The 72,089-nt window shown below is 38.6% G+C and overlaps 4 protein-coding genes and 1 long non-coding RNA gene across 14 annotated transcripts; 4 read left to right on the top strand and 1 right to left on the bottom strand.

The window, feature by feature from the left end:
* The first annotated feature begins 2,246 nt into the window (after positions 1-2,246).
* Positions 2,247-15,872, top strand: LOC143888183 (F-box family protein). Of its 3 annotated transcripts, none has more exons than XR_013254499.1 (4): positions 2,248-3,110; positions 3,532-3,977; positions 12,458-12,631; positions 15,593-15,872. XR_013254499.1 is itself a non-coding variant. In XM_077392527.1 (3 exons), exons 1-2 carry the CDS (start codon positions 2,411-2,413, stop codon positions 3,963-3,965), a joined length of 1,134 nt encoding a protein of 377 aa, XP_077248642.1. In that variant the 5' UTR covers positions 2,247-2,410; the 3' UTR covers positions 3,966-3,977; positions 15,593-15,872. The 3 variants fall into 3 exon arrangements, 1 of the variants encoding a protein (XP_077248642.1); XR_013254498.1 differs by having other exon boundaries at positions 2,251-3,110; positions 12,455-12,631; XM_077392527.1 differs by lacking the exon at positions 12,458-12,631 and having other exon boundaries at positions 2,247-3,110.
* Positions 15,873-25,228: 9,356 nt separating this feature from the next.
* Positions 25,229-26,695, top strand: LOC143888795 (protein NODULATION SIGNALING PATHWAY 2-like). Its single transcript, XM_077393197.1, has one exon. The coding sequence runs from the start codon at positions 25,229-25,231 to the stop codon at positions 26,693-26,695; it is 1,467 nt and encodes a 488-aa protein (XP_077249312.1).
* Positions 26,696-28,847: 2,152 nt separating this feature from the next.
* On the bottom strand, positions 28,848-37,907 carry LOC143887328 (ras-related protein RABB1b-like). Its single transcript, XM_077391432.1, has 6 exons — positions 37,555-37,907; positions 37,318-37,457; positions 29,853-29,935; positions 29,554-29,758; positions 29,382-29,450; positions 28,848-29,135 (listed from the first exon to the last, which is right to left on the bottom strand). Exons 1-6 carry the CDS (start codon positions 37,598-37,600, stop codon positions 29,043-29,045), a joined length of 636 nt encoding a protein of 211 aa, XP_077247547.1. The 5' UTR covers positions 37,601-37,907; the 3' UTR covers positions 28,848-29,042.
* A 2,398-nt stretch (positions 37,908-40,305) lies between these two features.
* On the top strand, positions 40,306-44,089 carry LOC143887327 (uncharacterized). The gene is made up of 2 exons (XR_013254133.1): positions 40,306-40,768; positions 43,066-44,089. It is a non-coding gene; the product is annotated as an uncharacterized LOC143887327 (long non-coding RNA).
* A 2,010-nt stretch (positions 44,090-46,099) lies between these two features.
* On the top strand, positions 46,100-67,572 carry LOC143888182 (uncharacterized). 8 transcript variants are annotated; one of them, XR_013254496.1, is made up of 4 exons: positions 46,100-47,799; positions 47,971-48,037; positions 48,203-63,196; positions 67,257-67,572. XR_013254496.1 is itself a non-coding variant. In XM_077392525.1 (2 exons), exon 1 carries the CDS (start codon positions 46,219-46,221, stop codon positions 47,788-47,790), a length of 1,572 nt encoding a protein of 523 aa, XP_077248640.1. In that variant the 5' UTR covers positions 46,100-46,218; the 3' UTR covers positions 47,791-47,799; positions 67,257-67,572. The 8 variants fall into 8 exon arrangements, 2 of the variants coding, with proteins under 2 accessions (XP_077248640.1, XP_077248641.1); XR_013254495.1 differs by having other exon boundaries at positions 48,177-63,196; XR_013254493.1 differs by having other exon boundaries at positions 48,172-63,196.
* The last annotated feature ends 4,517 nt before the right edge of the window (positions 67,573-72,089 follow it).

Genomic DNA, 72,089 nt, shown 5'->3' with positions numbered 1-72,089 from the left:
TGATAATAGCATCGTTGCCTTCATATTTTTGAAACTTTGAGAATTTGGATTCGTCGCCAGTAAGATGATGCCCACAACAAGAATCGACAATCCAATCATCCTCAAAATTGATGGATGCCAAAGCACCCACTGTAGTAGTTTCCGCCATGAAACATATACCCCAATCTTCTTCATTTTTTCGGTCATCAACATTTTCGACTACATTACCATCCTTCAATTTCACACGGCAATTCTTTTGTATATGCCCAAGTTTACCACATCGGTAAACTTGATACCCTTTCGGTTTCCATTACCCATAACGGATGATCCTCCTACATCTCCACCTTTACTTGGAATATTTTTCTTCTCTTTATATTTGTTGGAAGGCTTCTTGTTGCTTGAAAATAATGCTTCTCCTCCACTCCCGGATATTGACCAACCCGCCATTTGTCTAGCTAAAGACTCTTGTGAAGCAAGAAGATTTTCAAATTCTACCAAAGAAGGTTGTCGATCCCACCCTTAAATCGACGTAACATAAGGAATATACTCTCTTTTTAACCCACGAATAATATGCCGCTTCATTCGTGCCTCCGAAATAGGCTCTTTCGAATCCAATAAAGAAATCTCAGAACAAAGATTCTTGAGCTTCAAAAAGAATTGAGAAATAGAGAGACCACCTTGTGTAGGAATTGCCAACTCATTTTCAACATTTGTAGACGAGTCATATTCTTCTTGTTGAGCAATCCATCAAAAGTAGTCCAAATCTCACTTGCCGATTTACACCCAATGATGTGCTCAAACAAGTCATGTGAAATAGACCGCTTCAAAAGAAATTCGGCCTTAGCATTCTTCATCCTCCACGCCTTCAATACATCGACATTTTCTTGTGTATCATCCGGAGCCACATCTACATCTCCACAAACAACATCCCATAAATCTTTTCCCACAAGATAAGACTCCATGCATGTTCTCCATATCTTATAATTCGATTGATTTAGCAACTCAATGCCGAGTCCGCTAACCTTTCCACTCATATCCATCTTCAAAGCACCGATTGAACTTCTTCACCAAAGGAATCTTGACAAGCACCAACTATCACCCTTGTGGCTTTGATACAAAATAGAGAAAGACGGATTTCTCACCACCGGAAAATCCTCGCCTCAAATAGTGAAACCAAAGTTAGTTTACACTAGCCCAAAATCAACAACCAAAGTAGAAGAAGAACAATGCCCAAAAAGATATGCTTCAATATATGATAGAAAGAACAACACTACAAGATAAAGAACAATAAAAAAGAAGAAAGCTTCAAGAGGACAGCTTGCACACAAGAGAGCTTCAATGAAACTTCAATGGAAGTCTAGGTAGTGGAGAATCTCTACCAAAGTGAAGTTAATTAGAATAGGCTTAGTCAAGGAAAGTAAAGAGAAGATAGCTTAGGTAAGTGGTAATGGGTATGGGAAAGTGATGTCTTAAATGTTTAGGGAAGTAGTGAGTTTGGAGTTCCAAGTAAAGGTTTGAATTTGAAATAGGTAAGTAGTGGGAAAAGATGGAGGAAACATGTGTGGCTCACACATGTGCAAGCTGGGCAAAAAGACCAACATGCCTATGGACACAAAAGTACATATTTGCCTTCACTACAACACTCAAAATAAAAATAAAATAAAGCTACCAAAAAAATACACTTTAAAATTTAACATGCGGGACCCAAAGATTGATAGTTACGAGTGATACCATGTTCTTGCATACTTATAAACATTGTGAAAATATAAATGCAAGAATCTACATTTAAAGGTGAGTGTTGCCACCAATTGGTTGATTTGCTCGGAGACCACAGGAAACCAAAAGTGGGTCTTTCTCCATCAATGGTTCCAAACGAACAATGCAGATAGTAGACCCCACTTAATTAGGAGCTAGGGTGAGAGTAGTCCTACAAGTAGGAATGTCATTCAACCCAAATGGTCCTATGGATCCAAAGAATATAAACGTTAAGTGATTAGATTTGAGCACAGCATCCGGATCCAACCGTGTCCTTATCCTAATGTCTAGAATTATTCTCATTCGCTATGACCATTTGTCCGATTCTAAATGGGTCCCAACCAGAGAAAAAAAAAAAAAAAACACTACAAAAATGATCCCACAAATAAGGGATGTAAATGGAATTGTGACCGAGACTTAGTGGATCGGATCTTAACTGGATCCATTAAAACGCCAACCTACTAGAGGGAGGATGGGTAATTTGGAAATAACAAAATTTCAACCAGAGAGAGAGAGAGAGAGAGAGAGAGAGAGAGAGTAGGGGTACTCTGGGAATAACAAAATTTCTTACGTGTCGGCCTCCATTCTCGCAGCAAAACCCGTAAACCCCACACATACCCTTTCCCTCTCCCACCCGAAACTACAAACCCCCACCCCCGTTACAACCGAAACCGGAATGGACAACCCCGAAACCTCACCTCCGTATCGGATTCCGATCCAAGACCTCCCTCAAGACTCGCTCCACCAAATCTTCTCTCACCTCTCACTCCGTCAAATCCTAATCTGCCGTTCCGTTTGCAAACTCTTCCACCAAACCCTAACTTCCCCTTCTTTTCTCTCTCTCCTCTCCCTCCGCCCTCCTCTCTCTCTCCTCGCTCTCCGCCCCCGCCACGCGTCCTCTCATCCCACCCTCCACGTCTTCGACCCCGATCTCAACCAGTGGCTCAGATTCCCCCTCGACTTCCTCCCTTTCCGTTCCACCTCCTCAGTTGCCTCTTCCCCTGGCCTCCTCTATCTCTGGGCTGGATCCCCTAACTCGTCCGATTCCAACAAGACTGACTCGTCCGAGTCTAACAAATCACTCGTTGTGTGCAATCCTCTGACTCGCCGATTCCGCGTCCTTCCACCACTCGGCTCGGCCTGGTCGAGACACGGCACCGTGTTACCGGCCGCGGCCGGTCAGGTGCTTGTGCTTAGCGAGCTCGCCGCGCTCTACTTTTCCGGTACTGGTGGGACCTGGTTCAATTTCTCATCCAATCTCGGATCCAAACCCCGGAGTCCGATTCTCGTGGGAGAGTCTGTATTCGCGCTCTGTGATGTGGGATCGCCTTGGCGGAGCCAGTGGAAGCTTTTCTCGTGTAAATATGCAGATTTTGGTAATGTCAAACAACCAATTACTCCAAAAGGTTAAGCTGTTAGAGATGGTGTTATTTAATTATGGGTTTTGCTAACAATTGTTAAGGTGCATTGGAAATTGATATTTTACACATGTTTTGATAATTAAGTCTGAATTTTTATCAAAGCAAGTGTAAAATGATTGTAAAATATCATTTCCAATGAACCTTAATGTCGTTAGCAGAACCCTTTAATCATTAATACTTCAATACTCCCCCTCACGTGTGGCCCCTCATTTTTGGGCTGGTCGTATATTTGGATTTTTAATATCAAGGAGTTGTTAGGTTTGAACCCAAGACCTGCCGTGAGGCAATAGAGCTAATACCATGTGAAACAACCAATTACTCCAAAAGCTTAAACGGTTAGAGATGGTGCTTTATTTGATCATTTATACTTCAACAGGTAAGTTGCAGGGTTGGAATCGGTTGGAGAAGCACGAGTGGGGGGATGTGTTTGATATTTTGAAGCGGCCGAGGCTGATTCGGGGGATTGGGAATCGAATTCTGATGGTTGGGGGGTTAAAATCGTCTTTCTCGTTGAATACTTCTTGTTCAACGATCTTGATTTTGAGGTTGGATTTGGATACATTGGAGTGGGAGGAGGCGGGGAGGATGCCGTGGGAGATGTTTAGGAGTTTCAAGGAATCAAGTAAGTTTAAAGTGTTCGGAGGAGGTGGTAGGGTTTGTTTTTCGGCGAAGAGGGTGGGGAAGTTGGCAATGTGGGATAGTTTGGAGGTGGAGAAAGGATGGTGGAGATGGGTGGATGGGGTTCCGGGGAATGGCGATGGGCTCTGTAGAGGGTTTGTTTTCTATGCTGGACTCAATTCTGTTCCTTGATGGATTGATGGGGTATGTGAGTTTTTCTTATTTTTTCATTGGGTGTTGTGAGTTTGGCAATGTGATTGATGGGTTTGATTCAATTAGAATTATTTTCATGATCTTGATGGTGAATCTGTTTTTATATTCTCCTTTGGAATTGTGGTTTGTGTGTTGCATTCAATTTGAATTATTTTCATGATCTTGATTGTGTATCTGTTGAAGTTGGTTTTAGCTATTTGTGTGATGTTTGAATAGCTCTTAGTGATTGATCTTATTTTTGTTGAAGTTATTTTGGATTTTCGAATCTTAAACTGTGTCTGTATGTTCCTTTGGGCCTTCACAGTTTTTTCCCTGCCTGAATCTCTCATCCTCATGCTGATCTAATCCTCCTTCAACCTCTGTTGATGGTTGCTGGAAACATCAGAGACACTTGATAGAGTGCTTAACAAAATCAGTTAGAACTGGCTGTGCTCAACTCAAATAAAAAATATAGATCAGTAAATATCTGCAGTGTCAGCTTATTAGACATAGATTACAATCGTTGAAGGCATGAGTGGGAAGAACCTAAAATATGACGCGCTATGGTCAAGAGGGAAGGGAGGAGAGGAGGGGGAAAGTTATTTTTGGGGTTTAAAGGAAGGATAGTTTAGTAAAATAGAATCATAATAGTTTTGTAATTATAAAAGTTATTTTCATAAAGACAAAAAAGGTCAAATTACTCAATTGCCACTCAACTAGGGGTAATTGATGCAGGAGAATCCTGCCAGATCACAAATATCAATGGCCGAAAGTTTTATGTGTGACTAGATTCCTAAGGACATCCTGATCAACAATCAGGCGGTTCAGATTGGCGATCGAGTTGAGTATATTTCCGATTTAGTACATTCTACATTTCTACTTTAAAACTTAGCTTATTTATAGTATTAGTTAATTAATAATTTACTTAGCTTAATTACATTATTAGTTAGTTACTCATTATATGTTTTCAAGTTACGCATTCTTTTCAAAAGACAATCATTATAAAGTTTCCAATTGTAATTGTAATTCACCACAAAAGGTTAACAAGCCAATTTGTGGAGTATGGAGTTTCCTTTCTTAGTTATTAAGATTAGCAATACCCTTAATTAGAGCAGTTAAAGTGGCAAGTAGCTCAGGTTAGCTTAGCCAGTGTTTCAAAATGTGAATGCGGCGCGAAACGTGGCCGAAGAAAATCCTAGTCGACTCGGGTTGATGCGGCTGAGTACTCAGTTGACACGGTCATAATTCGAGAGAGTCGAAGGAGGTTTTATTGACTCTATAGGGCAACACAAGGAACACTGTGACAAAATGTGGAATGCTGCCAAGGTTAAAGGGAGTCGACTCGAGGGAGTCCACAATGATGCGGGGGGTTTTTAAAGATCAATTGGATTTTTATCCCATTGCCGATCGAGCTGAGTATATTTCCGATTTAGTATATTTTACATTTCTACTTTAAAGCTTAGCTTATTTATAGTATTGGTTAATTAATAATCTACTTAGATTAATTACATTATTAGTTAGTTACTCATTATATGTTTTCAAGTTAGGCATTCTTTTCAAAAGACAATCTTTATAAAGTTTCCAATTGTAATTCACCACAAAAGGGCAACAAGCCAATTTGTGGAGTATGGAGTTTCCTTTCTTAGTTATTAAGATTAGCAATACCCTTAATTAGAGCAGTTAAAGTGGCAAGTAGCTAAGGTTAGCTTAGCCAGTGTTTCAAAAATGTGGATGCGGCGCGAAACGTGGCCGAAGAAAATCCTAGTCGACTTGGGTTGACGCGGCTGAGTACTTGGTTGGCACGGTCATAATTCGAGAGAGTCAAAGGAGGTTTTATTGACTCTAGAGGGCAAAACGAGGAACACTGTGACAAAATGTGGAATGTTGCCAAGGTTAAAGGGAGTCGACTCAGGGGAGTCCACAATGATGCGGGGGATTTTTAAAGATCAGTTGGATTTTTATCCCATTTTGTTGCTTTGAATAGGATTTAGGAGTTATTTTTATTTTAGTTGTTTCTTTTAATATTACTTGTAATTGGAAAGAGATCTTAGCTCTATAAAGATGGTCAAATGGAATGAGAAGAGCAAGTTGTTTTTTTGACAATTATAACATGAATTGAAAGTGTGTTTTGTGGAGAAAAGGTATTCTTACACTTGTTTCTTGGAGTTTCCCTCCAAATGTGGGTTAGCTTTCAAGCCCCGATATTATCCTTCGCAATCTTTTGATCGGAGAGCAACTTGTTTTTTTTACTATTAAAACATGAAATGAAAGTGTGTTTTGTGGAGAAAAGGTGTTCTTACACTTGTTTCTAGGAGTTTGCCTCCAAATGTGGGTTTGCTTTCAAGCCCCACGATTATCCTTCATATTCTTTTGATCGGATCCTCTTCTACACTATCGATCATTTGCCTCTCCAACATCAGTAATTTACATCGACTTTTTTGTAAACTTTCTAACCTGAGCTACACTTGTTGTGTGTGTGTGAGAGGGAGAGATTTCCACCCCCATTTGCAGCCAATCCACAGCTGTACTGGTTACGGATGTTGCAATATGTATGTTATTGAAAACTACCAGTTGGGGCAGTGCATAATCCAGTAATTTTTTTGTTTATAAAAAATAGAGATCCCCATCTCTCTCTCTCTCTCTCTCTCTCTCTGACAACCTATGTTGCATGGATTCTTTGGCCCCCTATGCCGAATCCGTGTCGACATGTCTCCGCATCCGAATCGGGCATGGATTCACGTGGGACACACCCGGATTCTTGTCGTAGCCGTGTCCCTCACGAATGCTGTTTTTTTCGGGCGAATCCGATTCATCGTTGTCTCTTTTGAAATGCCAATCCTATATATTTTCCCTTTAAACATATTTTCTTCTTAACTATATTTATATGAAAGCATAACCCGTACTCTTTTAATAAAAACCCTACCGCCTCGACTCTTGAACATCGACCCCCTTCCTCCTTCAACTCTCTTAATACAAAACTCGCCTTAACCCTCTACCCCTCAAATATATAAAATTTTTGAAAATTTATTTTATTTAAAAATTATCGAATCCGAATCCTACTTTTGGGGGTTTGCCGAATACGACACCTTGAATCCGTGTCAGATCCCGACACGCGAATCCGAATCCATGCAACACTGCTGACAACAATAAAGAGGCTTGCAACTCTGAATCCAACACCAATCTTCAAATTCAAAGGATCACACACAATCTTTTGCAAAGGAGTTGCGAGAAACACAAGAAAAGCTTAAACCTTTTTGGCTCGAGAAGCGAAGAACTCTTGAAGGAGTAAGCCAAGATGGTGAAAAGAAAAGAGGAAGAACCTGAAAATCCTGAAAAAGATTTAAAAAGACTTCAATTAGTTTTTGCAGAAAGGATTTCAAAGCCACCATGAACATCCCTTTGTTCAGCCTCCAAGTGGAAGGCGTGCCCTGAAAAGAAGAAGCTGTTCCAACTTATATCCTATGGTGTAAAGACCAATGGAATGTGGCCAAGAAAGAGAACTCATACATGGAATTTAAATAAATCTCCAACATCATAGGAGAAAAATGGAAGAACATAAGCTCAGAAGAGAAGAATCTGTTGAAGATAGGGCCGACCATACAAAGTTTTAGTCATTAGAAAATAATTTTTCTTTTAGGACATGTCTTTTTTTCATGATAAATCGGTGTCTCCAAGTGGTGAGAGAGGCCTAGGGCAGTGGGAGAAGGAGAGAGATTTGAGAGGTCACAGTCGAGTTGAGCATGAGAAGTGGCTTAAAATCAGGAAAAATCTGGTTTCCTGATTTTTAGCCACTTCACCCTTATCTCCACTTGGAGACACCGATTTATCATGAAAAAAAAGAATCATGGTAGCCAAACGTACCCTTAAGTTTTTCTTTTGTTTATTTGATAGGGCCCATCCTTGATGGCCCAAACCTTGAAGTTTTCGTAAATGAGATATTATAAATATAAAGAATTTGTGGGTGGGAGCTTTAACCCACACAAATTCTTTCTTATGCATATCTTCTTTTATATTTCTCCTTTTTCTACTTCTCTTTTTCAAACTTGCGTGGATGAAGGTTATTAATCTTGACATGCTATCAAAGCACTAGATCTGATCCTAGATTCTTTATCTTACCTTTTGGTTCCTCCGTTGGACCCGATCTTGGATTCTTCATCGTTTCTTTTGGTTTCTTTCATTACAAGAAATCATGGATTCTTTATCTTTCCTCTTGGTTTCTTCTTTGAGGATGGTATCAGAGAAGAACCATCAGATCTGATCTTGGTATTCTCCTTGTTGGTGATCACAATTTTATTTTCTTGTGTCATTTTCTTTGAAGACTAGATTTGATTATGCATTCGATCTGTTACTCAATCTTCTTCTGTGTCTATGGATCTCAGAGTTGATCCGCCTTCAATTGATCTTCATATTGTTGCTTGAAAGGTACATTCTTACACTTTGTGTCCTTTGCTTCTCTGTCTCTTACCTACAAGACCTTTTTTTTGAATGGTAAGCCTACAAGACCTTTGTTGCCTCTCTTTCTTTTATGATTCTACTACATATTTGTGTTGAGGCAAATGTCCCACAATGGAAAGTGGACGGCAATGGATGATGAGATGAGTGCCTTACATCCTAATCAAACTTGGGAACTGGTTGCATTACCTGCTAGTCAATGTGAAGTATTTACCCGACGACACCATTGAACTCTTGAAGGTGAGACTGGTTGCGAAAGGATATGCCCAAATAAAAGGATAGGGTCAAACATTGTTATTGACTACTTCGAAACCTTTGCACCTGTTACCCTGGTAATTATCCCATTGCAACTAAAATTTATTGGCCATTGTGGCAACTGAATGTTAAAAATGCCTTTCTCCATGACGACCTTCATGAGGAATTATAAATGGAGCAATCTCATGGGTATGTTGCTCATTGGAAGTTAGGTAAGGTGTGCAAATTCCAAAAGGCAATCTATGGTTGAAGCAGTCACCGCGTACTTGGTTTTATAAATCCAGTTCTATCTTAAATTCTTAATGAAACATGGATTTTGTTGTAGTCGTAGCAATGCGGATCATTCTATTTCCGTATAGAGATAAGTCATCCAGGTTTTGATTCTTACATTATAGGTGTAGTATATCATTGTCACTGAGGATGATCATAAGCATATAGGTGCTATCAACAAAATATTTGCTATACTGTGCACAGACCAAAGATTTGGGCAAACTATGCTACTGCTTGGGATTGAAGTTGCATGTTAACCATTTAGGATCAGCTTGTCTCAAAGGAAATATGTTATAAATCTCTTGTTAAAAACATGAATGTTGGGAATGAAGCCTATTGATACCGTGATGGATCTTACTACAAAGGTTGTCAATGATGAGGAAAAATTGTTCGAAGATCCTTGTAGATATCATCTCTTAGTTGGAAAGCTAATCTACTTCACTACCAAACAGCCGGATATTTCCACTCCTGTAAGTGTAGTCAGCATATTTATGCAATGTCCCGCTACTGATGATTGGGAAGCTGTTCGGCGTATTCTAAGATACCTCAAGTGAGCACCGGGGAAATTTTATATGTCATTTGCATTGGGTAGGAGAAGATCAAGAAAGAAACAATAAGCTTCTTGAGGAAAAACAGAAACAAAACTGCAATAGAATTGTTTGAATAGGATCTCCAGTTCAAACAGGAAGAAAATAAAGAGTGCACGTAAGGGGAAAATGACACTTTGAAACCTAAGAAGCCTTTGAGACAAATATAAGAGGAATGGAAGAACATGCCAGAAAATAAGCGAGCACCTTGTGGAGAGATTGCAAACATGCAGAAGGAAGAGTAATTGAGATCAACAGAAGTTTACTAGCAGAAGAAGAAAGAGGAAGCTACAACTCTACGTTGGGAAGTGAAAACCATGTGGTTAAATACAAAAAGGAATCAGAAGAATACCATAAATCAGAAACCATGAATAATATTAACCGCAACCATAATAATGTCGACTCCGTGATCATTGTCAAGTGGTTCTGTTGAACATGGCCAGCCTCTAATTTTGACTTTGTTTTCCAACTGATCTTTTTTGTCACACCATTATTGCATTTTTGCTTAACATGATTGACTCAATGATCATGTTAAAGTCTGCTCTGATAAACAATAGTTTTTACCGCTGGGTTGTCAAATGGTTCAGTTGAATATGGCCTGTTGATCTTCTTGTCGAGCGCTTTTCTTGCATTCTGATGTTACAAAGATATGATATTCAAGAACTTTAAGTTTCTTGTTCTGATAAAAATAGGAAAAAGGAACTTTGAATCTAGTTCCAAGAAAAAGTTCAGAAGAACCTGGTAGAGAAAGTGGTCCACCTGCCACGGGTGGGGAAGAAACGGAAACAGCATCAGAAAAGACATCATTGATGAATACCTGCCCTGACATTGTGTGGGGAATGTGCATTGGCGGATTGAGAACAATGCTCGCTGGATCAGTTGATGCAGTCATGTAGATGATATGGGGTTCGAGGTTTTAATTTTCGGTTTCGGAGATAATTTTGGTCCTCTCCGAAACCAAAATTTTAGCCGAAATCCCGAAATTTCTGGTGAAATTCGGTTATGTGCGCAGGAAATGTCGTTTTTTGGGCCGAAATTTCAGTGATTTCGGCTGAAATTCTGTACAGGAATAAAAAATTAATATTTTATCTTAAATTTTGCCTAAATTTCTGAAATTTCGACCAAAATTCGGTACATTTCAGGAATTTCGGTTTCGGTTTAAAACCTTGATGGGGTTTGTATCATTGCGGGCATCAGAGTTTGTCTCCAAGGGAGAAAGAAAGAAAAGGAGGTTTCAGGGACAGGAGAGAGGAAGGGAAGGAAAGAGAAGACAGGTCAAGGACAGCAGAGGGAGGGAGGGAGATGGCAAATTGTGGGCTGAATACATCATATCCCATCTTTATTTTACACTTTTCCAGTTAGCATTAAAGCTGTTATAATTCCCAATATTTTTTTTTTTTGAGCGCTGGAAGATTTCATTAAAAAACAAGGACCGAGATGGTCAGTACAAGCGAAAAGGAGAGAGAACACCAATAAAAAAAACAATAGCAGCTCCCCCATTGAGAATGAAAAAACTCAAGAGGGTAAGAAAATAAAATAACTCCAAGGCCTCTTTTGATACGCCTTCCCTTGATAACCTATCGGCAGCCCCCTGTGTTGCATGGATTCAAATTGCGTGTCGTGATCCGACACAGATTTGAGGTGCAGGATTCGGCAAACCCCAAAAAGTAGGATTCGTGGATTCGGTAATCTTTATTAAATAAATAAAATTTTAAAAAATTTATATATATATATATATATATATATATATATATATATATATATATATATCATGAAAAAATTAAGGGTGGAGGGTCGAGGCATTAGAATTTTTATTAAGAGAGAGAGAGAGAGAGAGAGAGAGAGAGAGAGAGAGAGAGGGGGTCAATGTTCGAGGGTGGAGGGTCGAGGCGCTAGAATTTTTATTAAAAAAAGTACAGGTTGTGATTTTATATAAAAAAAGGTTAAGAAAAAAACACATTTAAATTTTTCTATTTTTCTCTGTATTGACCATCTTGGTCCTTGTTTTTCCAATGAAATTGGCTACGATTAAAAAAAAAAAAAACTTGTTTAAAGGGAAAATACATTTTAAAACAAACAATGATGTGTCGGATTCGCCTGAAGAAACATGATTCGTGTGGGACACGGCTACAACAAGAATCCGGGTGTGTCCAATGCGAATCCATGTCCTTTTCGCGTGTGGAGACGTGTCGACACAGATTCAGTAAGGGGGGCAAAGAATCCATGCAGCACAGGCAGCCCCGTTGGCCTGAGGGAAATTTTAAGATTTTTTTTTTCAGTTCCTGCAAATTACGCCCCAGAAATTTCTGCAAGTAACTGTTCGTAAACTATTACAAGCTCTGGAGATCAGTCTGAGTTTTAAAACCACTTTATTTGGATACTTTTTCAAAGGATTATATAATCTTTTTTCTATCATTAAAAAAAATCTATTTATTCTGAAGATTTTAGTAGCGTGAACTTTCGTATCTGTAAGAGATACAAAAGTTCTAATTTTTCTGTGGCGTGAAATACTTGTCTTCTGGAAATTTTAGAGAACGGCAATTTTTATGCTTTCGGGATCTTTAGTGGCAATCTGAAATTAGGTGCCTGAAATTCAAGATACTGAAATTCGCAGAGTTGCCTATAACAAAAATGAGTAAACTTTTTGGCAAGGTGATGGATTCCTAGGTTACTTACAGTAGGAAGGAGGCTGTGATTCTATCTTACACTTCTTCTTGCATCAATATTGCTGTTCAGAACCCAATAAACTTCATAAACAGAAGAACTGTCAGATTATTTATTTGTAAAACCATGTTGTGTTCAACATTCTTAAAATTCTTTTGTCTTTTCTTGACTTATTTGTATTAGTCCTTTTTGTGTTTCCTAATTCCTTAATTGCTTTTTGTTTTTCTATATTTTCTAAAGTATTGATATATGTTGCATCAGTAGCCAATCCATAACCTGGAACAGAGTAGAAGCTATCCACTTTATGGATCCCACGGCTGAAACAACAGTGATGTGGGAGCTGCGGAACACTCAAGAACTGTTTGCAGATCTGCTTCAACTGATGGATGGTTGCCCTTGAGAGAGCTTTCAATCCCATACCTACTTTCTGATATCTTGGTAAGATGTGATGCACTAAAGGTTTATGATCTCACATGATTACAGGAGAATAATTTGCAAAACTTCCATTAAGACTGGTAAAATAATAGAAATGCCATAATGAAAGATGAAACAAGAGGGAATTTTACTATGTGGCGACCCTTCATTTAAAACATGTGCCAAGACATGCTTCTGCCATTAACCTTTTCCTAGTAGAATTCTTGTTTATATTTGGTTACAGTTTGATGATCTTATACTATCTGATGCACTTTAAATGTTTTTATTATATCCTTGTGTTTATATAGTTAATTGTTATAAATTGTTTAATTATATATATAATGCCTTAATGAAAGATGAAAGAAGGAGAGAATTTTAGTCTGTGACGTCCCTTCTTTTTTTTCCGTAGCCATCAATAATAATATCCTTCTAGCTTCACGACCACCTCTATAGGCATAATGTTGTATTCCTACAGATTAAAAAGAAAATGATAAGTGACTGGTAAGCACAAGTGCACAACAATATCATAAATGGCTAGTTGTATCATATCTTATAATAGAAGAAATAGACAAAATATGTATGCTCTTACAAGTTACCATGTAAGCAAATAACTTGGCAGATAATCTAGTTAGTCTGTCTACGTAAAAGTAAAATAATTTATATAAAAATTAATAATTATTAAAAACACAATCAAATGTTTTGAATTGATATTAAGTAGACGGTTTCAATAATTGAAATGAGGGGGCAATTTATGTTTTTTTCTGCAAACAAATGAGTAATGTAATAAGGGAGAAAGTAAAACACTTTTAAAATGGGATTCCGTTTGGAAAATAAAAAGGGGACTGAAATGACCGTTAATTGGAACCTTTTAAATGTGTATTTATTGCTTTTACGGGGATTTGAGCTCCCTCCATTTGTCTTTTTGTTGGCGTGGCTCTAACGGTTGATGCCTGTTTTTTTTTTTCCCCAAAACGGAATCCCATTTTCCTAGCAGTGTTCATGGAGAAATATGGTGAAGATTCCGGAAGCTGGATGTCGAAAGATGAGTACATTTATAAAAGGATCTATTGTTTGCGTAGGTATAATGGCATGCTTAACGCTTTTCCAAAAAGGGATTCACTTCAGGGTAAAAGCGACAATATTAGGTTCTACTTTGATTTGTGGTGTGGGGATGTGCCCCTCAAAGCTCAACTTTCCAAATCTATTCCGGGTACCTTTGGATCTGGGATGTTTACCATCTAGACAGTTCCGTTCTGTAGGAATGTCTTTGACAGAGAAATTGATAGACTGGACAGCTTCACGGAACTCGTAGACATGATCTTTATCAAGAGGAATGGAGAGGATAGGAGGGTGTGGGTCGGGGAACCAGGTGATGTTTCTTTGGTTTGCTCTTACTACGAGTGCCTGATGCCAGCCTTATCTGCCTCGCCAACTTACAAAGCCTAGATATACTCCTCTACCCATAGAGTGTGTGCGTTCGCCTGAACCGTATGCCTTAACAAAAATTTTGGTGTGAGAAGACGAAGAATCATTGTGCTCTCTGCATCTAGGCGGAAGAGTCTGTAGATCATCTATTTATCCACTCTCGGTATGGCGGGGGTGATTTGGTCCTATGTGGTCCAACTGTTCGAGGTCGATTGGATTCTTTCGGCCCATAGGGAGAATTTTTTTGGGAGCTAGTCATTTGCCCGTTGGCCGAGGAGGGGCTGAATGCTTTGGAGTTTGGTCCTTCTGGTGATTATATGGTACCTATGAAAAGAGAGGAACAATCGCACATTCAAGGGACATTCAAAAGGTATCCGCAATTGTCAACAACACGTCTTTTCTTTGATGGGGCGGTGGGCTATCAGAGATCATGGGGAATTGTGGAAATTTCAATTAGAAGATCATGGAACGAGATTCGATTCAAAAAAGTCACAAAGCGCAGAACAACTCCTAGATGGAAGCCACCACTCTCGGGTGTCCTTAAGTTGAATCTTGATGGTTCCAATTTTGGGAATCTTAGGCTGACAGGTGTTGGGGACATCCTTCGTGAGCAAGCAGAATCATGAGATGGGCATTCTCGGAACCTGTGGGACACAGACGCAACCATGGCAGAATTGCAAGCTCTTCTAACAGCTATTCACCTGATGGAGGTGAGCAATCTAGACCATGCCATTGTGGAAGGATATTCCAAGAATACCTTTCAAAAAACAAAAAAAAGGATATTTCACATTGGATGAAATTAGGAAGCATATTACCCCTGGAGGTGTACAAATGCAATTGATGAGTCCTGGACAGAATAGAGGGCCATGCAGCCACATTTCAGCATGTTTGGAGGTCTGCCAATAATGATGCCAATCAGTTGGCTCGTTCCAGAACTAATAGATCTGCTTTGGGACTCGTAGACTTCCACCTAGCTAATGGATTCTGGATTTTAAGTTTGCTTTTATTTTAGGATTCAAGGGACCATGGTTGATCCATTTATGGAAACTTATGATTTTAATCTTTTATTGCCCCATAAAGGGTAAGAGGGAGCTTCGCTTTATATATAGTATAGACATAGATGTGCGGTAGCTTTAAGATCATTGTGCAACTCGTTCTCCCATCGGTAGTGTTCAAAGGTTCGAAATACATTATGACATCTTTATTCCTTTTGTGCATACGCCTTTACTACTGTTTCTGAGTGTGACGCTCGATTGTAGAGCAGTCTCCATACTTGAAACGAATGACCTTCAAAATCAACTCAGAAGACTTTATTCTTTCGAAAATAGGATCATGAACTGTTGTTAAAATCTTTTCATAAATAACAAAATGATCTACAATGCTTGTTAATGCAATAATGTTGGTAATTGAGTAAGTAGGAGAATCTCATCTCGGTTCCTACATATTTAACCTAGAATGTCTTTAGCCCCCTTTGCTAAATCTTTGATGAAAGAAAATTTTTCAAAATCCTAGTTCAAATAAGTTTGTTGTGTTTACTAATAAGTTTTTTCTACTGCACAGGATGAATTAGGACTATTATACTTGGAGAAATAATTGAGGAGGTTGGGAAGAGCTTGTTCTTGGTGATTATGGAAAGACTGGACCTTGTTTGAATGCATAAAATGATTTATTTACCTCATCTTTAATTGTGAAGTACTTGTTATGAAGCTTGAGGGGAACAATATGAGATTGGCTATTATGAATAGAAGCTTGAATGCATATAATATTGTGACTTTAATATAAAGACACAACGTAAGGGTGCCCCCCGCAAAAACACAGGGGCATTCTACTTGTTTTTTTATTTTTTCCTATCTACGTTCCTTTCACCTTCTTCATGAAATTTTTCGAAAGGATTCCCCAACTATTTTTGGACAAAGGCTTAGTTGAGTTGAGATTTTTTTCCCAGGCATGTGTTTTCATGGAAGTACAAGTGCAGGAAATGTACGGTGGGGTCCACCTATTTTGATTATCTAAACCATTCATTTCCATAGGGTTCGCAAAGGTTTCTATACCATCATTTTTTAAAAAAACTTTCTGAACCGTCTATTTTACAAATATATCAGTCTTAGGATCATCCTATGGAGAAGATTGTTGGGGCTAGGCCTACCTATTTGACGTCCAACAAGTTAATGATTTGGATCATCCAGCTAAGTGGGCCCCACTTACTTTTTCCTGCCTTTGTTTTAAGTGGAAATATATTCATATCTTGTAAAATATTTCCTTGATTTTTCTCTTTCCTATTTAAATATCAAGGAATGATAAACTGAAGGGCGTCCCTGTGAACTCCAGTCACAAGGGTGCCCCATTGGTCCATTGGAAGAAAGTGCGAATCGAAATTTAGGAGATGACGTTGACAACTGTAAAATTAAAACAGCAATAAATGCACTTTTTTGCCAAGGACCAATAGGGGCGCCCTTGTAACTGGTTTTTTGGCAAAGGCGCCCTTCAGTCTATCATCCCTCATATATCATTTTCACATTTTTATGCTCTTTTCAACCTGTTCCATATTAATTATTTCCTAAACTAATCTGATATGCAAATAACCATCTTAGTGAGGCTGTTCATCATGTGTGATGACCTTTTTCTTCAATTTGAATGACGGGCCTTTAACCCTCACAAACCATGGCTACATTGCATACACATACTACAGATGAAGACACTGTCATCTAACACACAATAGATATAATACCACATTGATAGAAGTAGATGGCAGATGGGCAATCTCACTCTAATCTCTTCAATAGCAATTCATTCACATACAAAAGAGGAGGGCATTGCATAGAGGGATGTTGTGGAGAAAATGTGGGAAGATGATACTGTTGGGTCCAAGGGTACACTACTCTTAGAATGGATGGTGGATAAAGGTAGAGGATGTTCATTGCATCTTCTTCCAAGAGTTGGATGGATGGAAGGGTGCCAAATGTAGGAGATGCACTATCTCACTACCATGGTTGGCTACACTAGCCAAGTTCACTTCAATACATGGAGATCACAAGCAAGCATAATTCATTTTCCTTGCCTAGACAAGCTACTTATAACCAACACAAAAGGGGGTGCCCATATCAAATCAATGCATAAGTAAAATGTTCAAGAGAGTGACTTTTGTCAAGGATGGACATAAGGGGTGCGGCTATCATTTCAATACCACTGTAGAAATTGTCGAAAGTGTGTCCATCTTATCCTCTTTGAATGCTAGATGAGCCTTGGCCCTATGCCCATTAGCCTCACAAGTGGACCACTGCCACAAGGCCCGACTCTACAGATGATATGTCCAATAACACAAAAGAGGTCCCACACGGACCAATCCTTGCATTTCCATCCGATCCATAATACTTGATCAATGTTCCTAAAAAGGAACATTACACCATGCGGATAGAAATCCATGGATAAGCTGTTCTTGGGATTGGCTATCGTACCTGGCTAAGTCCATCTAGAAATTATCTTGTTCTCTGTTCACTAATTTGTTCTAGTAAATACCTTATCCAAGAACAAATGTCCAGAGGATTGTTTTGTACCTATCTATAAATTATAAAATAAGATTAACTTGAAACAGCCATATCTGCATATAACCATGTTTGGTTGGTACCTGAAAATTATTTGCATTTGTATCCTATATCCAAATAAAAGTTATAATAGTTTCATATGTATCTTCAAAATTCCAAAGAAATCTTGTCAAATTTACAAATAATATTAAATTAGAATAACCACGATTTTGTTGTTGGTATTCAAGAGACCAGAAAGTTTATAGGAAGGCAAGCTAAAGGAATCTTTTGTAACTAAAGTAGGAAATGTTAGAAATATTTTTCCTTTCCGAACTTTTCCAAAAACTTCTTGCAGTTCAAACTGGGCCTCAGGTAGACTCAAAATACCAAGGGTTTATACTCACCCTAATTTTCTATGGAAAACTACTAAAAGAAAAAGGAGTGGCTATGTTTGCTATTTGTATACCAATGAATTGAGCTTCTTCATGTATAAAATTTTTTAAAATTTTTTATTTTATTTTAAAGCAAGATTAGATGGTTCCAAGGGAATAGAGATGATTTTGGTTATTATGAGTATGTTTCTTTGAACGTAAAATGGGCGTAAATTAAATTTACACCCATTTTTTAAGTTTAAAATGGTTGTAAATTTTGTTTACGCCCATTTTAATTCAAAAGAAACAACTCGGGGGGATATAGCTCAGTTGGTAGAGCTCCGCTCTTGCAATTGGGTCGTTGCGATTACGGGTTGGATGTCTAATTGTCCAGGCGGTAATGATAGTATCTTGTACCTGAACCGGTGGCTCACTTTCAGAGCTTATAGATAAGTTAGTGTAATTTTAGCTGGGAAACCACAATCAAAGTGATTTTCTTCGTTATTTTTTACATTTTCGGACTTACGATACTCACGGTGCATGTAGCTTAGGTAATATTATAATCTTTACTAAGGGGTTGCATTTGTGTTTGCTGGTTGGAAAATGGATTTAATCACATGATTTGTATTTGTAAACTAAAATCCCTCTTATTTTGGATAATAAATGAAGATATTTACTTCTCTTATATACATAATTTCTTTCATTTTTACCACTAATTTTTTAATCATTTAATTGCAAGCAATGTCACTTTGTCATGATTACTTGCCACTAGAAACCCAGTTGAGATTAAACAACTAAAATCTTCTTATTTTAATATTAATATTCTTCTTATTTTAATATTAATATTAAATTACTGTTAATTAAACATCTAATTAACTTGGATAAAATTTTCAAAAGAACAAAATTGAAAGGAAATTTTTTTTAAAGTAAGTTTAATTAGACCAGATTGTAGATTAATTTGGTTATTCTAAAAAAAAAAAAATTGTCGTGATTTGGTTTAGGAACTATGGTCAAGGTGATTATTTTGGTAATCTTTCCATTTTCGAAGTTATTATAATGTGCAAGATACTATGCAGCCTGCATAATATTTTAATTGCTACGCATGGTTGGCAACAGTTAATTTGACCTCATGAGCTATCACCCTATACTGGTGCAGACTATTTTGAATATGGGTGCAACTCGGCTCGATTTTTAGGAATTTCGGTTGAGCTTTTTACCATAAAATCGAGTCGGGTTGGCTCAGGTGAATCCAATTCATTTTTTTTCCAAAAGCTCAAACCTACCTGACCCAAAATTCACACCCCTATTAAGCTATTATTATATACATTCATACTCATTGTTTAGTTAATGAATAATGCTTAATGTTATCTCCTGACTATTTTGATTCATGTAGCTATCTAATCCTCTTTGTGTTCTATATACTATATGCTCACTAAACATATCAAAGTGCTACTTCACTCAAAAGGTTTTTTCCTCAATTCCCACTCTCTTTCAAACTGACCTTTATGTTTCTTTCATCGTAAAATGAGTGTAAAACAATTTTTTCGCATATCACTAGATAATTTGTGATAAGCCATCTCTCTATTTAAACTTTTGTCATGAGCTATTGGGCTTTGGCAGCTTGTTAAGAACTATACGAGCCAATTGGAGAAGTTTAAAAACAAGAAGGGGGTACCAATATGTATCAAATAAAGGGTGCAAATATGTTAGCATATGCAATGGGAAACAGTACCTCCACCTACCTGTTGGGTACATTCCACTCATATCTTTTATTTTATTTTGAAATATTTCATTGGTGACAAATTAGCAATAATTTCTTCTAAATGACAAAAAAAATGACTAATAAAAAATTAAAAAAAAGAAGAGAGATTCGTGGAAAGTACCAAAACGAATGGGAATCTATTGTCGCTTTGGATTCTTCGTTCTAAAGAGACAAGGATTGGCGATGTGGTTCAGGGAAACATCTTTCTTTCTTTTGTCTTCTCCTTTTGAAGCGTTTTATAATGCATGCTTGACCTTTTCTAAGCAACAATGGCATCTAATTATAACAATTTTGTTGAGTTCTAAACTTAAAATTAAGAGAGAATCTCTCTCTCTCTCTCTCTCTCTCTCTCTCTCTCTCTCAGCCAGAGATCTATGGTTTGATGGAAATGTAAAAATAACGGAGAAAATAAAAAAACACATAAGAATGTCATTCCAAAAAACACACACACACACAAGAAAACAAGATATCTACATGATTTGATAATGGTACCCACTGTTGCGGCCCTGAGTGAGGGCCCGCCTAGGCATGGGTGTATGGGATAGGTTTATTGCTCCTAGCCTAATGGGTTGCATTAGCTCTGGAGCTTTTGGTGTTGGTTAGGTACCTAACATCAGAGATCATATACTAAATGTTATGTACCTAACCAATACGCCAAAAGCTCCATAGTTAATCAACCTTGATCTCAGTATATAAATTCGCCCTGAAAATAAAAGTATGTAATTTTTGCATTATGAAAACAACTCTATTCTTTGCCTAACATTATAAATTTGCCCCGAAAATAAAACTACGTATTTTTTGCATTATGAAAACAACTCTATTCTTTGCCTTAACATCAAAAATAACAATCTAAGCAATTCTTTCTTTACTACAAAAGAGAAAACCTCTCTTTCTCTCTGACTCACCCATCTTGGGTGCAATGGAAATGCAAAATAAGCAGAGAAAATCAAACAATAAGCACAAATGAGAACACAAGAAATTTACATGGTCGGCAATGACGCCGACATCCACGGACAAAAACTATCATAGAGCTTCTACTATGCAAAGTTAAGCGGTTTCACCCTCTACTTTTGATTTGTTATGTGATCAGATACATATTTTTCAGGAAGAAGCGTGGGCAAGGCCACTTGTTCAATGATATAAGCCATTTAATATATTGCTTTAAATGGACGGTTAGAAAATAAAGAAACTATGCTCAACATTAATTAAAAAAGCCTCCACAAGGGTTAATTTTAATCAGAGTGGGAGAACTTTGAAGCATAACAAAGCCTAGTAAATAAATGGTTTGAATCATTGATCAAGAAGCCCTCACTTGTAATTTTCCTCATCGAAAACTATGCGTATCTATCATATAACTCTTTCTTTTATCTTCACATCAAATCATGACGCCCAAGCGAAAGCAACCCAATTGGTCGGTCAGTGTGGTTGCTCTCTTCGAAAGCGACTAACTGCCTAAACAAACTAAGGTCTCTGTTTTATTAGGCTGACTTAATAAATTATATGATACCTGCATTACATCCCCTAATAGTCTGTTTTAGTAGGCTGATTTTATATATATATAGACACACACATATGTATTATGTATTCTAATGCAAGTTGATGCTCTCTGTCAACTACAATCATTAATATCTTTATATTTGGACAGGTATTTGAAGGCTAGATAGCAATTGAATACTCCTAATTTGGGTTATTGAGACTAGGTTCATTTCATGAGATTTGGACTTCTTCTCTTCATAAATTGCTAATCTCAGCTACCCTTGACTACTTTGGGAGTTCAACAAAACTTGGAGAAATGGATGTATTGATTTTTGCAAGCATATGGTCAGTCACACTGAAAGAAATCCAAGAATGTACTTCGATTAGATTTACTAATACTTGATGAACCCTAATGAGTAGGGGTGCAACTCAGGTCTATTTTTGGGAATTCTGATTGAGCTTTTACCATAACATCATGCCGGGTTTAGGTTGATTCTAATTCATTTTTTAGCAAAAGCTCATCCGAACCCGACCCAACACTACTAATGCGTGCTTATATAAAGCAATTAAGGCCATGTTCGGCAGCTAGGATTTTTTTTTTTCATGATAAATCGGTGTCTCCAAGTGGTGAGAGAGGGGTAGGGTGAGTGAAGCGGCTAAAAATCAGAAAACTAGTGTCCGAGTGCTTAAATATCAGGAAAAAGTCGATTTTATTTTGAATAGAGTATTTTGTTTCCTGATTTTTAGCCGCTTCACCTTCCCAACCCCTCGATCTGTCACCACTTGGAGACACCGATTTATCATAAAAAAAAATTCATGTTTGACAGACGCCCTAAGAGTTAAGAGCTAAACATGGAAAATCTAAGGATAAAAGGGATTTGCTAGGGTCCACGCAAAAGGCATTTCACAGCTGGTTTGTCGAATGTGAGACCAGCCACTTCGTGAATGAAGACAACAGTTGTTGTCTCCATTCACAAGGTGGCTGGTCTGACGTGCGACAGACCAGCCACGAAATTCCTTTTGCGATGGACGCTAGCAATTCCCAGGATAAAAATAGATAGATAAATTTATAAGGATCCTAATTTAGTCTACTTACCTCATCTAACCAGTTATCTGATCTAGCAGCTTACCAATCTACTAATTTTGATAGAGTGATATCACATATACTCTTGTCTGCATTAGATGTTGAATTCTAACATTTGGTTCAAAAAATGAAAGGAATCCGGGAGGCAGGGAGAAATGACGAAATCTGTTATCTACCATAAGTGACAGTATTCTAGATCTGTCCTGGTTGGAATGAAATTATTATTGATTTTTCAATTAAATTTTTTATTTTAAGTTTTTTCATTCCGTCGAGAATTGGAGTATGAATTGGAATAGGGTGCTGATTCTGATTCTGATTCCTAATTGTTGTCCAAACCCCGCCTAACAGTCACCAACTCAATAGAAACGTTGGATAGCTCAATTGGTTAAGGATTTGTTCTTCAACCTTGGCTTACCTACCAAAAAGAACATTGGATAGCTATTTGTCTTGGAGAAAAAAATATTCAAAACACCTTTTTAGAAAGAGCAATGACATGCACTCCTTTGTTCTCACAATGACTCTATTCTCTTTATTATTGAGTTGGTAAGGATTGATGTAATTAACAAAAGGCCATGAACAACCAACTAGGGAAGCGTTTAATAAAGAGAGGAGTGTCATTATCAAAATATGGGAGTATGGGTACCATTTCCCTTTGAAAATTATGCTCATACGCCTAACTATTCCAAACCATTCTAGGAACTCCAACCAGTGATTGATCCCACTTCTTAGGTGAACCATTTACCAAAAATTTCACTGATCAAATGATCCTGACCATTCGATCAAAGGGATGTTTTCAAAACTGAGCCATTGATAGCAGCAGTTTTCAATATTCCCATTCTTGCAATTCCATAAGGTTAATGATGGACAGTCTAGATTGATGGGCTTGTGCAGTACAAGGGTTTTATACACTAAGTTCCACTGCATATACGGAATCGTTCCTCTAATTTAAAACTTTTTTAGGTGTTCTGTAATGGTGATGAGTGATGACAAAGGACTCCTCTGTACGTGCATGCAAACATAAGCCCATCTGGACTAAGAAATGAGAATCGAACAAAATTTAAGTCTTCTTTTTGTTTCTGGGGTTTTCTTTTCACAACAAAATAGTGCCAATGTCGCATTCATGCGCACGTTAGTTGCTCTCCTTTATGTCATGATCATCCTTAGTTTATTCCTTCCTTCTTCCTGAACCCTTTAAATTATCATCTCATCTGTAACCATAAGACCAGGTTTGAGTATCTTTTTCTTTTTTTTTATACCAGGTTTGAGTATCTTTATGAGAAATGATTACTTCTATCGTCCTTTTATAATCAGCATGAGAATCTACATCACAAAAAGCAACTTGGGTCCCACTAACATGCGCGGTGGGGCCATTTTATACTAAAATACTCTCTTCATGTAAGAGCCTAGTTCCAGTTTATTTAGTTGTTATGACTTCTGAGTAATGCTTAGGTGGTCTTTGCACGTACTTGCATGTATTTTTTTTATAATGTAGTGGGACCCACATGGATGATCCAAACCATTCATTTGAACTGAGAATATTACCCCAATAGGATGAACCTCCCATGAGCTATCCAAACTCCAAAAGTACAACCATTCGTTGCTCCTAGATGACTAGGAAAGAAAGTTAAAATGCATAATCAGTACTCTTCTTTCACTTCTCTGTGTTAATTTTCAATTAATGCCATTACTACCTTCTTGAAAATTTTCTGAAGGATTCATTAGCCGACCCCAACTAGTTTGGGACAAAGACTTAGTTGAGTTGAGTATACCTGTGCTGCTCTATCACCTATTCCAACTGTTCGGTTAACTCGTTGGAGGTGCAGGGGCAAAGTGCCCTTGTTAGAGTTTATGGGGTAGCCTCGGAAAGAAAATTCAATTTTCAATTTGCAAGATAAGGATATTTTAATAAGGAAAATGATTTTAGCACTCCCCTGTTTCCGATATGTCATATCGTGAAAGTAGCATATGTTTTTTGTTTTTAATTGGCATTGTCAGAGCTTTTTGGGAATGGTAAATAACCTTTTGACAGCCCTTTAAACACTAAAAGACAAGAAGCTTTCGCCACATATCAAAACAGTGGAGTGCTAAAATCATTTCCCTTTAATAATTTTTTGATGCAGTGGCACTAATATATAAATCACATACTAATTGACATAGTGGAACTTTCTTCTCTTGTGGACGTAAGCACTACATAAATATCATGTTTTCTTGCTTTGAGTTTGTATTTACTGCGTCTCTTCCTGCGTTGGCTATTCATCATGTTTGATCCCACTTTGAGAGATTAAAGATCTCTCGGTTTTCAACAATACCCAAAAAGCTCAAACATGTTAGTAGAAGAGTAAATTATTCTACTAAGATCAAATGCCAATGCCAGGGATAAGATGGTGGACGGGTAACTATGCAAACCCCTTAGTCATATTGCACCGAGGATGCACTGCACTGGATCAATCCTTATTTTTATGTTTTCCAATGGAGATTGGTATTGACACCCACAAATTTAGGCATTTTCCACAATAGCAATTTGGAACATTATATTTCCACGTCATTTCCAAGCATTTTCATTTGCTTTTGTCATTTTCACCTAAATGCAAACAAAAAGGGAATGGAAACACAATCTCTCTTTAGCAAGACAAAACGAAAGGGGAAGGAAATGTTGGAAATAGCCAAATAGGGTGAAGATATTAGTTATTTATCATTTTGTTTTATTTGATTTGCTTTCATCTAAAGACAAATTGGGTGTCATGCCTAATTCCAAGGGCCTCTATGCCAGCCCCATTTCAAATTACTTTCTTTATAATACTAAGCAGAGAGCAGGTTAAGAGGTCCCCTGTCCCCAAGCCCAAAGGGGGCCTTTGAAGTAAGTATTCTCTCTATTTTGAAATTTGACGTTTTCATCCAATGGGACCCTCTTATTCTCTCCTCTGTTCCTCAGCTGCAGTATTTAAGCACAGATTCGTACCTTCCAGTTTCATAAATTGAGCAATGGAAAGTCTTTACCCACCACATGATTTCAGTTTCCAAACACCTTTCTCAAATCTAATGGAGTCTCAGGAAATCCATCTCCTTTTCCAGCAAAGCTATGAAGAAAATTCACTCACTTTCCACACCAGCCAAGATGATTTTTTGGATGATCAATACATGGAAACATTGCTTCTCATGAGCTCAGATATCAATGAGAAGCCAGATGAAAATGTTTCTGAATTGGGTCCTATAATTGATCTTCCATTGATTCAAGATACTGTGGTGGGTCATGGTAGTGATGGTTTCAATGCAGAAGAAAACAATGGAAATGCGGTTTTCATGGAAGAAAAAGAAAATTCACAGTTAAAGGAAATTCAAGAGGATTTGATGGATGATAGCAGCATAACTGATTTGTTACTGACTGGAGCTGAGGCTGTTGAAGCAGAGAACTGGCAATTAGCTTCAAATGCAATTTCAAGGCTCAACTGTCTCCTTTCTGAGCAAGAAAATGGCAAAGACCTATTTAGCAGATTGGCTTTTTTCTTCACACTAGGCCTTCAATACAAGAGCACGCGAGTGAAGGAGCCACATTTGCCTGTACCCAGACCTACGAACAACATTCTTGCATTTCAGATGCTTCAAGAGCTCTCTCCATATGTGAAGTTTGCTCATTTTACTGCCAATCAAGCAATCTTTGAGGCCACTGAAGGAGAGAGAGAAGTCCATGTTCTTGATTTTGATGTGATGGAAGGGATCCAGTGGCCACCGTTGATGGTCGATCTTGCATCGAGGAAAGACTCTTCGCTGAGAATTACTGCGGTTGTCAGTGATAGAGATGAGGATACGATCCAGCGGACGGGAAGACGATTGAAAGAGTTTGCGGAGTCGATCAATCTTCGATTTAGTTTCGATCAGCTTTTCTTGGAGAAAGAAGAGAATTTACAAAGAATTGAGGTGGGTCCGACATTGATCGCTAACTGTATGATTCATCAACTACACATGCCAAACAGGAGCTTCACATCAGTGAAATCTTTTTTAAGTGGTGTAAGCAAACTGTCCCCCAAGATGGTAGTTTTAGTAGAAGAAGAGCTGTTTAATTTTTCCAAAATCACATCAATGTCCTTTGTTGAGTTCTTTTGTGAGGCACTGCACCATTATTCTGCCTTATCTGATTCACTTATGAGTAGCTTTTGTGGTAGGTATAAGGTGGGAAGGGGGCTGATTGAGAAGGAGTTTTTGGGCCTTAGAATCTTGGACTGTGTGAGGCAGTTTCCATGTGAGAGGAAAGAGAGGAAACTATGGGGAGATACTTTTTCTTCTTTGAAGGGTTTTAAAGCCATTCCAATGAGTGTTTGCAATGTTTCTCAGGCCAAGTTTTTAGTGGGCCTTTTTAGTGGGGGTTATTGGGTGCAGCATGAAAAATGCAGGTTGGCTTTGTGTTGGAAATCAAGGCCTTTAACAACAGCCTCTATCTGGGTTCCCAGATGAAACTTACTATTGGTTTTGTCTTGAAGGAGTAGGGTTTTTTTTTTGTAGATAAAAATTCAAGAATGAAACCCTCCTTATTGGCAAGGGATCTAAGTCTTTGATATATGATTCACTATTCCCTACATGGTTCCTTATGTAAATAGTAGAATCAGTACTGATATGAATTTAGAGTTGATTTGTATGTTTTATTGGAAGGGCTGTGTTGTTCTACATCTGTACAACATTTCTATTTTAGAGCTGGTGAAATTTGGTTGACTTGGTCAAAGGATTCGACTAATGTTTCCCTCTTAGTGCTTCTCCTATCAATTTATATAATTAAATGTACAAGAAGGTGATTTGAATCATCAGGCTAACGTAACGCTTGTGGATGGCATATACTTATTTAGAGAGGACTGACTTGCATGAATTATATAATGCAAAACCAGGACCCCTTGGATGGTGTCATTCGATCTAGTGAAAACTAAGAACGGATTTCCCTCTGTTTATTATTAGAATTTGGGAGTTTAGTATTAATGATGAAAGGCCTTTGAAGTCTTGGTTCTGAACTGTTAATGGGTGGCACTAGAAGTTTCGTTTTGTATACATGGATTTTATAATCCAGGATGGAGGATTTTACAAGCTAAAACCTTGACTTTACAATCTAACGCAGCGGATCAAGCCCAATGATCATAGATGATGCGTACAATCTGCAATAGTCCTAAAATCAACTAGGGAAGAAAAAAGGAACCAAGCAAACTAGACTAGTTCAATCTAAGAAAACAAACTAAGCTAGGAGACCAGAATTAAAACCAAACTAGGCAACTAGAGTCCTACTATCGTACGTCACAATCCTGAAAATGTACAATACAGGGTTTTTTGTACATTTCCAGGGTTGTAATGTCCAGGTTTTAGCTTATAAAATTCAGGCTTTAGCTTGTAAAATCCGTGTATCCAACAGCCCCAAAAAAATTTGAAAGAGGATCTTTAAACATTGTAGGAAATTGAGGATCATGTAATCTAAAAGGAATTTGAGAGTTGTATATGGGTCTTATCTACCTTAGTGTTTATTTATCAATGGAATCAATTGAGCTGTACTAGAAGTTGATGCACTTCCTTGTTCATGTATACGTAACATTCATCATAAGAAGTAATTTTCCGAGCCTTCTAATTATATATTAATAGATTCGCAGCATGTTCTTCCTTTCCCTTATCTTCTTGTACCAGTTATGCACTGGCTTGTTCAATGGGTTGGCCTTTTTTGTTTCTTCTAAGAACTCTACCTATTGATTTTTTGTCAATTTGCATTTAAGGACTCGGCATCCACGCTCTATTTCAATTTTTTTATGCTCTCATTATAGGCAATATAATATCTTGGAATTCTAATAGAAGTGGATATTGTGGCACTAAATGCTAAACATATTTCTAAGCAAGGTTATAAATTTTGTTTTCGGTTTCGGTCATCATATCAGTCGTCAGAGAAAAGGAAACATTTCGGTTTCCGTACAAAATTTCAACCGAAATCTTGTAGAATCAAGGAAAAATTTCGGTACGAAATCACAGCTGAAATCAAGGTAAGATTCTTCACCATTGGTTTTTCTTTTTAATTTTTATTGATTTATAGAAATGCATTAGAGGAATCTCATTGTCATCTTCTTTTTTTGAGTGAAGTTGATTTTTGCTAGGGTTTCTGTCCAAGGACAAAAACTTGACTTCTAACTAAAAAATTGCATGTCCGGCGTATTTCAGCCAAAACGTTAACGAAATCCCGAAATTTCAAGTGAAATGTCAAAATTTCATATGAAATCTGGTATTTTTTCAAATACAAGTGGATTTCGTTTCAGTAGGAACCTGAATCAAAATATTCCAGCCCAAATTTAAAACCATGTCTCTAAGTTGATAAGGTGCAAGCAAATGTGTTTTTCATCCCAAACAATTTCTTCAGATCCATCTAGATTTCAGTTGACGGGTCCCATACAAGGATGCTATTTTGCATGTGAGACTAGCACAGCTAGAATGGTTAGACCAGCACCCGGTTAACTCCATTGCTGGACCCACAAGAATTAGCATTTTTACTGTCCAAAACTAGGCCCAAACTCGCACTTAATCCTTCCTCTTACTTCGTACTAGGATCATTTGGTAATGGTGGAACCAACCACAAATGAGACCGAAGAAATGAAAGATCAAGATCAATGACAATGAATAATCGGAATCAGTAAGTACTAAGCACAACTTCAATTCATTAAACTGTACATAATCGCTACACATTCTCAAGCTTTAAAGGGAAGCTGAAGCAGATATTCATTCCCACAGACGGTAACAAACAAAGAGAAAAATATGCATAAAAGATATAATGGATCTGTTTCCCGTGTCAATTGCAACAACCACCTCTTTGAGCAACAGCTCCATCTCTCCCTGCAGATGGACCTTGGGTGCGGGGGTATCCGACCTTGATCCCAGATGACTGCGATGATAAACCATCGAGATTTTAAACTCAGATGCTTTCATTGCTAATAATTAGTCCCATGTTAGATCAAACTAAGCAAACAAGGATTGCTCCCCATTGTTTTTTTAAGTTTAATTTAGACTTTAGACAGATTTCAAGGGAATTAAAGGTTAATAGCTTCCCATTGTCTTAACTGCCACTAGAGAGAGAGAAATTATAAGTCTAAGACAATTAGTTAGATTTTAGCAATGTATTGAATCTTACCTCATTAGATACATCAAAAACACCTTCCTGAATCTTCTGATGGATCTTTGCCGCAGTGCTTATGAAGGCCTGGAGATGTTTTTAAAATCCCAACATGGCCGAAATTAGATTAAATTTTGTGGGAGAGAATGCATTTGAACTGAAAAAAAATAGAGTAAAATGGGTACATTACCTCTTCAACATTTTGTGCTGTTTTTGCAGATGCCTCCAAGAAAATGAGTCCATTTTCCTTGGCAAATTGTTCCCCCTCTTCTTTGCTAACAGCTCTTCGGTGGGAGAGGTCGCACTTATTGCCTATGAGCATTATAGTCATGTTGGGGTTTGCATGCTGCCGGGCATCCTCTAGCCAGCTTGCCAGATGATTATATGTCTCTCTCCTTGATAAGAGATGCAAAACAAAGACACCCATTTCTGTTAGTTTATGGTTGAACCCACGCTAAAATTATTGGGATGAAGGGCTAGTGATAGAACCTAGTGATGTCATAAACAAGAAGGGCTCCAGCTGCTCCTCTGTAGTAAGATCTAGTAATGGATCTGAAAGATTCCTGACCAGCCTGCAATTGTGTCCAGCTAGTAATTTAAATTTTTCTATTTGCCGAATGCTGAAAGTTGAAACTGTATACAATCTTACTAAGCAACTAACAGAATAAGGAACTAAAGCTGAAGAAACCATATGTGAGTCCTGGGTAATATAAGAGAGAAAGGGCTATATGAGAAATAGTCATGATTCCTTCTGAAATTAAACCAGACTCTCAGTTAAAGTTTCATGATTGCTAATTATGTGATAAGGACTAACCAAGCAAACAATCCCTACAGTTTTTTTTTTAACAGTAACAGTGTTGTTTAATAATAGTTGAAAATCAGCAAGTACAGTGGGACGAGATTGTCCCCAAAATGGAGAGACCCAAATAATAAAACGGCAGGCCATACACATCAACTCAGCACTCTAAGCAACCAGCTATGTGTGAAAATTTAAAACGCTGATGAATAGAGATTCCCTCTCCATCCCTCCCTTTTGCCAACTGATCAACCGTTTCATTTGCCCAGCACTTCTACGTCATTAGAATCGCATGCACAGGCTGGTCAGGAAAACACCTTCATATTTTGACAATTAAAATCAAGGATTAGTCCCCACACCCCGGCAACCCGGCTTACCAATGGAACTGTCATCGAAGTTTAGTTTCATCCAACCTTGAGTTGGGGGCTCCCATTTGGGTTTTACAATTGATTTAACTACTTTCTTCCATATAACATTCCTCCAATTCCAAAGGCTCTGTCGGTTGCACAAAAGCCGGGATGGCTAAGGGGTTTTTTGCTTCATATTTAGGTGCCACGTCAGCAAAACCCCCTCATTTGTTTGCCAAGATAGACTAGCAGGGATGTGCCCTGGTTAATCAATGCAGGTCTGCTGATGTGTCACACTTGTCTCTGCCCAAAAAAAATCCAAGCCAAAAACCACAAGAAAGGTGGTTTTTTCTTGGATTTCTCTCTCTCTCTCTCTCTCTCTCTCTCTCTCTCTCTCTCTCTCTCTATATATATATATATATATATATATATATATATATATATATATAGATTGTTAATGACACTCCCTACCACTACTCTACGAGGTTAACAACCAAACACTACTTACCACTATTCTGCGAGGTAAGTTACAGGTAAATCCAACGTTTGTCTCCTCTGTTGACTACTTATACCACTACGAGGTAAAGACCTGCAACCAAACTGAGCTTAAGAATTCCTTGTGTGTGATGTGAGGACACTTTTTTGCTATTTTTTCCGAAAGGGCAATATCGATCATTGTATCCATGATTATGCTACTCAAGTTCCTACTCTTGTCCCTAAAGATATGATTTTTTCTTTCAATTTTCCAACCATAGCAAAAGGGAGAAGACGCCAAATAATTTTTCTGGCAATACCAAAAGGGCTCCACCCCCAATCAATTATAACTTTTTTTTATTAGAGTTTGGAAACACCCGATTTGTACCAAAGTTTTGCGAGAAAGACCCTACAGTTAGATAATTTAAAATAGCAATCAACCCATAGTTTTCTGGTTGAAAGAGCAAATACATTTCACACTAAGGGCATTTTGTTGTTAGACGTCAAGTATAACTGTGCTGTGTATATCTTTTGCAATAGTTGACCATGTTATGGACTCCAACATGAATATTAACATGATAGTATGTTGCTAGACAAAGGATAAGAAGAGCATTTTTGGTTCCGGTTCCTCGTATTCATTCAGTCAAATATTTGAAATGGGTATGGCATGTTATGGTAGCAGATAGTGGTAACATCCTATGGAAATTTAAATTTACTGCAGACGGGAAAAGATCTGCTGCAAAGTTTCGTATGAAAGCTAGTCTTTACCCTTGCTGGAGAGTGCTTGGGATGGAATCGCAGATTGAGCAATCTTTACCCATATTGTAGATGCCTTCTTTCTTATTGTGAACAAAAAATTTCATATATGAAAAAAAAAAGGGAAAAAAAACGATAATAAGAATGGTTAGAAAGGGAAGTAGGGGTAAGAGTGTACAACACCACAAACTTAATCCAGCTGCAACCATCAAATACAGGACACCATGACTAGCTAATCCATCTCCAAGACGATGGCTGATGTTGAATAATGAATGTCAAGGTTTTCTAGAAATACGAAAGCTAGCATCCAGTTAATGGCTTTACTTGGTTAAGCCGCATGATTTAGTTTTAAAAGATAAAATAAATTACGAGAATCCTTAGAATTCAATATACAAAAGGAGGACATGCAACATGAGAAACTCTCAAACGGAAGAAAGAACTATGACAGAATCTACAAGAAGAGAGCCCATAAGTGTGATTGATTTGTTAATGGACCATCTGCAGACTGCAGCTGTTTTAGCTTCACACTTCGAAGGCATATCATACAGTAGAGAACCTAAAGGTTGAATTTATAATGTTCCTCTAAAGGAACCTGATTTGCCAGTTTGCTTGGTTCGGTTTCAAGTTTGCAGTCAGCAAACTTTGAATCAAACCGGTTCAAGAGTAGGCTACCATAATTTGTTTCTTTGCTTCACTCTGGTTCATTAGTGTCGTTTGGTCCACTGGCATAATCACCAGAATGTTCTTATATATACTTCACAAAATATAAAATTATAGGGTGGTGTCCCCCGTGGTAAAATTTGTGGAATAACACATCACAAAATTGGAAAAAGTATTTTCACATTTATCTGTAAATTTGGATCATGAATTTTCTATGAATTGGCAGATGGCTGGCGTAATGTCCTAATATTTCCTAACACATACTTAGAACATACCTTATCGATTGATTTATTGTTCATTTTTACGATATTGTGAAAAAGCAGGTTAGTTATCGATTTGATTTATTTAAAAACTGTCTTTGCCAGCTTTGGGATCATCAAAGACATACCTTAGAACCATCATTCCAGGGGAATTATGAAAAACCATTCAATTCCCATAAACATGTCTTAAAAAAAGGACACTTCAATTACTTCTCTACCATGTGGAAACCCACCACACCCCAAATCATAGCCAGACATCAAAGTATCAAACTGACTTGTGTTTTCACTTGGTGTACTAAATTTGTAATCTGCAGTGCAGGGTGGCAGAGATGAATTAGGAAACTTACGTTCATTTTATTTAATCAGTTATGGTGCACTTCTGTAATCCTTGTACTTTCAATTGCAAATGTGAACTGTTCAACTTCATTGAGAGATTATGCACTTGTGAATTCACCAATGTTTTATTCTTCCTCATGGTTTTTTTTTTTTTTAATGGCAGCAAATTTCATTAAAAACAAGGAAGAGACCGAGATGGTCCATCCAAGCATTGCAAGGAAAAGAGAAAATACAAAGCAAATCAATACAAGGAGGAATGTAAAAATACGTTAAAGCAGAAAGGAGACAAGCGATCTGAACATTCAACGAGGGAGGAAATCAAACATTTCAAGCCCCACCTTAACTACTCCATCCCTTGCTAACTTATCCACCACGCTATTGGCCGACCTCCGAACATGCATAAAAGTAATCGGGGCACCTCCAACTATATCTTGGATCTCGTCAAAATAGTCCGATCTCCACATGATATCACAGGGCCAACTGAAGATCTATTGAGATTATTGACCTACTATTTGAGGGAGGTTATCGTTTTTATATTTCTGTACTGTGATTCCTGCACCACTTTGAGCAGTGAAAAGTTTTCTCCGGCATCGTTTCATATTCTGTGAATTAGATCATCCAGTATAGACAGACAACATCCACATTAATGGTATGCAATGACCATTTTGAGGGATATACAACCTTGAAAGGGCCTCATTACATACGTTTTCTCGCATATTGCACCTGGCACACACATAGTACATGCTCCATCAGTTACTGTTGGGTAGTCTCCTCCCTAGAAATTGGCCATCCTCTAGTTTTGTCAAATTTGGCCATCAGTAGGTCAACTGTGCAGATTTTATTTTATTTTTCATATTGACACAAAAGGTATAGTGATTTTTACTCTTTTGAAGTATTTGAAATCCTCTGCTTCAAATAGGTATACTGTTTGTGTCTTCACATATTTTAATGGACTCAAGTTTTTCAATCTCCATTTATCTTGATGCCTGAATTGTTCATTCATAGGCTTACCATTTTCGAAATCTTTGTTAGGCCAAGGCTTTAGGTATGTATATGGATCTAACCATGCAACAGTATATGGATCTAACCATGCAACAGAGGACGAAAAACTTATTAGAATATGTATGATGAACAATAATAGGATCATACATGGGCTTTAGATTGTGTACAACCAAGAATTCAACGAATCTCACCCACTTTACTACAGAAAAAAAAAAGACCTTTAGGTATGTATACGGATCTAACCGTGCAACAGAGAACAAGAAGCTTATTAGAGTATGAAGACAAAGAATAATAGGATCATACATGGGTTTTAGATTATGTACTTCCAAGCATTCAACGAATCTCACCCACTTTACCATGTAAAAAAGAGAACTTTGATTTTTCTTCAGCAAATTTATCACCAGTCAAATCATGCTACGATGCATCAACTCAAGTTGGAGCGAGTGATATTTTATGAAACCCACATATGCTCCCAATGTCATCGGTAGTCCGATGGAAAGAATGAACAAGAGTCAAGTTACTCATTTATAGATGCGATTGAGATCTGAATACGGGCATGTTCTGACATCTCTTCTATATGGGATGATTAACAGATGCACTATCCAAGTTACTGGCCAAGGAAACATGCCTTAATACTCTTGCTCCACCGTATGGTCCATACTCCATAGCATGGTTTTAAATTTCGGTTTCGGCTAAAATATCGGACTTATCCGAAACCAAAATTTCAGCCGAAATCCAGAAATTTCGGTCGAAATTTGGTACACGCGCTCGAAACAGCGGTCTTTTGGGTCAAAATTTCGGTGATTTCGATCGAAACTTTGTGAAAGAATAAGAAATTAATAATTTTTAACAAATTTCGCCGAAATGGTCGAAATTTTGTAAATTTCGGCTATTTTGGTTTCGGAACGTTTCGGTTTCGGTCTTGACCGAAATCCAAAATTTCGGATTTCGGTCGAAATTTAAAACCATGCTCCATAGTGCCAGCAATTCTACCCCCACTACTACGACAAGCAAATTTAAAGAGAAGGATATTTTCAAAATTCAGCTACACTCATGTAAAGAGATGGTTGTTAGTCTCAAAGTTGAAAAAGATGACCGGCTATAACAACTGCAACGACAGGATATCTAATTGGTAACTACAAGTCTGTAACTGCCAAACTATGGACAAAGTTATCATATGACCTCTTTAGTTGCAGCTTCCGGCAACTTTGTTGCTTCCATTTCAAACCATGGTCCAAACCTATGTTACTGGTCCGACAGTTCACTCCGTTCGGGTTCGGGTTGGCAGTTTGCAGCCTTTTTTTAATGGCGCGCACGCACGCGCATGTGTGTGTGCATGTGCGTGCGTGTGTGAATTTATTATCTTCAAATGATTTGGTTATAAGGGAAATGATATTCCCACACCATTGATTCAATAATGGCACTACACCCTTTACACTTCTCTAATTAGGTTTTAAAGGTTGTTACAATTCCTAAAATGCTCTCAATAACAAATTTAAAAAGTGTAAAGAGTAGATAGTAATTTTTCATGTATCTATGTAACCTACAATATAACAAACTCATTACATGGCAGCATGTGAATAGGAAGGGGTCGCATTTTCAAGGAAAAAAGTGGTTGAAAAGTAATCTTTTTTCTCTTTCCCTGACACGCGGTATAAAAAGTAAAAACAGAACCCATAATCTCAGCCACTACCTCAGAGAAAAGCTCCTTTTTTTTAATGGTACCTCAGACCAAAGCTCCTGTTTTGCAATTCATCTTTACAAGCAAATTATAAGCAAACCGTATTGGGAACTGGTTTGCATCGTACCAGTTCACAATACGGTCTATTGGGTAGCAAACCAAGTAGCACTGAGTCAAAACAATGCTCCATTTTGTCTTCCATCTCTTTTGAGTTTTTCCAACAACTAATTCATGTTTTTTATTCCATCGGAAGTAACCACTCTAGTCATTCTTTATTTGCTCTTTATGGGATGAAGAGGGCATGATCGGGTCATTCTGTATTTGTGAGATGTCAGACCAGTGGTATAATGGTAGTGGTATAATAGTATTGATGGTGTATGTGGATGACATTATAGTTACTGGTAATGACAGTGTGGGATTTATGAGCTAAAACGTCAACTCAGCATACACTTAGAATTAAAGATCTCAATCTGTTCTGATATTTTCTGGCCATTGAAGTGGCAGAATCAAAGAGTGGTATTTGTCTCTCTCAGAGGAAGTATGTGACAGACTTGATAGAAGAAATAGGAATGGTAGAGACTAAACCAGTTAAGGTTCCTATGAATCCTAAGGTGAAACTTGATCAGAAGCAAGGTAAATTACGAGCAAGGTAAATTACTGGATGACCAAGGAAATTATAGAAGATTGGTAGGAAAGCTGATATACTTGATTGTTACATGACTTGACATTACCTTTGGTGTCGGCATGGTTAGTCAGTTCATGCATGGTCCAAGACAATTACATATGGATGCAATGTACCAAATACTCTATGTTTAGACCTTCTAAGAAATTAGATATTGTGGGATACTCTGATGAAAAATGGGCTGGAAACAAGTGAGATAGAAGATCAACCTTAGGTGTTTGTACTTTTGCAGAAGGAAATCTAGTCACTTAGAGGAGCAAGAAATAGAATGTGGTGCCCAAATCGAGTGTTGAAGCTGAGTACAGTGCTATGGCTCACACTGCGTCTGAGATGATGTAGGTTAAATCTCCACTGGATGAGATGGGTATTCCTATTCATATGTCGATGTGTATTATGTGGGATAACTAGACATTCATTTATATGGGTAACAATCCAGTATTTCATGAGAACAAAATACATTGAATTTCAGTGCCACTTTATTAGGGTGTTGGTTAGGACTAAGAATATTGTAACGCCTCATGTGAAATCAAAGGATCAATTGGGTGATATATTCACTAAACTTGTAGGTGTAGGTCTTTTTCAGTATGTGTATCAATATCTATACCCCATCTTGAAGGTGTTTTTATCTTTTCAATTATTAGGTTACCAATTTTGAAAACCCTAGCTAATGCTCTCTCTCTCTCTCTCTCTCTCTCTCTCTCTCTCTCTCTCTCTCTCTCTCTCTCTCTCTCTCTCTCTCTCAACCAACACTAGATATGCCTAAATATGGAGAATAGTATTGCATGTGTAGAACAAATAAATATTAATAATTTACAACCAGATTTAGCAACACGATTCCAATATCATCCTATATGAAACGAATTTCAAGCTACAGTTTCATAGATCATAAGACATCGAATTTGTTTCGAGAATTACCACAAAAAAAACTAAAAAAATTAAAGAAACAAAAGAAATACCAACCGTGTCCCATATCTGGAGCTTGATCGGCCTTCCATCAATCGCGACCATCCGTGCTCCGAACTCAACACCGATTGTGAGATCATGCACCGGCTGAAATCGTTTGTCTGTAAACTGCAAAAGAAGACACGATTTCCCCACGCCTGTATTTAGGACAAGTGATAGGTTCGGAGGATTAGGGTTTCAAGTTTAAAGATTACCTCAAACTAAAAAAGAAATCGAAGAGAGTTTGGAATTTACCTGTATCTCCAATGATTATATACTTGAAGAGGTAATCGTAAGACATGGCGAGGATCTCTATCAAAGGATTCGTAGTATTTCGTTTTGAAAATCAGAGGTGTGAATTTTACAGTTCCCACCACTCGTGTAGAAGAGCGGTGTCTCGGATAGACTCGAACCAGAGAGAGATGATGATGGAAAAGTAAAGGAAGGTAGAGTCCTTGGGACAATTGAAATTGAAGTCCTCCGAACTTTTGCCGTGTAGTGTCTTCGTCCTTAATTGGGCGACTTAAACTAAGTTACCCAACCCCACGTCTCTTAAATCGACTCCCAAATAGGGCAGTGCTTAAAGAGAGATATATATGAGGAATCCCCGATATGAGCTTCAAGCTCACAATCATTTTCCTCATATATGGGGTCGATTTAAGATATTAAGTATGACGACAAAGTACGGTATGGCCCACACCATAGGATTATTCAAACCGTCCAGTAGATGGGCCAAGGCCTAAATAGGTTGTGCCCAAAAAATCATTTTCATAAGATGATCCTAGCCGCCCGATCTATAAGGTTTCCATAATATCCAGTTCTTCTACATATTGGAGGGTTAGGATCAACTTACGGAAATGATTTTTGAGGCGCAACCTATTTATGTTGTGTTCCATCACATGGACGGTTTGAATCATCAGGCACGGGCGATACATTACTTTTAATAGAGTAAGAGTCCGATCATCAAAATACAGTACAGTAGTGCTGATGAAATGTGGTAATGTATGGGAGTACCTTGATATTTGATCCAAGTATCCAACAGCAGCTTCTCACAAAGTGAGCTGCTGTTGGAACACATACAAGGAAGGGATACGTGTACGTGTTACTATGGTTTGACCGAAGTTACCTCATTTTCTATTGTTTAATCAGCTGTTAAAGGCTATTACAATTCCCAAAAAGCTCTCAACAATTAATTAAAATGTGAGGAATGCTGAACTCGAAGAAGCACTTGCAGAAACCGACTAGAAGGACTCTTCCATTGGATCCACATCATCTTGAGTGCATATACAACGCCACTATTAACTGTAGAAGCAAATGATGTGGATCCGATGGAGGAGCCCTGTAGCGTGTCTGTGCAACAACTCCTATGATTTTAGCATCCCTCTTAAAAAAGTATACAAGATAAGTTGATAAGTTCGCCCCATCATCTAAATGTGGTTGTCCAGACGTCAACAATCCTTATTTAAAGCAATAGCACAAGGAGATTGGGGAGATGGATTTGGAGTTTGTGGAAAGGGACTAGGGGTGCAACTCGGGTCTGGTCGGGTCGGGTTGAGGCCAACCCTAACCCAACACGAGATAGCATTCCCTCAACCCTAACCCGACACGACCCAACCCAAGCCTCAGGTTGACAATGGTCAACCCTAACCCAACACGCCTCCAAATTGGGTTGGGTTGGGTTGGGTCGGGTTGGGTTGGTTTCGGGTTCATCTAGGGCCAAACAGAAAAATACAAGAAAAAAAATATAATCCTAAGAAAATCATGATAAAATTAGAGGAAGGAGATCGGGTTCGGGTCGGGTCGGGTTGCCAAAGCCTCAACCCTAATCCAACCCGAAATAAAATCGGGTTGGCTTTTTCCAACCCTAACCCAACCCAACCCGGGAAAATGCCAACCCAACCTGAGCCAAAATCGGGTTGAACCCCTCGGGTTCGGGTTGAGCCCGACCCAAGTTGCACCCCTAGAAAGGGTGGACAGTTTAGGGCATGTTCGACCACTGTGAATTTATTTTTTTTCATGATAAATTGGTGTCTCCGGTTGGAGACGGCTAAAAATCAAGAAACAAAAATTAAAAAAACTAATGTCTCCAACTAGTGAGGAGCGGCTAAAAATCAAGAAACAAAAATAAGAAAACTAGTGTCTCCAACTAGTGAGGAGTGGCGAAACAAAAAACTTGGGAGCACTAATTTATCATGAAAAACAGGAAGCCAGTCATGCCCTTAGACAATTTTTTGGGATATTGAAATCTAACTCTAATATGACCCTATCTATGTGTACACCTCATAGCATTGCTCTGCCTATCTATTTTATTCTTTAGTTAACTTTAAATGTCTCACGATTTTTTTTTCAACACAGAATAACTTTCAAACCGTGCATCGCACGGATGGTCACACCAGTATAAACTTGAGCTGCCCGTTAACGTGTGAACGATAGTATGTAGAGTAACCCAAGCTGTCGATTTGGACCACATCATCTGGTGGGCATCACAAGCCAAGAAGATGATCGTAGCCATCCAGTCAAATGGCTAACAGACATCTAAGTAAAATGATAACGCTGAATGATAAAATTGACACTAAGGGGCCGTTTGGATATGCGGATTTTAGAAACCTGAATTTTTTCAAAATTGTAAATAGGAGACGAGAGTAGAAATAGACCAGCCGTCGTTTTTCGATTTCTCGCTCTTCTTTCCAGCAGCAAGAGAGCAGTAGATCACCCCACGTTTCTAGGTTTTAGAAATCTGAGGATGTGGGAGAGATTTCTAAAATATGATTTTCTTACTTAAAATCCAAGAAACGTTGTCAGTCCATGATCATGAACTCTCTTTTACACTGATTCTAACCTAAAACCTGGTGTAAAAAATCCGCTTGCCGCGTGTCCAAACGGCCCCTAAATAGCCAAGAAAAAATTGAGCATATCTAACGACAATCTTGAAACAAGTGTCTTAAATTAGGTCTAGTACGACAATTCTAAAACAAGCTAAACAGAAAAACAATGTAGGGAGTCTTGTTGAAATAGAAAGACGTGATAAACAAGGAAACCCCCGACCAAGGGTTAGCAAAACCCGGGTTTTTCGTCCTCTCTCTCTCTCTCTCTCCATCTTGTCTCCTAAATCAAATTGGATTCCAAAACCGTCTGAGAGACACTGTAAACGAAACCCACTACAAAAACACACAGTAAAACCTAATCGCGACCTTTTCCTCTTGTTTCACCTGTGCTTTCTTCATCAATTCTCATCCCCGATTTCGTCAATCCAAACGCCCCTTAGCTTTCAAGAGCAATGGGAGAGAGGAAAGTTTTAAACAAATACTTCCCTCCAGATTCGATCCTTCAAAATCAATCGGATTCGTAAGCCTAAGAACCGGCAGAAATAAGGTCCGCAATATGTTTCCCATGACTATCCGTTGCAAAACTCGTGAAAACTATATCTACAGAGGAACCAAATTTAATTGCCGCAAGGAAGAAGTAATAGGTGAGACATATTTGGGAATTCATATAGTACGGTTCTACTCCAAATGCCCCAACTGTTCGACTGAAATAATTATGAGGATCGATCCTCAAAATTCCGATTATGCTCTTGAATCGGATGCAACTCGCAATTTTGAGGATATGGGAAAAGGAAATTTGAAGAAGAGAAGTCCTTGGAGGGTACCCATAAGCTCCACATCAGTTAAAACTTTAAAATTATTAACTTAGGATGGTACCCAGAAGCTCCACATCAGGATATTGTGCCGTCCTTGGAGGCAAGCTCAATATATGATGTTGGTGTTCACTTTATTTGAGAGAAGTCATTGATTTCATCTAGCATCAGGAGTGATATGACAGAAATATACAGAGTATGTCTAACTTTAGTTTTTAACAATCAAAATTGGTATATCCAACATGCTTCTTAACTAATATTATTGTGCTACTTAAAGAATTCAAGAAGTTTCATCGATCATGGTTTTGAAATATTGTGGTGTTGGGTTGATTTCATTTCTTCATATATCCGTTGGCAGTGTTATTGCAGTCATCTACAGACTGAGGTGTGTATTAATCTCGGAAAGTACTTAACTGTATGCATTGTAATAGAAAATTTTGATGATTCAAAAAAGGACAAGTTTCAAGATTTTGGAGTAATATTGCACCTAGGTTGTTCAGTCGTTGCTCCTATTTGATTGTCAATGATATGACAGCCAAACAGAAATTCATGTCCTGCTGAAATGCTGACACTAATTAAATATTTCGTGTGCAAACCATGCTTGTTATGGATATGCCTCAAAGTAACTAGATTCCTTCTATCAAATTTTATCGTGTTATTCTGTATCAATTTGGTACGTTTGAAGTTTTATCAATTTTATCATGCTATTAGCAGTCTGGTTTTACTCTTCTCAGAACAGATAAAAGAAAATTTCATCTTTACTCTGTGGTTGAAAAGTCTTCACTTTGTCGCTAATTAATGAAATAGTTCAAGACTAGGCTTCCATTTAGGAGCCCATTATTTTACCACATTGAAAGGGACCAGCATTTCTGAATGCATTCTACCAATATGATAGAATGCAACATTCAATTGATATGTTATTCTGCATACTAAGTTTTGTTGTTGATGAGATAAATTGTAAGAAGTGCTGTTTGTTTATTTTCTTAGGGAAGGATCCCTTATTGTGCTGTGATGGAACACTTGTTAGCCATGATTTTTTGGTTTGCAAATTAATGCTTCATGGCTCCCTGCATCAATTTGAGGCAAGTGTGTAAAATAAGCTTGTAGATCACTCATATACATCATTAAGTGATGCATGTAAGTTGTGGGGTAGGAACTTTTTGTGTCTTCTTATATATAAATATGTGAGTTTTTAGTTAAATTTTCCATTTATGCCCTTCAGTTCCTTTATGTAAATTGATTTGACTTTATTTAAAGGAGACGAGACAAGTAGTGAAGTGGACTAGAACTCTGCATTCTTCCAATTCTTGTAAGGGTTTACCATAGTTTCTCCCCTTTTTTCTTCTGCAATGTTCCCATAAGCAAAGTTTAACAACAAATTGTTAAAAAAGGGCGGTGCAGTGCTCGAGGTTCCCGCCATTGCGGGGTCTAGGGAGAGCTGGATGTACGCAGCCTTACCTCTGCTTTTTAGAGAGGCTGATTCCGTGACGTAGAAAACTTTAAATTAGGATCCTAACGATTAGAAAATGAAAAGAATCCTAATGATCGTTTTGTTTGGAGATGACCTTTTTCAATGCAGTCAATCCAATAATCATTGACCTCTTTCTCTTCTGCAATTTTCACATAAGCAGTCTAACAACAAATTGTTAGACTTGGAAAAATTTATTTCAGGATCATAACTACTAGAAAAAGAAAAGAAATCTAATGATAATTTTGTTTTCAGATAACCATTCTCAATGCAGTCAATCCAATAATCATTGACTGGCAATGCTCGTTACATGGCTCTACTTAACATGCAGCTTGCATTCTTCAACATGACAGTATACCTATATTGTAGTGTCTGATTTATATGGTTGTGATGGAAATGGAAACTTTTTTGATAGATTGTATTCTTTTTACTTTTACTCCTTGATGTATTAGTCCTTTGAATTTGGAGGTAAGATCCTAAACATTAACCATGTAACTTGTTCTCTGTAAGTCCTTCATGCCCCTACCTTCTTGTCATCTCCATGCTTGATGTATAATGAGGGCATTAGTCTGCAGACATAATTTTTTAAGCACTCAATGTCAGATATTGAGTGGAATACCAACTTGCTTATAATGCTCTCTCTATGAATATGGTGTTGCAGTGAATCTAGTTAATCACGGTCCCAACCGGGCTTGACCCCTCACCAAAACCCACCCTCCCAGAAGAAAAAAGGGCGGCCCAGTGCACGAGGCTCCCGCCATTGTGGGGTCTGGCAATGGCGAAACAAATCCCAAGAAGAATACAAAAGAAGATGGTCAACCCCAAGAAGAACACAAAAGCAACAAAAGAACCAGATAAAATGCATACAAGGATAGCAAGAAGCAAAAACAAATCAGGGGGAAGAAAATCAAACATCACAATCCCTTCCTTATTAATCCCCGCCCTTGCCAAGCTATCCGTCTCACTATTGGTGGATCTCCTGACATGATTGAAAATAATTGAAGATCCGGCCATGCAATCTAGGATTTCATAAAAAAACTGCTCAAATCTCCAAGGGGACACACTTGAGCCTCTAAGCCAACGGATAACATTGAGGGAATCACCCTCGTCCACCACCCCATCCCTGCGCTCCTTGTCTAAATTTCCCTTGACGCACGGCACATACTTCCGCCTTGCTAGCATCGGCTACACCAATAGGCCCTGAAAAAGCCCATAACACCTCTAACCTATCGTCTCTAAGAACTCCACCCATGCCTGCGGGTCCAGGGTTTGCAAAGCTGGATCCATCAAAGCTAAGCTTTAGCAAGCCATGGGGAGGGTTTCCAATTTTGCACAATCACATCACGCTGCACCGAGCTGAGGCAGATATCCTTATTGTTCCCGCATTTTTTGGATCATGGTTACTGAAAAGATCAAAACTCCCAAGGATCCATCCTATGTGCTGTGTGGGCAATGGGCATGCAAGGAGATATAGTACGATGTTTTGCTCACAATGTGATTGGTATTCCATTTCAAAAAAAAAAACAATGTGATTGGTATGATGTGGCTTTGAGTTATCTGGTTCACTCGATCTCACATTCTACCACAGATCAGTAGCGCAGACAAGTTTGTAATGTGATTTGCACCTGTAATATGATTCTGGAAATTTAACCAATAATACGAAAGGAAAGCAGTTTGGCATTCAATTTCGTGGTTCGACTTTCTTATTTTCAACTCATATTTTTCAGGTGCATGGCACTTTTGAGTCTCAATTTCACATGCAGCCATATGTATACAGACATGGGGATTTGATTTATTTTCTTCACTTATAATAATAATGAAAAGAGATTTGCTAGCGCCCATTGCAAAAAGGGATTTCACAAACGCTCTGTCGCATGTCAGAGCAGCCACAGAGGCTCACTTTTCAGCAGATTTTGTCATCGACGATAAAGACCGGTATCGCAATGGAACCCTTCCACCGAGATGAAGCTCTCACGCCTCAAAGACCAGTGCTATCGCATCCACGCCAACTATGCACCGCACCAACGCGAGCGGCCCTAGCTAATCAAGACACCCCCCTTTCCTAAGGGCTCCATACCTTAAGATAATAGCCGCTCTCGTTTAAACCCCTTTGCGATCCCTCAACGATAGCTTTCCTTTGCTTCCTTTGTTCACCAATCAACTGAAGAAGGAAGTATGCCCAATCGACTGAAGAACCAATTATTTGTAGCAGCACCTGCGCCTGAAGAAGTAGCTCTGGAAGACATTCAAAAGAAGAACGAATTAATCCCAAAGCTAGGACCCAAGCGCGAGGGAGTGAAGATTCATATCCCACGGAGGAGTACGGAGACAATTCTGCTCAGTGCTTGGCAATCGGATCTGTTCTGCTTACTCTCATGGTCAAGCTCCCAAGAGCTCTTATCGACGGGGTCATTTGGCACCTCGATGTTGACTCTTTTTCAGCAGATTTTGTCATCATTCACAAGGTGGCCGCTCTGACATGCAACATAGCATCTGCAAAATGCCTTTTACGATGAACCCTAGCAAATCCCTAATAACAATAGAGGTAAAGCAAACCAGCCTTGTGAATTGAAAATGCGAACCCCTAACCACCTGTGTTTGTATTCAATTTGCACTTTTTTTTATGAATAGGTTTGGCTTGAATTCACAACGTCATGGTTGTCGCACTTAGGAATTTTCTAACTGAGATGCGGGGTCAAGCCCAGTCCATCGAGCCTTCCTGCCACAAAAAAATATTAAACCATCGATTTGATTTGTTTACCATTTGGTTGCATGATTTCTTAGATTTCACTAGGTGTTTTGACTGGTTTTGGGGTGCAACATCATCATCTAGTAGTGTTTGGTTGCATATTCCGATTCAAACTATACTAGGAGACTACTTGCCTTACCTCTCCCTTGTTTGCTCATGTGGCATGACTTTTGTCTCCCACTAAACTACTTGAAAAAAGCTAGTATTTTTGCTTCTAGGATATCAGGATTTGGCATTATTCTCTTTTTTCTCTCTTCACTCTATATATTCTCCTAGTAGTCTGAATCAGAGCATGTGGCATGACTTTTGTCCTCAACTGAACTACTTGAAAAAAGCTGTTCTTTCTGTTGTAGTCATGAGATTTAGCAAGCCGACCTCAACTAGTTTGGGACAAAGGCTTAGTTGAGTGAACTTAGTTGAGTAAGTCATGAGATTTAGCACTCTTCTCTCTTTTCTCTGCTCTCTATATTTGTATAGACGCCCATACTACCTCTCATTTTGGTAATGACACCGCATCACTTCAATTGACATCCAAACACGAACTACATGAGGAAGAAACTATTTTGGGAAGTCATATATTCACCTCCTTTTCTTCACCGGGCCACCCCATCAAATTTATTTATGACTACTCCTTTTCCGCCACAAGAGGGTGGCCCAATATCCCAAGGAAGACAAGTGGGGCGGATATATCATTTCCCTCCTATTTTCAACTGGGTTTAACCAGCGTGGATGGGGTGTCGGTTTGGTTGGGACAAAACATAGAGTTAGTCAATACGATGGCCTACAAGATCAACGGTCTTAATTAAACGCAAATATCCATGGGTGGGACAGACAGTTTAACAGTTAGCCTTGATAACGGTCGAATTTTCTAAAACAGTAACCAAAACAAGCTAGTAACAAAATCTTTACTGAGAAAGAAACATTTTCCTTATTTATTTACAATCACAATCACATGTCTTACGAAACCCTAATTTCTCCTCAGAAGTCAGAACCCCTTTTTCCTCTCCACCTTCTTCAAACCCTAGTTTCTTCAAACCCTAATTTCTCCTCTCATTCTCTCTAACAATGGAAGAGAAAGAGGAAGGAGAAGAAACCAGCAACAGTTTTCCTTCTTCTCGTTCTTCTCCCCCTCCTAGAAAACGTCTCCTCTCCTCTCTCAACCAAACCCTAATTTCTCCCCATTCTTCTTCCCTAAAATCCCTCAACAAATCCCCAAATCTCCCCAATTTCTCCAACTGTCACGCCTGTGGAATCTGCATCGCCTTAAAGAAAGGGAGATTCCAAACCCTAGACAGCGAATGGCGAATTGTAATCCTGTGTAAAGAATGCCTTTTCCTCATTAAATCCGCCGCAATTTGTTCCTATTGCTTTGCCGGAATCTCGGCCGGAGACGAGACCATTGATTGCCGCGGGTGCCGCCGTAAAGTCCACCGCGGTTGCATCTCGAAGCTCCATCGAGGGTTTGTTTTGATTTCTAATTTTGGATCTTTTACTTGTGTTGATTGTTGGGTTCCCAAATCTAGGGTAAATTCAAATAGGAGTAGCATAAGGTTGTCTAGTTCTTGTTCTAAGAAGTATTCTAGGGTTTCACGTCTTAAAAATTGCTCACATTCGTTAGAGGATGTGGTGAAGGATGCGAATTTGACGGCAACAAAGGCAATTGTTGTGGCATCTAGGGCAAAAGAGAAGGCGCGGAGGAAAGCCTTCATGGCTAGGAGGGCGGCCGAGCTGGCGAAGGATGCTTTGGATTTGGCTAGGGCTGTTGCAAAAGAGGGACAGGGAAGGAATTCTCAGTTGGGGTGTGATTTGGATATTGATGATAATGAGTTGGCGTTCAGACTGCATAGGGCCATGAATAGCTCACCAAGGATTTACAAGAACTTGGGCTTTTCGAATTTGAATTGTTTGGATAAGAAGCATCAATGCAATGGCGATTATTTGGGGATTAAGGTGGTTAATTCTGGAAGTCATAGTGTCTATGGGAAGCTCCAAGTTTGCAGTGACAATAAGCTTTTCGAGAACCCAGATAAAAATGATGTCGAACATTGTGATTCGTCTGTTGATTTGGATGGGAAGAAAATTAATCATGACGAGGAACGCAAGGAAGAAACTGGACTTGTGGAGAGGTATGATGGAAGGTCCTTAACAGGTCAACTTGTAAAATCAGATGCTAAAGATAATAGACTGGAGATGCCTGTGAAGGAAGAACAGGCGAGCTGCTCTATGGTTATAAATTCCAGTGGAGATGACAATGGTGTCAACTCCAAATCTGAATCTTCTCTAGAGCAAAATGAGTCAAAGAATAGGGTTTCATTGAAGTGTAGCACACCCAATTCTCCTCCTGGAGATGATGGGCATTCATCTAAACTGCTAAAGAAAGGAAGCCTAGGGCCTAACCGGTATTTAATAAAGTATAGTAAGAGGAACTCAAGCGCAAAATTGATTTTAGGCAGGAACAACAAGTCTATTTCTCAAGATTTTCCACTTGAGAGTTCGGCTTCGGCTCCTTTACTACCCTGCAGGCAGCAGAATTGTTTTAAGGCATCTAGAACCATCTCCGATGCTTCTTATCACTCTACTTCAGCTCAATTGCAACCTTCTGCATGTGCTAGTGGCCCATCCAAATTCCAATCGTGAAGGGTACAGGTACTAACATTTGCACATGGTTTCCTCACATGCCAATCGATATACTTAGGTTTCTGATAAAATTGTGGGATTGTTCATTTTGACTTATAGCAGGTGATAAATTGTCCCATTTTCCATTCTCTTGATATATTGTGGATTGAGCTACTTATTGCCTGACTTTCTACCCCGTAGGTTGGATATTCTTGTGACTCTCTATTGAGTTTCATGGGTCTATGAATGAAGACCCTATTCTACACAGGTATTACTTACATGATTCTTGTGTAGAAGTGTCCTTTTATACCTGTATAGGGACTTTCTTTTGTAAGAATTTCCTACCTTTGTAGGTACTTGTTTTTGTAAGAATTTCCTAAGTGTTTTAGATGTTTATTACAGTGCAGGTATATGAAATTCGTGAATTTTACAGTGCAGTTATCTTATGGATATGTTGTCATTGGAGGAGTTTCATATTCATTTTGGTTTGATGTGACTTGCACATCGTACCTTCATGCGTCCTTTCCCTTATATACACCACGGTCTATGGGGATACATATCACTAATGATAAGTAATTTCTACTTGTGTGAGTTAGCCTTCTATTGCTTTGTTTTTATCTATTTTTATTTGTCCTTTCCCTTCTATACACTACGGTCTATAGGGATACATATTACTAATGATAAGTAATGTTTTTATTTGTCCTTTTTTCTTTTCTTTTAAGAGGTATCTGATTCCCTGTATTGAATCAAAACCAATTTCCTAACGACTAGTTAAGCACCTGAAAGAGTTTTCCACTGACTAGTTAAGCGTCAGGCAGAGCCATCAAGTATTCTTGTCTGTGTGTGTGTATTCCTTGTTCTAGCTGTGGATAGGAACCTTGCCCATTTAATACTTTGGGAGTTTTTTCTTTTATAATGTTGTAACCAATTCCTACTTTGATAACTGTTTTCACCATTTCATAAAAAAAAAACCAATTCCTACTTTGCCTTAAGAAACCTAAGTCCTAACCTCAAAGCTCTTTCGTTAGGGTAGATTCTAGAAATGCAATTAGTTCACTAGTTGCAAATTCTTTCTTAGATAAAAAAACATCTGTAGTTTACCTGAATTCTTGGAGAATGAGCATAGTAATATCTAAATAATAATAATAATTTTTTTTGAAAATTGAAGTATGTATCCTTCTCATGAAAATTTTCTGAAGGATTCATTAGCCGACCCCAACTAGTTTGGGACAAAGGCTTAGTTGAGTTGAGTTGTAGAAGTATGTATCCTTCATATATTGTGTTCCACTCACGAATGACAAGGCACTTGAAAATCTTGTTGGACTGGACATGTACCAGCATATTAAGGTGAATCAGTTCTAGCCACTAGGTGTTTTTTTTTTCATTGGACTCGTATTGCTGGACGGGCTTGTCTATCTTACAAGTTACAACCATGGATTCGAGTGTCGGTTCAATCATCATGAAAATGGAAACATTTTTGTTTCGGCTGAAAATTTCGGTGGAAAACATGTAAATTTCAAAAAACATATGGCAACATGTGCAAATAATGGAAATTCAAGATGAAACATCAGAAAATGCTAGAATAACTGCAAATATACACTTAGAAACCATCACAGAAGAGAGAAAACCATCCATAATGGTTTAACAACATCAAACGCCTAGGTTTTATTTGGTTGCACGGCATAGACTCAGAGAGTAGTGGAATAAGTAGTCAACCGGCAGGAGACACTTAGAAACCATCACATAAGAGAGAAAACCATCCATAATGGTTTAACAACATCAAACGCCTAGGTTTTATTTGGTTGCACGGCATAGACTCGGAGAGTAGTGGAATAAGTAGTCAACCGACAGGAGACAAGCATTGGATTTGCCTGGAACTTGCTTTGCAATGCAACAATGGTCACAACATTACCATTCAAAAGAAAAAAAATGGTCACAACATTAAATGGCGAACTATTATTCTTGATTGATCAGGTACAGTCGTAGTTATCAATTCCGTTCCGTTCCGGCCAGAATGGACCGGAATTCCGGTTCCGGCTCGGAATCCGGAACGGTTTGGGCATATTTTCCGTTCCGGCCGGAATTCCGGCAGAATGCCCTGTTTCGCCCAGAATCGACTGAAAATGCACAAATTTTTTGAAAAAAATACGACAATGCCATTATAGCCGTTGGGATTGCTTTTTGACCCTTTTACCCTCATTTTATGGCCGTTGGAATGCACCAGAATGACAGAAATCCCATCGAAATTTCGAGAAAAGGGATTTGTGTGACTGAAAAGTTTCGACCGGAATGCACCGGAATGACCGAAATCCCACCCGAATTCTGTTTCGGTGGCCAAAACAGAATGGCCACCGGAATGGAATTTACAACTAAGGGTAAAGTAGAACAAAAAAGAAAAAAATAAATCTGCAGCAGTGTTTGGTAGGGGGAATATACGTTTAGAAACCGGATGTTGAGGTTCTGAAAGAAAAGGTGACCAGAAGGTGGGGAGCTCATTTAGAGCTTAAAGTTTCGACTCTAGGATCAAGAGTGTACTTGTTCGGGTTACAAAATGAAAAAGAAGCGACGTGCATTTCATGGATGGGAGGAAAAGCGAAGGGTGGTATCTTGGATAAGATGTACGCCTGGTACCCAGTGTGCAGATGAGGTGCCAAATCCATATGGGTGCTAATACTAGGAATACCTCTTCACGATTGGTTCAAAGAATCCTTTGAAATGGTCTAATCATTATTCGGACAGATGTTGGACGTGGACATTGATTCAAGAGAAGGCCGTCATTTGGATAACCCTAAGGTGAAAATCATGATGCAAGTGGCTAGCTATCCACTCACAGGAAAAATGAGAGTAGACAACCTGTGGTATTGTGTAACCATGAGAAGCAAGTGCCCCCCCCACCACCACCACCACCACACACACACATATCAATTTGAACTTTTATTAGAGGAGACATGTCTTTGTTTTGATTCCTCACTTACTTTTAGCTACATCCTGATTGCAAATCGTTTGTCATTTATTCTTGCCTTCCATGTGTCTTTAGTTGGTAGGTGGTTAGCGGCTCCTGCTGGTTAGCGCGTATCCATGTGTCTGTTGGGCCTCCGGGAAAGGGGGTGGGGGTGGGTGGTAGGTAAGAGAGGCTAGGTGAACACGTACAATTTTCAAATGGTAATGTCATTTTTTTCTTGCTGTCTACGTTCTTTCTAGGTGGGAAAGGTGTTTTTTCTTGCCGTCTACATTCTCCCTATGTGAGAAAGGAGCTTTGTCCCTTGAATTGTTTGGCCCCTAACATTTTACGGTGTTTCGTTCGGAGGTAGTGAGCTTTAGGTCTAATGAAGTAGGTTCGGGCTTGGTAATGGCTGTCTTGGGTCAGAAACGACGACGATGAATTCGTAGGTACACCTAGTTCTGAGATCTATGAGGTTGTCAAAGATCTGGTGGAAATCGTGTGATCAAGATGAATAAAGTGTTATGCTGAGATCTATTAGGCTTGACAAAGGTTCATCTGTCTCATGCCGAATCCGATGACTACTACACCTAGTTCTGATATCTATAAGGCTGTGATAGACCTGGTGGAAAATCATGTGATCAAGATTAATAAAGTGGTTGGGTTGTCCTTTGTAGGTTCGGATAAGGAAGCTAGAACTTATTTCCTTTCATTAGAGATGCTTGACATTCAAGCCTCATCTCCCACCAAAAGACACAAAGGTGGTCCTGCAATGAAAATGGATAGGGAGATGGCAAGGCTAGAAATTAATGTGAAATTCAAAAGGGGATCCAATAGCATATCATTGAGGGGTGGAAAGCTAGAAGTGGTGGTGATGTAGGACCGGGAAGAGGAATTGAGGGAAGGGGATAGAATTAGAAGAATAGGGGAAGAAGAGAGACGAAAATAACCTGAAGAAGAGACGAAATTAGGGAGAGGAGAAGAAGAAGAGAAGAATAGACGAATTTAGGGAGAGAAGAGAAGAAATCAGAAGAGGGAAGAAGAAAACCAGAATTAGAGGGAGAAGAATCTTTATTCAATATCAATCAAAGTTCACAATAAAGCTGTAAAGAAGCCTATAAATAGGTTTATAGGCAATTAACAACCGAAAAGATAGAAACCTACTAAAATAAGAATTCCTAAAAGACTAAACTTCTTAATTCTAAATAACATGGAAAATAAAAGCCTAAAAACTAAATAACATGGAAAATAAATCCTAATATCTGCATCATTCTCCCCCCGCTTGAAAAGAACTCGACCTCGAGTTCTAGTCCACCTGGATCAAATACGTAGACGATCTACTGAAGCAGTATGAGTCGTAATCCGTCGAACTCTGGAATGCCGTACAACGCTCGTGATGTCTGTGAAAGTGGTATGGAATGCGAGCGTAGTGATAGAGAAGACATCATCCATGAAGAACCATAAAGAAACAAACCTCTCCTGATAAGTAATGTGGCAGGGAATATAGCAACGTACTCCTCCTGTACTGGCATGATCTCTAGCAAGCCTCGGCAAAACTTTCCCATAATACTCTCATTTGTAGTCTCATCTTGTCCAGCTGAATCAATCTCTGTAAATGCTACGACCTCCTGATCGATCTGGGTAACAAGCTCCACTGTGTCAGCACAAAGATCGACAATCTGATCAATTGGCTCAAAGATAGGGCAATCCTCAACAAATATGCTCTCGATCATCCATCTCAGGTAATGGCTCAGGTCATTCGCCTCTGTCAATGGATCAGCCTTGCATAGCTCGGTCACATTATCTGCCTCTACTGTGGAAGTGTCAAGATCGCTATCTAGATGCTCGGCAATCGGTGCTAGGAAAACCTCTGAATTGTCATCCTCGTCGACATCGGCCTCAGCAATGTGCAATGACTGAACTCTCTGGCCTTATATCTGACATCTCTGACTCAGTGTGTGACATAATCAAGGATTCAACTATAATGATCTCATCAACACTAGCATCTGGTTCCTCAATAATATCATCAACAAGTGGTACGGGAGAAGAAGTAGTGAAGTGGCTTTGCAAATCCGACTCACGCATGTGACGCTCTTGATATCTAGTGGCTGCTGCAATTTCGGCTTCTCGTGCACGACGAGCTGCGGCTTCCTGTTCACGACGAGCTGCCTCTTCGCTTACTATCATCTGCTCGTACTAATAAAGAGCTACTTTCGCATAAGCGTAGCTCACGAATCTCTTCCCATCGACGGAATGGAGGCTCGCCTAAGGGACGGCGCTTCGCCTCCAAGTGTCTCAAATAACCCTGAGCTTGTCCTCTCACAGTTTTTCTGAGTCGGTAGATGGGCGCTTTGTCATCATAGTCGTAGTGCGCATAATATGCATCCAAAGCATAGATCCATTGTAGACATGCATCCTCATAATAGCTATAGTGAGTCTGGCCTTTTAAATAACATTCGTCGTACCCATCAAAACATGGAACATATGGTGGAGCCATTGAGATCGGTGTCAAAAATTGAAATCAACCATCTGATTTGTTTGTCATGTCGAAAAGAACATAACGTCTGTCTTGGATTAATAGTGAGTGGGAAAGGTCCAAAACTAAATAACATGGAAAATAAACCCAATATCTGCATCAGGTGGATTAATAGGGAGTGGAAAAGGTCCAAAAGATTGGTGCTCATGAAGATCACATGGAATATCCAGGGATTGGGCTCCAACTCAAAAAAGGCCCATGTGAAGGAGGTTTTAAAAAAGAATAAACTAGAAATCTTTGCCCTGGAAAAGACGAAAATAAAGGCTTCTCACCTGTATATCTCAGAAGAATTTGGTGTTCCAGAGACTTCTACTTCTTGGTGCTTGAATCCCAAGTATCCACTGGAGGAATTTTAGTTGCTTGGAATGGGGTGAAAATTGCTCTAGAAGAATTCATAAGGTCTTTCTCGATTTCGGTCAAACTGAGAAGAGTTGAGGATAACTCTTGTTCGGTATTTTTTGCAGTTTATGCATTAACTGACAGAGCGCTCCTAGAGATCATATGGAGGAATTGGACTCAATCAGAGGTAGATGGGACACTTCCTAGGAGTGTATTGGGGGAGACTTTACCGTGACTTGTTTTTTGGATGACGAATCTGGGAGACCTAGAATATCTCAAGATATGCTGAATTTCTTTGACTTCATTAGTAGAAACACTTGATCGACCTCCTTTGACTGGAGCTCGCCTTACCTGGGAGAGGAATGATAGCAAAATCCGTATCAATCACTTCCTCTTTTCCCCCCTTTAGAGTGCACTGTTTTCGAGATCCATTCATATCACTCTTCTGAAGCCAACTTCGGATCATGGGCCATTTTTTCTCGACCCCACTTGGTCCGTGGTGACCATCCCCATTTCGGTTCGAGCTGGCATGACTTGAGAAACCTTCATTACCGAAGAAGCTTAAGGAATGGTTGTCTGAAGCGGAGGGTTCCAGACTGGTCGATGTCAGAATAAACCAAAAGCTTTGCTTTGTGAAAACCAAAATTAAACATGTGCTAAACAAGTGTTTGGTGAGTTTGAACTGAAGAAAGGAGCAATTCTAGAATATCTGAATAGGATCGAGACAATCGAAGAGGAGATACATCTTAATCAGGAAGAAGTATTAGAGAGATCCAAACTTCTGGAAGAATGCAATCCTATCATCATTTAGGAAGAGGTGAAATAGAAACAAATATCAAGAACAAAATGACTGAAAGAGGGAGATAAGAATACCACCTACTTTCACATCGTAGCAAGTGCTAGAAGATGAAGTAATAGAATCCATTCTCTAATGGTGAATGGATTCAGAGTTGAAAAGATGAGCCCATCATTGCGTAAATAGTATCCCATTTTAGAAAGTTGTATACATCTGAGGATCGGCGTTTCCCAATTCTGGAAATGATTCAATTTGATTATTGGACGAGGATGCTATGAGAGCTTGAAAGACCATTGTCAAAATAGGAAGTTAAAAAAGTCATCTCCTCCATGAAAAGAGATAAAGCATCGGGAGCTGACGGATTTTGCACTATCTTCTACCAGGAGAGCCGAGAATGGGTGTAAAAGGATATTATGGACTTTTTTTTTGAATAGTTTCACAGAGATTTTCATCTTGGTAGAGGTACAAGAGCTACCTTTATCACCCTCATCCCCAAAAAAGGCGGTCCAGAGAGCCTGTACTATTTCAGAAGCCTTGTGGGAAGTGTTTATAAAATCCTCGCCAAAGTGTTGGCGGATCGTCTCTGGTTGATACTAGGGGGGATCATAGCAAACTAGTATGCGCCTTCATACAAAGAAGACAAATCTTAGACAGGGCATTGCAAGCAAATGAAGCCACTAAGCACTATCATTGTGCAGGCAGAGTGTGCTTTTGTGTAAAGTGGACATGGAAAAAACCTGTGATAGTGGATTGGGGGTGCCTTAAGTTCATTATGACTAGAATGGGTTTTTGAGCCAAATGGAGTGATTGGATGTGGAAGTGCTTATTGCTTCTTTTCTATGAGGTGCTCAATTCCAATCATTGTGCGGGCAGAGTGGGCTTTTGTGTAAAGTGGACATGGAAAAAGCCTGTGATAGTGGATTGGAGGTGCCTTAAGTTCATTATGACTAGAATGGATTTTTGAGCCAAATGGAGTGATTGGATGTGGAAGTGCTTATTGCTTATTGTCTATGAGGTGCTCAATCCTGGTCAATAGATCCCCTAAAGGATCAAGAGGACTGTGTCAAGGGGCCCTCTTGCTTCCTTTTCTGTTTACCATCATGGCAAAAGCATACATTAGGATGATGGAAAGTGAATGATCTGAAGGTTTGATCGAAGGTTTTCATATGGGGCACCCTGAAATCGAATCAACCCACCTCTAATATGCGGACGACACTTTATTATTCATTGGTTCGGGCCCATGTAAGCTAAAAAAAATCTGAAGGCAATGATTAAATATGAAGTTCACCATATTTAGACCTCATGCTATGTATGGGTAGTCCATTGAAAGGACTTTGGTAACCACAGATTGAAAGGGTGGAAAGGCATCTATCTTCAAAAATGGAATGATGTCCCTAGGGGGAGAATTGCCTTAATTAAGACAGTCTTGGCTTCTTTCCCTCTTTTTTTTATGTCAATCTTGGCTACTTTCCCTCTTTATTTTATGTCAATGTTCCTCTGCCTTGCATTTGTCATTAAAAGAATTGAACATCTCTAGAGGAGTTTCTTATAGAACGATAGGGAAGAAGGCAGAAAATATCATATAGTCATCTATGACATGGTGTGTAGGCCTTATAGAGAGGTAGGTCTTGGGATTAGAAGCGTAGAACCGATGATCAAGGTGCTACTAGGGAAATGGCTATGGAAATTCATGAGGAAATAGATGTGCTATGGAGAAGGGTGATTTGGGCAAAATATGGTCTTGGTCCCTGACAGTGGTCCCCGATAGAATGGGTATATACCAATCGGGACTACAGTCTAGAGGACATCATGAAATTCCAAACTCTGTTTCAGAAAGAGATACGATATAGGGTAGGAAATGAGGAAAGTATTAGACTCTAGTTGGATAGCTCGTGTGTGGACAAAACACTAAGAGTTCCCAGCAAGTTTGGAGGTATCACCGTGCAATGATATTTTGGTGGTTGAATCTTTTTGCAGGGTGAACAATATAGTTGGTTTCAACTTCATATGCAGAATGAATTTCTTGGAGTGAGAATCGGGAGAAGTTACAGCTTTCACGATTAAATCTTTCTATGAACACTTGGTATTGAATCTTCGAGCCACACTTGCCTGTCTAGTTCGGCCAATTAGAGTCCTGTCGAGAATTAATGCATTATGTTGGTGTCTTTACAAGATTCTCACAGTGGAACACTTGTGCAATAGAGAGAAGATTATAGTTAACCACTGTGCCCTTTTCCTTGTGGATGCGGAGTCCGTTGGCGACCTCCTACATTTCCAGTTTGCCCATGAGTTATTTGGAGTTTGCTCGGTTCTCCATGGGCACATTGCGGATCATATTGAGTCTTGGAGCTTTGCGCCTTGGCCCTCTAGAGGTAGGACTTTGTGGAGCCTATTCCTAGATGTCACTGTGTGGCTCGGTGGGCATAGTGGGCATAGTTACTACCTATGTTTAGTGGAGTTTTACTGCCATCCTTCCATAGGTCTTGGGAGGTGATCAAACTGAGTAGCACTCATTCGGAGTGCCCCAAGACCAAATGGAACCCTCCACCTCTTGGGAGGCTGAAGTTGAACTTTGAGGGTTCAAGTGTCGGCAATCCAAGACTGACAGACATTGGGGGATTGTTGAGAAATGCGTACAAAAGGTGATTTGGGTTTTTGGGGCCCAATTGGTGATAGGGACACTTCCGAGGCAAAGGTCATGGCACTTTTATGTGGGATTCAATACGCCTCCCTTGATCAGATTCAATGGTGATAGGGACACTTCTGAGGCAAAGGTCATGGCACTTTTTTGTGGGATTCAATACACCTCCCTTGATCAGATTCAACGGATGATTATTGATTGAAATGATGATTATTGAGGAAGACTCCCACAGTGTAGTCAGATGGGTGAGAGACGAGACTAGCTTCCCATGGTGCTTTGCGGATGTGAAAGAGGAGATTCAAGATTTATTGGAAGAACTTGATATAGAGATCCGATATGTTTGGAGATTGGCGATTATGGAGAGTGATTCCCTATCTCGTTTGAGAGTTAGGAGAGAGGAGACCCCTTTTCTAGATCACGTACCACCTTGAGTGGTTGGTGGTAACTACTCTTGTCTGGCTTTCCTTTCTTTTGATACATCTATGCCCTTGTTTCTGTCTTGTATGTTATATATGCCTTTGTAACCACCTCGGTCCCTGGGTTTTGATTTTCTAAACTTAATAAATCATTCTCATTCTGCCATTAAAAAAAAAAACACACTTACTATTAGGCATGCTCTGTGACGCCTTTCCAGCGAAATCTTCACCTTAGGAAGACATTTTGATTGTAGCAATCTGCAAAATATGGTTCCCAGATATCTCTCTATTGTTGAATTAACTTCTTAGACCATTGGGATGGAACTTCATTGCAGTTATATAATAAAGCTTTCATTGAAGGAGATAGAAAGAAAAATGTGAATGTCTGTTGGAAACTGTTGGTCTAATGTTATAAATATGCATTAACAGGTTGGCATTGAATGTTGATGTATCTCATATACGAACCCTCAAGTGCTCAGTCTTGCACTGATGGTGATCCTTATTATCTCAACTCTCAATATTTTCCTTTAAATTGATATATTGACATTTCTTCTTTTAAGTTTGCTATTCTTTTTCTAGACACTTCCCCATGAAAGTCTTTGTGAGACCCCATGATTAAGAGGATATATTACTGCTTTGGAAGAGAAATTTCTCATCTGTCAGTGGAAGGATAACTCTTATTTAAGCATCTCTTGCCAAGTTGTCAGTTTATACCATGTTAAAAATACTGATTCAGTGGCCGATAAGTTTGATAAGTTTCAAAGGTATTTCCTTTGGGAAGGCAAAGTGGAAAGAAAGTGCCTTAAAACATCTTGTCAAATTGAAAAATATATGTTGTAATAACGCTTTGTTGCTTTGGATGCAGTGGGTTCTTCGGGAGGTATTATAGTGGCTTGGGATGGGGCGATGTTGGACTTGAGTAGGATAGGGTTGGGAGTTTCTCAATTTCTATTCATTTGAGGAGGTTTACCGATAACTCTGATTGTGCTTTTTCGGCGTTTACGGTCTGATCTGAATCTGCCTGGTTTCGTGGTGACATGTGGGCCGAGTTGGGATGGCATTAAAGAAAGGTAGTCAATACCTTGGTGTATAGGTGTTGACTGTAATGAGCTACATTGAAGAGAGGGAATGAGTAGAATCATTGCTAGTATGGATGCTTTTGTAGGCCGTAATTTGATGATGAACCTCCCTTTGAGTAGTGCCCAATTTACTTGGTCCAGGAATCATCGTAAGTGCAAGTTGGATAGGTTCCTAGTGTGTCAGCAATGGTACCCATCGTTCCCGGACTTGATGCATGTTGCCCTCCCAAAGACAATTTTGGATCATTGATCTATTCTCCTTGACCCTAATGTAGAATCTTGGGGTTCGACTCCTTTTTCGGTTCCAGTTGGCCTGGTTGGAGGAACCAAGTTTTAGTGCAAAACTCACATCGTGCTGGGCTGAGGTCCCTATTAATGGTGAAGGCTCTGCTGGGCCAAAAGCTCAGATTTGTCAAAGACAAATTGATGCGTTGTGCTAGAGGAAAAGGGCCTGGCAGCCAATAAAAAAACTACTTCAGAAAATTGTGGATTTTGATCGGAAAGAATAAATTGAACCGCTTGGTAGGTCAGACTTGGTGGAAAGGGGATTCTTGAACTACGAGCTTAATAGGATTTTCCTGTATAGGAGGAGCTTACATGGAAACAATGGTCTAGAGACAAGTGGTTGAAGGGGATAATAACACCACATATTTCCACAACATTGCTAGTGCTCGACATAGAGTTAACCGAATTCCTTCTCTTGTGATCGATGGAGAGAGAATTGACGATTAGGATTGTATTATTGAGGAGATTGTTTCCTTTTATATTTAAACGAATCTGATCTCTTGTGATCGATGGAGGGAAAATTGAGGATAGGAGTCATATTATTGAGGAGATTGTTTCCTTTTATAAAGAACTCTACTCGTCTGACAGTAGACCTCTTGCCCTTCTACCAGAGGTAAGAGTTTGGTCAATTAGATGGGAAATGCTTGTTGTGAGCTTGAGAATCATTTTAGTGAGGAGTAAGTAAAGAGAACCCTCTTATATCTTTAAGGAGACAACAGATCTCCATGCCCGAATGGTTTCTACCTGGCTTTCTTTCAGTGGTGCGGGGACTTCATTAAGGATTGTCTTATGGATTTTTCGAGAGTTCCCTGCTAATAGGAGCATAGGGGGTACTTTTTTTTTCTCTTATTCCTGAGAAGTATGGAGTAGGCATATTGATAGATTTTCGCCTTATCAACCTTGTGTGGAGTGTGAAATATTTTGGCTAGGTTCTGGCAGAGAGACTGGGATTGTTGGGAGGTCTGATATCAATTAATCAAAGTGCTTATTGCATATGGTTTTAGGTTTCAATTTCAGTATGTGTTTCGGTAGTGATGGAAATTGAAACGTGTTGATTTCATATGGAAATTTTGGTGGAAATCTTGTAAAACCACAGGAATGCATGAACATTTAAGATGAAATTTTAAGCAGTGCTAGGACAAGCACAAATACACATTAAAAAACTATCACATAAGAAAAAAAAAAAAAACCTACCCATAATGACTTTACAACATGAACACCCGGTAACATGCATTCTCGCACATGCAGGATAATTCAATACATACAACACACCACATGTAATTCATATAAATATTTATATATACCACATTTCACATGCAATTCATATAAATAATTAAATATAATTATGCAATATGTATTGGTATAATGCATGGCTTAGTTTGAGACAAAGGCTTAGTTGAGTTGAGTATGCAACATGTATTGGTATAATGTTTCAGTAATGGACTTAGGATTTTGGTTTCATTATGCACTTCAGTTTTGATATTTGTTTCGGTGGGGTGGAAACAGAAACACTTAGGTCGTTTCATGTCAGTTTCGGTGGAAATTTAAAACCATGATTGCAGGAAGGAAGATTTTAGATGGTGCTTTGGTCGCCAATGAATACATCGATTATTGTCACAAAAGTGGGAAAAGGGGAGTGGTGTGTAAGATAGACATGGGATAAAGACTATGTCAGAGTAGAATGGAGAAGGATTAACTATAAATTGAGTAGGATCGGTTTTGTGGGAATTTTCCTATTCTGATTCTTGGTGGTTTTCACCATTTCATTGCCTCTATTGTTGACTACGTTTGTTAAATTTTTGTCATTCCACATGCATGTTTGAGGATGTGTAGCAGAAGCAAGGCCTTATAATTCAAAGATCAGGAAACCAGGTTCTCGAACTGTTAGTTGTCACTTGTTGGGAATCTAGATAAGTCAAAGGGTTATTGATTTTATATTCCGTTCTACTCCGATAGGGTCATAGAGAATTATCATGCAGTGTTTTAGAAAGTGGTAACATTAGTGGGAGTACTTAGTCTTGAAATATAGTTCTTGAGGAATAACGAGTTTTGATTCCCATGCCTATAGTTTGAGTGAGTACAATTGTTCATTTGCTAATTGAGTATAATGTAATTAACATCGAGTCTCCTGATCATAAGGATTCTTCAGTTGTTCATGAAGAATGAATCCAGTTGACAAATGATTTTGTTGTATACATGCAAAGCATGAGGTTGATATTGGGACTAATTATGATCTTGTTGTCTTTCTGATCCGATTGAAAGTCCTAACACAAAGTGGTTCGACATTTGCATGATGTAACCATAAGGTTTTTCACTCACTAGTATGAAGAGCACTTGGTGTGCAAACTAAAGAAGTCCTTTTCTGGGCTTAAGCAGTTTTCCAGACAGTGATTCTTAAATTTTGAAGAGGTTGTTCCTCTTTTAAATTTAAAGAAAATGAAATTGATTAGTGCATTTATCTGAAGATCAGTGGGAGCATGTTTATTTTTCTGGTTCTTTATGTTGATATCACTGAAATCAATCTCGCTCTCTCGAGTGAAACAAAGTGGATGTTTCCAAGTCTTTTTTAGATGAAAGATCCAGTTGAGACATCTTTTGGTTTGGGATATAATAAATTCATCGTGGCATACTTAGATTGTCTCGGAGAGCGTACATTGATAAGGTTCTTATGTGGTTTGGCATGCATGCTTGTTTTCTAGGGGTAGTACCCGTCTTACAAGGTTGATAATGTCACCAAACCCCACTGGCCCAAAATAATCTAAAGAGATATCAAATGACGAAAATTCCTTATACGTTTGTCGTTGCCATCTGTAATGGAGATCACATTGGTGGGGCTATAGGCCGATATGTCTCCAGCTTGTGTTTCAATGACGGGTAACGCGGTCGAGCACAGGCATATACTTATCTAAATTTCACTTTTGCGATTAGTGTACTTGATAGATGACAGTGTGATCCAAGTATGGATCATTATCATTGGACATTAGCAATAAAGGTTTTAGATTATTTACAGAGGATTAATGATATTATACTATTATACAGACGGTCATATCACCTTGAGGTGATCAGCCTTGCGGATGTAGATTTTGCTAGTTGTTTAGATGATATGAGTTCTACCTCACTATATATTTTATGATGGTAGGATGATCCATATCATGACTGCTAAACCACTAACATAATGATTGCCCCAAAGGTTTTAATGGGCATGTTACCTTTATGAGGTTACTTTATAATTTTATGTCTTTGGTTAGTAGGAATTTCTTTGTTTGGTAGAACTGCATGATAATATTCTTTGCTCTGTTTCAACAGTGTGGTTCTATTGTTTGGAGTTGCTGTATATGAATAAAGGAATATGTTCTCGAGAATATTATTATAGTTATTATTGCCATCTTTGTGCTCACATGATTGATTATATATGCTAATGCCTCATGGGAGGTGCTGCCTCATGCCTCATTGGAGGTATGGCCTCATGAAGTGTAACACTTAAAGTCTTAAGCTTTAAGCAGGGCGGGCATATTTTACTCATACGGTATAAAGGTTTCTCACCTATGAGTAAAGTATAAAGACATCAGGATTGCCCGTCCTAAGAGCTTCACTTGTTAAAGCATAAGGGTCCGGTAATGGACATAAAGTTTGGATCACTTTGGAAATAGGCATGAAAGATCACATTTACCACACAACCATACCATTTACCCTGTATCGATGAAGTTACTAGTACTTTGACATGTACAGTCCTATATCGTAATAAGATGTAACAACCTTCATGATTGGGTATTAGTAGCTCTATTTGATTAAGGCAAAGTTTAAGGCGTTTCTCTTATCAACATTCTTTTGTGGCCATTGCAATGCGGAGAATCGTTTTCAAACTAAAGGTTTTGAATTAAGTTCTCAAAGATTTTATGCTAAAGTTTTCTATTAATGTCCTATGCAATCCAAGTGGGAGAATGTAAGACTTTTGTGGGCTTGCACAACACATGTTTTGGCTTTTGTGAAAACCAGATTGTTGAGAATGTTTGATTATGGTAAAGAGTAATCTAGATCTGCTCATATACGGTTAGTGATCAATAAGGTTTTGAGCCGGGAACAACTTAGCCACATGTGTTCACATTGGAAAGGGTTTGGTAACGGGTTAATAATATGTGTGGACCCGTTGTAAGCCCAATAAGGTTAGTGGGCTTATTTGAGGAACAACAGTCGATAATGGGTGGACTCTGGGGCTTCCTTTCGGTTATTATAAACACAGGATTGGTCCCTTCTCTCACACATAAGGTGGTTTCTTCCCATTGGAATGAACATAAGTGGAGAGAGTAGAAGACCGCCCATATCATTTTTGTTTTACAGATGTTTGGAATCCCAGCAAGATCGAGCATCGTCAATCACAACTCGTAAACTTAGAGGTATTTTTTCCTGATCTCTTGCGCTTATTTTGTTCAATCACATGCTTATGATTTGATCACACGATATTAGTTTAACTTATTATCCAATATGCATGGGTTTGGATGACACATAGATGATTAGCATGTGACAAGTTTGTTAACAAACAACTCGTATTATGATATTTAATAACTAATTATGGTTGTTTCTATTTAAATTAATAGATTTAGATGAAAAATGGATAGTTGGTCATTTTATTGTTTTTTACTATTCTAAAAATAAGTTATTTTATTGTTTTTAATTTATTTATGATTATATATGTATATATCTGAATGAATTCTGCTATTTAGTATTTGCGATACGATACGATTCGACCAGATTACGATTTATGGTTTGAAATACAGGTGTGACAACCCAAGAGGAGGGGTAAATTGGTCAATTAGAAATTTTAGGCTTAATTAAGGGAAAATTAAAATTAATCCATTTAATTAAGCACTAATTAGTCTAACCCTTGTTCAAATTGGTATATCAATAAAAGCTAGGATTTAGACTTTTTAATCATGCACATTTAACTCACCCTTGTTCAAATAAATATTATAAATGCAATTAGGGTTTATACATCTAATTCAAGTGCATTTACTAACCCTTGTTCCATTAAAATAATAAACAAGTTAGGGTTAGAGATTTCTAATCACCACACGTGCAAGAGAAGGAAAGGAAGAGAGAGAGACAATGAACACAAGATTTATAGTGGTTCGGTCTATCACAAGACCTACTCCACTCTTCACGTGCACACGTGAGTTCTACTATCTCGATCCTCCTTCAAGACCGGATCAATGAGCCGTTATATGACCAAGCTTTTACATTCTCAAGGGCCAAAGCGAAGCCCATCTGCATGAAGCCTTGCGATGGACAATCCCTCTTACATGTCTTCACCTTTCTTACCGGGCCGAAGAGGAGACCCTCTTCTTCACCTTTCTTAACGGGCCAAAGAGAAGACCCTCTTCTTCACAATTCTTACCGGGCCGAAGAGAAGACCCTCAATGAAGAACAAATAAAAATAAAAACTCTAATGCCTCTTGATAGGCGGATTACAACTTTGAAAGCTCACAATCACTCCAAGAAAATACAAATGTAAAGCCCTATGAAGTGACTCTTGATAAGATGTAGAAATGGAAGATCAAAGAGGTTTTTGCTTTTGAAATAAAATGTTGAAGCTCAAAGAGAAATGAGATTTGATCTTTCTCAAATGTTCAAAAGCTTGTAGAGATAAGTTTTAATCATGGATATATAGTGTATTTGAAAATATAACCGTTTTGAGTAAAACTGTAAATATCTGGCTTGAAAAAGTCAAGCAGAAAACGCCCCAACAGCTAGTTTGCCCGACCGTCGCTGTCCACCGAGCCACCGCGGTCGCCCGCCCTTATCCGGCGCCCTTTTATATTTTCAAATTCCTTACCGTCGCGGTTGCCCGGAATATCCTGGTTGACCGGCCCTGTGTAAAATTCCATTTTTAACTTTAAAGTTCAGGGGCTTTTGGGCCATGGTCTTTAGGCTAAAGTCCTAGGTTTTCAAACACATTTTAGGGTGTGTTAATGGTTTTCAAAGATGACAAAATTTAAGTATGAAAATTATTTTGAAAACCTTTTGAAAGTGCTTTTAAACATAAAATCAAGAGGACTCTATATATATTCTAAAAATAAAAACCTTGAGTCTTCGTGGAATGTCTTGGCTCATTTGCACTTTCTTGGACTTCTTCGGCTTGAGGTGAACATCTTCAACTTGTCTTGCTCTTGTGACATCCTCCAATCTTCACTGCATGTTGTGAGGTGCATGAGGTGTCACCATGGCATGTTCAATTCCAAGCTCCTTGACGCTTGCTTAGGAAACTTGTGGGATCTTCAAGTTGAGCTTCTTGACTTGCATATCTTTAAATGAGGATATGTAATGTAGGTGCAAGCTCTTGGTTCCTTTGCTCCTTGATCCACAAGCCATGTGTTGTGAAGAGTTGTGTAATGGCGATTATGACATGAAATTCCTGTATACAACACAACACTTCAAAGCAACACATCAGTCCATAAATGCTAATCAATTTAGTTTGCTAGCATCAAAACAAGAAGGTAAGGTGAATGATTAACTCATGGGAACCCTTGGGCTTACATGGTTCGATTCTTATTTTCCAAACATTGCAAGTATTTGTTACATAATTATATTTATACAAATTGAATATGAAATGGGGTGTGCATTATTTGCCAATATTTATATGAATTACATGTAAAATATGGTATGCATTGAATCATCAGATGTGCATGCCAACTCATGTCATCGGGTGTTTATTGTTGGTAAACCCAAGGTTGCCAGAGTGGGAAGCGAAGCGGATGCGGGAAGCGAAGGCTCTTAGGAAGGTGGGAAGTGGGAAGCGTGAAAGGTCGGAGAATTTTTTTAATAGTTAAATATTTAATTTTTTTTTAAAAAATAAGAAATAATTATATGAACCAACCAAATATTAAAAAACCACTTTTTATTAAAAGATCCAACATCTACTTAAAGGAAAATCACTATCGGTTGAAATACCTGTGTTTACCAGTCTTGACCAGTGTGTTGACCAGTGCCTGACAAGATGAAAAAATTTTAGAGACCAAATTATGATATTTTTTTACCGGACTTTTGAGATTTAGTAATGTTTGGACATGATAGAATTTATGAATTTTTAAAATTGGATAAATACCCCATTGTTTGGAAGTTAAGATTTTGACCCTACCATTTTTTCTTTTTTTTTTGAATTTTGTACTAGAACTGGAAAGTTGACTTATTACCCTTTTTGAGATTTGGGTCTTGAAGCTATTTTTAATAGATTCAAATGGGGGGTATTCCCTTATTTACATTTAAATCTTAAGTAAATGTCTTTACATTTACTTAAATGACTTCACATGTAAATACTAAGAAGAGGAAGAGAAGAGGACCACTAAGAAGGGAAGAGGACTACAAAGAGCCAAGGAGGGTCGATAGGAAAGGAATCGTGTTTCCCATAGAGTGGAATCGTGTTTCCCACGATTCCGATACGAGGTTCCCAATTTTTGGGGAATCGAGAAGATTGCCGATTCCGAATCACGAACTGGGGAATCGTGATTCCCAGTCCAAGTAAGGATTCCTACTTCCATGGGTAAACCATTGTGTGTGTTTTTTTGGATATTTGTTGGTTTTTGGGTGCATTTGTGCATATTCTGACACTTCCCGCCTATTCATCTTAAATGACCTTCATTTGCATATGTTTTCATACATTTCCGTAATTTTATAGGATTTTCGCCAAAAATTCCATTTGAAATTGACATGTTTTTATTTCCGTCATGATCGAAATGCATACCGAAACCGAAATTTATAACCTTGCTTATGAGCCTTCATATATTCATTAGTGAGTTGAGTGGTAATGGTAAGACGGGTAGAGAAGGTAATGGCATGGGCTTCTTTCTGAAGTCTGGGTCCTTGGAGACCAGCACATTTTATTGCTGAAATTCGTAGAGGGCGTGACATCTCTTTCTTCTGCAAGGTGTCGGCAGAGAAGTTCTACAGAATACAGATGGGGGCAATCTCTGTTCATTTATAATTTTTTACTTTTCCCTTGTAATTGCTTTAAAAAAAGAAGGAATGTCACTCCTGCTCGTTAATGTCACACTGATAGGGTCCTCAAGTTGAATGTCCTAATCCACTAATACTGCATCACGTAGAGAAAGATTTTGCTATTGTAGGAAATGTGGCTGGCATTGCCATCCATAACACTAGGCACTTCCACCCAAGTTGTTTTGCCTTATCTATCAATCTTACATGGATGGGGGCGCCTAAATTTATGAGTAGCAACACCCACCTCCTTGGAAAATAATAAAAGTAGTTCTTATTTGAGGAGGAATTGAGGAAATAACTCCCTAAAAAGTGTATTATATTACACATACCATATTTATATTTCAGAACACTTGCTTAGTTGTATGATCACATGCATATTATCTTTTTAACATCACAATATTTTTTTGAAACCTTATTGTTTGGCCAATTGCTCATCTGATATGCTGCAATGATTTTATTTTGCAGAGGATGTCAAGCTTTGTTCTGTATTCTAATTAGAGTAGAGTAAATGGAGCAGACAAGTATTTAGGATTAAGTTATTCGGTTCCAATGAAATAACAATATTGTTCGTCCCTTCTTCCTTATTCTTTTTAGAGTTATGGAGGGTGGTTCTGTTTAGAGTTATGGAGGATGGTCACAAATAATTTCTCCCTGAAAGTATAATGAGAGGCCGAGCATTTTGTTAGACCTTTTAGCATATTTTTCTCATGAAGAATGAGAGGCCGAGCATTTTGTTAGACCTTTTAGCATATTTTTCTCATGAAGAATTGTTATTCATCAATGACTTGCATTTTTTTTACCGCCTAGTTTTTTGTATGATGCCCGTGTAGTCAAATGAAGAATGGCATAGACATACTTACTATGCTGTATTTGCATGGAACAGAACACCATGGACAATTTTTTTATGAACAGACTCATGTCCTGTTCATTTTGGATTTTTAGGACCGATTGTGAGTTCAATACTGATTATTGGACTCAAAATTATGTTTAATTTTGATCCCAATAATCATTTTTGGACTCGCAATCGGATCTCAAAATCCTAAGGCCCTGTTTGTTTAAGATTATGCCAACCGATTGTGAGTCCAAAACCAATTATTGGACTCAAAATTAAACGCCAATAATCATTTTTGGACTCACAATCAGATCTCAAAATCCTAAGGCCCTGTTCTTTTAAGATTATGCCAACCGATTGTGAGTCCAAAACCAATTATTGGACTCAAATTTACGTTTAATTTCGAGTCCAGTAATTAGTTTTGGACTCACAATCAGTTGGCGTAAACTCAAACGAACAGGGCCTAAACAAACAGGTTGGCGTAATCTCAAACGAACAGGGCCTAAACAAACAGGGCAATAATGAACAGTGAGGTGTTGAATTTTACCAGGAAAAACTTCATGTCAGGATAGGTGAGTTTACCTGATTCTTTTATTTTCAGCCTATGAACATTCCAAACTTTTTTGACTCAATTCTCCGCTCGACTAGAGGAATGGCTAGCCTTTGTGCAGAGTCTATGATATGATTCACCTTAAGATTCTTGTATCAGCTCGATTTTGTTTTCTGCTTCAGTGTTGCAGGACTATTATTTTGGCATATTTGCCAAGGCACTGTTCTATTCTCATTTATTTTTCTTTTCCCTTCTTAGTTTGACATCCTACACTTACCAACCCATCTCATGATCAAGTTCATGAGAGTTTTTTTTTTCCTTGCATGCTTTGCTTTATCTTTCATGCTCTTTTTTAAACTCAGCCACCAGCCACCAGTTCGAATGGGCTCAACCCAGCATACTGTATTGCATAATATGCTAGCATTTAGGTTTTTTTTTTTTCATCATTTGCCTAACAGGTGTTTTTCACAGAAATGGATGGCAGTATTAACTAGTATGCAATCTGATTTCTGAAACCTTGGATATTGGAATCATTTTTACCGTTGACTCCATACCAAGCTACAACTAGCAACGAACTCTCCAGTTTTAAAATTCCTTTACGAAGAATAGATCCTCTTTAGTATCCAAAAATTATTTGAACTATATGCCTTCCCTACAACTAAGGCTTATTTATACGCAAAACACTGCTCTGAGAGCTATGCTTTCTAAGCTAGTGTGCTCCGTTTGGTTGCCGAAATTTTTTGATTCTTGGGACTTTTGTGGAATTTCCGCAGGAAACCCACATTTCGTTGGTGGGCCGAAAATAATCCCGGAACCAAAATAACCCCCCACGAAAAAAAGAAAGGAAAAAAATACTCCCAGGAACCAAAATAATCCCAGGAACCAAAAATAAGCTGGCAGAAGATTTTTTATTTCTTCCCAACAGCTCTAGCAACCAGACAAAGCAGTGTGATGCTAGAAGATTTTTTTTTTCTTCCCAACAGCTCTAGCAACCAGACAAAGAAGTGTGATGCTGGAGAGGCAATGCGGATGGAAGGGGTGAATGATTAAGATGACGTCTTCATTGGTGATGACTCGAGAATGGTAATAATGGTGGGATTATTTTGGTAGTGGGGAGTGACCGTCGTAGAATGGGGTGCCATACAAATGAAAGTAATGCAAACAAGGGTAAGAAGAGGGAACTCACAAACCCATTGGGTCCCAAAACAATTTCTATCTCTGTTGAAACCCAACACCTCTACCAACTCTCAAACTAATTCATGAAATGAGGAGATGGTGGCCCTACACATCTCCTCCCATCCTTTTATACTAGTTATTATTCTTTCATTTTCTCTCAAAAAATTCCAAACTTGAAAATGAACAAAGAAAAAGAGAGTTAGAAAATTCAATAATCTCAGGTGCCCTCTCACATGGCCTCCTTCAAAGAACCAAAAATCTTACCTTTTTTGCCGACCTGCAAAGATCATATCTTTAAAAGGAGGGGAAGACTAAGGGGCCGTTTGGCTACGCGGATTTTAGAATCCAGGTTTTTAGTTTGAAAACAGTGTAAAAGAGGGTTCATGATCAAGCTGTTGCCGCTGTCCTGACAGCGTTTCTTGGATTTTAAGTAAGAAAACTAGGTTTTAGAAATCTCTCCTGCATCCTGAGATTTCTAAAACTTGGAAAAGTTGGAGGATCTACTACTCTCTTGTTGACAGAAAGAAGGGCGAGAAGTAAAGAAAACAAGTAAATAACGATGGCTGGCCTGCTTCTTCTCTTGTCTCTTAGCTACAATTTTGAAGAAATCCCATATTCTAAAATCTGCCTATCAATGGACCTGATGTGACCCATATATGTAGAATATATGCTCATATTTACTATAAAGTGTATACAGGGAATGACCCGTATATATAGAATATATGCTCATCATCCCCCGCTACAAGAATAATGGACTTGATGTGACCCACGTATACTGGTGCGCCGATGGGTGCATACAGCATCTGGCGTTCACACTAGACAATAGGGACTGCCCCTAAAAAAGATAAAAACAACAAACACTTAGATAGTGAAAAAGCTTTGATTAAACTAAGGGTGTGTTTGGATTTACACTAGACAATAGCGACTGCCCCTAAGAAAGATAAAAACAGCAAACACTTTGATAGAAGCTTTGATTAAATTAAGGGATTGTTTAGATTCACACTAGACAATAGGGACTGCCCCTAAAATAGATAAAAACAACAAACACTATGATAGTGAATGGCATTGATTAAATTAAGGGATTGTTTGCTGGGATCGGCGTCCTATTTTGATTCCGCCCAATTTCCGCATTTGCTTCAAAAAACTGAATGGAAGCAGTGGGGTCGATTTTTTTTTTTTTTTGAATAAATGTTTTTCATTTCGTTTCGTTTCAAGGGGAATCGGAATAAGATGCAAACTTCGATTCCTAATTCCTGCAATCCAAACGCAACCTGAAAAGGAAATGGGGCTTACATGAATGGATGACCTAAACCATTCAATCTTTTGTTATATTGCAGATGGGCTGTGCCTAAAAATAAGGGTGAGTGGATGATCTGAACTCTTCCATTTTCTTAAGCACAGTAATGAAAACTCCTCAAGTTGATGGGTTTACGGTCATGAAACGACCCTCAATTTTTTGGGCACGTCCCCTACCAAGGGGCCAAAAAAAAGGTTTTGAACATCTATTCATGTGGGCCACTCTTTCCTTTTATGCTGCACGAGACCATATGAAAAACTCTTAATTAAATTAAAATAAAAACAGGATAATATGGTGGGGTTGTGATTGATATTTAGTTCCTCGCCGTGAAGAGGGGTAGCTTGGTAGAATCCCACGTTCCCACGTTTGTTCTTTTCTCTTTGTCAGTGCATATTTTTCAGTGTGTCACTCCCTTTCTCTTTCTTTATTTATTAATCCTTACTACTATGTCTCACTAAATCCAAATCGGGACGCGGATATGTCGCTCTGCTTTGTGAGATGACCGTGTGAGGGCCCCCACTCCTACGTAGATGTATCATGTATTCTCTCTATCTCACTCTACTTTATGAGATGACCGTGTGAGGCCCCCACTCCTACGTAGATGTATCATGTATTCTCCCTCCCTCTCTCTCCCTCTCTCTCTCTCTCTCTCGTACCGAATACAAGGCATTTTTCCGCTAATCAAGGTGATCAGTAATACAAAGGGCTTGTCCTTAATTCCTAGTCATAAATGTTGAACCCCCATTTTCGCAAGGTTACCGTTGCACTCCCACACGTTATGACGAGACTAACGTGGCCATTGCTAACATCTCTCTCTCTCTCTCTCTCTCTCTCTCTCTCTCTCTCGTACCGAATACAAGGCATTTTTCCACTAATCAAGGTGATCAGTAATACAAAGGCCTTGTCCTTAATTCCTAGTCATAAATGTTGAACCCCCATTTTCTCAAGGTTACCGTTGCACTCCCCACATGTTATGACGAGACTAACGTGGCCATTGCTAACATCTCTCTCTCTCTCTCTCTCTCACTCTCATAGAAGACTGACCTCATTCATCAAACACTATGGTGGTCAAAAGGGTGTTTGCCCATACATGCAATGAATAGGATTGGCTATTTCTAAGGCTAAAGATAGAATTCCAAGATTAGATAGTCCAAGTTTAGTGTGATTAAGTCATCATTGATGGTCATGTTTGTTTTGGTTTTTGAGAACCGATTGTGAGTCTAAAATTGATTATTGGACTCAAAATTAGATGTAAATTTGAGTCCATTAATCAGTTTTCAACTCACAATCAGCTTTCAAAATCTAAAACGAACAGGCAAAGTATATGAGATGTTAATAGGGGATTGATCCGAGAGTCTAGGGGTGCAACTTGGGTCAGGTCGGGTTGAGCTTTTGCTAAAAAATATGAAATGCAATCAAGCTAAAACCGACCCTATTTTATGG

This window comes from Tasmannia lanceolata, unplaced genomic scaffold (assembly GCF_043159265.1).
Source record: "Tasmannia lanceolata isolate RefF3 unplaced genomic scaffold, GAP_Taslan_0.1 ptg000012l, whole genome shotgun sequence".
Taxonomy (NCBI): domain Eukaryota; kingdom Viridiplantae; phylum Streptophyta; class Magnoliopsida; order Canellales; family Winteraceae; genus Tasmannia; species Tasmannia lanceolata.
This window is presented reverse-complemented; position numbering and strand designations above follow the sequence as displayed.

Bases quoted from the DNA above. Each gene is read 5' to 3' on its own strand.
- LOC143888183 (XM_077392527.1), top strand. From the start codon at position 2,411: ATGGACAACCCCGAAACCTCACCTCCGTATCGGATTCCGATCCAAGAC. The intron at 3,111-3,531 runs GTAATGTCAAAC...ATACTTCAACAG, and splicing joins GTGTAAATATGCAGATTTTG to GTAAGTTGCAGGGTTGGAAT.
- LOC143888795 (XM_077393197.1), top strand. From the start codon at position 25,229: ATGGAAAGTCTTTACCCACCACATGATTTCAGTTTCCAAACACCTTTC.
- LOC143887328 (XM_077391432.1), bottom strand. From the start codon at position 37,600: ATGTCTTACGATTACCTCTTCAAGTATATAATCATTGGAGATACAG. The intron at 29,759-29,852 runs GTTCTATCACTA...TCTCTTATCAAG, and splicing joins CTTGTTTATGACATCACTAG to GAGAGAGACATATAATCATC. The intron at 29,451-29,553 runs GTAATGTACCCA...AAACATCTCCAG, and splicing joins CAGCACAAAATGTTGAAGAG to GCCTTCATAAGCACTGCGGC.
- LOC143888182 (XM_077392525.1), top strand. From the start codon at position 46,219: ATGGAAGAGAAAGAGGAAGGAGAAGAAACCAGCAACAGTTTTCCTTCT.